Below are 70,215 nucleotides of genomic sequence, written 5' to 3'. Positions count from 1 at the left end.
GTGGGGCTCGAACTCACGTACCGTGAGCTCATGACCTGAGCCGAAGTTGGACGCTCAACGGACTGAGCCACCCAGGCGCCCCTGGCAGTCTGTGTTTTAACGAGTAGCCCAGTGATCCTGATGGTCACTGTAATTTGAGACCCGGTGCTCTAAATAACCACAGATGAAGCCATGAGGATCTCCAATTCCTCGTGCTTCTGTAATTTAAGTCTGACATTAAGCTTTAAAGATACCAGATTGCCTAGCTTTCACATGCTGGCTATTGCAAGTAAGTTACTTTTCCAGAGTCACAAAATACTACTGAAAGGGGAAATGAGCAGGGCACCTGGGTGGCACAGTCGGTTCGGCATCCGTCATCGGCTCAGGTCACGATCTCACGGCTTGTGGGTTCGAGCCCCCGCGCCGGGCTCTGTGCTGACGGCTCGGAGCCCGGAGCCTGCTTCGGATTCTGTGTCTCCCTCTCTCTCTCTCTGTCCCTCCCCTGCTTGTGTGCTCTCTCTCTCTCAAAAATAAATAAACATTAAAAAAAAAAAATTGCAAGGGGAAAATGGGACCAGTGAAGAAACGCATCTCCCCCGGTTTATTAACTGCAGAGACCCCAAAATGGTCCCACCACCAGCGACTCTGATGGGACTTTGTATTTCTTACTAATTCTAGTTCTTCAAGATCTGAAATCACTTCCACCGGGTTCCCGGAAACTTTTAAGCTTTGCCATGAGCGGGTTACTGCTCTGACAGTCTCTGAAGGCTTCCCGCGGGACAAATCTATGCCTTGAGAGTAGGGACTCCGTGTCTATTATGATGAGCCAGTGGAGTGAAATAGAACCCTTGTTCTCGAGGGCAGCAAACACTTCCAAGTCTGTGATGTCATTGTTTGCGCGTAACAACCTCTCACATCCGCCTCGCTCTGTGGTTTCCAAAGCTCTTTGACGTTCCGCCTTGTGCTCTGTCTTCGCAAAACCCCTCTCATAGACCCCCCGTACCTGCGATGACCTTTTTTGTGAGCCTGTTTCCTTCGCTGTGAAACGCAGGAAGTGGCTTGGCTGAGGTCACGTGACCCCGTGGGTGGCCGCCCCTCTCATTATCCTTCTTAAAATAAAAAGGGCCAGTGACCCTGGTTTCCCACTGAAGGTCGATGTTAATGTTTTTATAACATAGAAAAGCACACCGGGGCGCCTGGGTGGCTCTGTCGGTTAAGTGTCCGACTTCGGCTCAGGTCGTGAGCTCACGGTCCGTGGGTTCGAGCCCCACGTCGGGCTCTGGGCTGACAGCTCGGAGCCTGGGGCCTGCTTCCGATTCTGTGTCTCCCTCTCTCTCTTTCTGCCCCTCCCCTGCTCATGCTCTCTCTGTCTCTCCAAAATAAATAAACATTAAAAAAATTTTTTAAAGCAAAGCATACAAGTGCTGGCATGTAGTTAGTTAACACTGTGTGTCAGATGTCACTCACTTGTCATCGTTCAGTACAGGGAATCTCAAAGGGATTATTAAGTGGCTTGCTGGTGACATCCAGGCCATCACAGAGCTGGAACTCTAGAAGGACGGGGCTCCTTTGCCCCAAACTTCGTCCCCAGACCACAGCAGGAGCAGACAACATGCCCGACCTGACTTTGCTCCCTGCATCCTAGCCTTGGTCCTCCGCTCTCCCCTTCCTCTCCTCACTGCTTCCTCCCCTGGAATCCTGTTCTGGAACCTCCAACACGAAGCTGCTATTTCCCTGTCACCTACCGCCCCTGAACACCATCCAAGACACGGGGCGATGCAGATGCAAATTGGGCACCGCGTGTCGCTAATTCTAAGCAGCACCTGAAAGACAAGGTCAGCATCTCTGAAATCAGGGTAGCTGTACCGGCAGCTGCCCCAAGTCACCAAAGTGTATGCCCGGCATGGGGCTGCCCCTCCCCCCACCAGACGCCCAGCTATGAAAGGCTCAGCCGAACCGGAACCGGGAGTCCTTTCCTTTCGGATGGCTGGTTGGTGCCAGGCCCTCCCCCCTCGGTGAGCGGCTGCAAATACCACCCGGGGCCTCAAGGAGAACTGCTCTGAGGGCTGCGGAAATAGGAAAAGCCACCTGAGCCAGATCAGAGAATGATGTGGGACAGGAACTGTGGGCCAGGACGAGAGGTCCCCAAACCTTTGACATAGTGCACCTCCATGTCTGAGCATGTGCTCCCAAAGCTGTGCATTCATTTATAAATGTAAACCGTTATCGGGGCGCCTGGGTGGCTCAGTCTGTTGATTTCAGCTCAGGTCATGATCTCACGGTTGGTGAGTTTGAGCCCCGTATTGGGCTCCGCGCTGACAGTGTGGAGCCTACTTGGAATTCTCTCTCTCTCTCTCTCTCTCTCTCTCTCTCTCTCTCTGCCCCTCCCCACCCCCCTGTCTCAAAATAAAGAAATAAACTTAAAAAAAATAAATGTAAACAGTTATTACTGTACTCCTATGTAAAATCTTAAACAGTTGCAAAAATAGACGTTAAAACATAAGATAAAAACAGTTAGATGTCAAAGAGCATCTTTTTTTTCTTTTAAAGTTCATTTACTTATTTTGAGAGAGAGGGAAAGAGAGTATGAGCAGGGGAGGAGGAGAGAGAATCCCAAGCAGGCTCCACATTGAGCCTGACACAGGGCTCGATCTCACAAACCGGTGAGATCATGACCTGAGCAGAAGTCGAGAGTCGGGTGTCTAACCAACTGAGAGCCACCTGGATGCCCCAAAGTTAAGGCATCTTCTGACCACACCACAGAGACTTTTTTCGGAACCCCCCCCCGGGTGAGTGCACCCCACTTGCCAGGGCGCTGTCTAGACAGTGGGGAAACTGAGGCTGGACAGTGAATTCACCCTTTCATTATAAAGAGGCAGGAGGAACTCAAGGGAGGGAATGGCCATAAAACATGTGACCGAGAAGTAGGTCCAGAAACACTGAAAGTATTTTGAAATGTTACAACAAGGCCTGTCCCATATCCACTTGTAAGCTGTCATTGGGTCGTTTTCCTGGTTGGAATGTGGGTACTTGAGTGGAAAGTGGACCTTTGGGTGTGGTGAGGGGCAACAGGGAAGCCACAGGGAGGGAGCTGGGACTTGGGGGTCCCGGCGAAGAGCGGACGGAACGTGGGAGCCCAGTCTCCTAAGGAATGGGAGGGGACCTTGGCCAGAATCCCAAGCAGGCTCTACACCACCAGCACGGACCCTGACGTGGGGCTTGAACTCCTGGACCATGAGATCATGACCTGAGCCGAGATCAAGAGTTGGTCCCTTAACTGACTGTGCCACCCGGGCGCCCCTCATTTATTTATTTATTTATTATTTTTTTAATGTTTATTTTGGAGAGAGAGCCAGTGCAAGCGGGGGTGGGGTAGAGGGGGCGGGGTACAGAAGCTCTGATGCAGGCTCTGTGCTAACAGCAGAGAGTCCAATGCGAGGCTCGAACCCACAAACCACGAGGTCGTGACTCGAGCCAAAACCAAGAGGGGATGCTTAACCGATTGGGCCACCCAGGTGCCCCACTTACGATATGGTGGTCACTGTGCTAACAAGACATCTGTTCACTCCGTGAATCCTGACGCTGACTCGACTTTAAGGGAGTGTGTCTGCTTTTCCCCCCCACCTGACAGATAAACCAGTGGAGGCACAAAAGAGGAGATATGACTAGCTCGGGTCACACAGGGAAGAAGTGGCCGTGCTGGGATTTTTGGACCCAGGGAGGGTTGACGGAAAACCCAACTTAACCACTGCGCTCACTGCCCAAGATTGACGGGAGCATCGGCACACATCCCACAGCCTCCAACCCCGTTAGTAAACTCCACCCCCACCCAGAGCCTCATCAACGGCTCATGCGACTTGGACCAAAGGTCCCCAGGCATCTGGGGAAGAATTCACCATCTTGGAAAAGTCTCCTGCTGAGCTGGCCTTGAAAATCCTCACCATTGCTTTCCTCTAACCGTCGCGGGAGACCATTTATTTTCGGCTTGCTTCCTTGGCTTTTAAATCTCCCTCCTCCTCTACTTAGTAGATTTCACCAAGCCACAGGCTTACTAGGTAATTTGCATGGAGTCTCCTCTTGGCTTATTTTGTGTAACACAAGATGGAGTACAAAAGCCTCCACCCTTCAAAGGATTTGAGGTTAGAGGGAACCCAGCTGGGATCCAGACTGGAAAAGGAAAGGAAAGGAAAGGAAGAAGGAAAGGAAAAAGGAAAGGGAACAGGAAAAAAAAAAAAAAAAAAAAGGAAAAGAAAAGAAATAGAACCTAACAAAGTAGCAGAATGAAACAAAGAGGGCTGTCCAAAGGCTCCATAAATCTTTAGTTCCCTTCATTGTTTGTTCCTAAGGACAGGAGTGTTCCAATTTATGTAATCTTTTCCCTCAAGGACTTTTCTTTTTCCTTAAGAAAAAAAATTTTTTTTAAGGTTTATTTATTTCTGAGACAGAGACACAGCATGAGTGGGGGAGGGACAGAGAGAGAGGGAGACACAGAATCCGAAGCAGGCTCCGGGCTCTGAGCCATCAGCACAGAGCCTGAGGCAGGGCTCGAACTCACAGACTGCGTGAGATCATGACCCGAGCCGAAGTTCGTCGCTCAACCGACTGAGCCACCCGGGGCCCCTTCCCTCAAGGACTTTTCATCAGATGAAGGGAATTCTTCCTTCCACCCAAGACTTGTGAATTGCGCCGGTTACCGGAAACCTCCAGCCCCACCCGAAAATCCTCTTCCTCTTCCCCGAGCTTCAGGCTGCTGCCAGCAGGTGGCGCCAGCCTGCCTGTTTTCTCTCCGCGCCCTTTTGGGCGAGGGCGCGGGGTGGGGGTGGGGGGTGGGGAGAGGCCCAAGGGCAGAACTGCTGAGCCCGCGCCAAGATTTCTTCTGGCATCTGGAATGCATTAACAACAGCCCACAAATCTGAATCTCATCTCCTTGGAAGAGAGTGAAGGAGAGAGAGAGAGAGCGAGCCTGAAATACTAAGGAGGGGAAGAGGGCAGAGAAGATAGAGAAGATGCCCCCTGAGCCCCCGGGAGCGTCATTACTGGGAAGGGTGTGCCTCTGCCCCTGGCTCAGCCAGTGCGAGGGGCGCCCGGCATGCCCCGCTGTGGGTGGACAGGGCCCACGGCCTGGAGGAAGGAAGCGGTGAGCCAGAGGGTTCCAAACAAAGGATCACAAGACAGGATCCCCAGAACTCTTGTTTTACTGGCATCCCTGTCCCTCCTAGGCGGGGACAGAGAGGGAAGGGGTGGAGGCCTGCCCCTTCCTCCTCTGCATGCGATTTTGTCAATTTATAGAATGACATACCCGTTTGCTTCTGCGGGTGACTAATGGGTAAGGCCAAACGGGGCCGGTGCCAGAAAATATCAGTGCTTTATGATGACTCCCCTCGATTCCATCTATTTTTGTTCCTGGGCCTTCGTGATGACTGATTTGACTGCTTCACTGGCAGATGAGGTCTGACCCCTCTCCAGGTGGGGGTGGGGAAGGAGGTCGGAGGGAGATGGGGGTTGGGGACGGGCCAGCCGGGCACCCTCCCCCCGCTGTGCCTCGGTGGTGAGGGCTCTTGGGTTTGGGGAATGAGGTCTGGTTCTCCTTCCTCCACCTGTGGCCAGAGATGCCTCCATGGGTAAGGCGGAGAGGGGCCCGCCGGCCGGACAGGTACAGCCCTGCCCCGTGAGGGTTTACACCTGTTCTCGGGTGTTCTCTGATCATTTTACATGCCCGGCTGCCTCACTGCGGATGACATCATTTCTTTTACTGCTCCCGAGGCTGCTGCGTGTGGCGGGAGAAAGGCCGAGCCACCGGGCCAGGCTAAGCTCACTTTTTGTCAGGCCCTCTTTTCTGCCCTACGTTCCCCGGGGGACTCCCTGAGCAGGGGTTATTGGTAGCGGGTCATGAGGCTTCCAGCTGGAGGCTGCAGCCTTGCAACAGGCCTACGACCTTCCCGAACTCTCTCCACTGTGACACACTGGATGAAATAGAGACAATTGTCAGTAGGTCTCCAAGTCAGCTCAAGACTGGGGAAGTGGGCATTGTGGGTATAGCCTTAAATAATCTCCAAGTGGGGGGCTCCTGGGTGGCTCAGTCAGTTGAGCATCCAACGCGTGGTTTCGGCTCAGGTCATGATCTCACGGTTCGTGATCTCACGGTTCATGAGTTCGAGCCCCGTTATCAGGCTCTGGGCTGACAGTGCGGACGCTGCTTGGGATTCCCTCTCTCTCTCTCTCTCTCTCTCTCTCTCTCTCTGCCCACCCTCCCAAAATAAACAGATAAAGTTAAAAAAAATAAAATCTCCAAGTGGTCAGAATGAACTCCAAGAGGAACAGAGGACAGAAGAAAAGGATCCAGTGATCCAAGTGAATCCCAAGTTGAAATGGGTCAATGGGATGATGGGGCAGTGACGAGTAGGGACAGACGCCAGGAAAACACTGAGAGAAAGTCATTAGCTACAGCCCGCACCTTCCCACTGTCCTTAGAGGAAGCTTAAGCCTTAGTCTAGGATATTCAGAGGAAGTATGTATTTAAATTTTTTTTTTTTTAACGTTTATTTATTTTTGAGACAGAGAGAGACAGAGCATGAACGGGGGAGGGTCAGAGAGAGGGAGACACAGAATCCGAAACAGGCTCCAGGCTCTGAGCTGTCAGCACAGAGCCCGACGCCGGGCTCGAATTCACGGACCGTGAGATCATGACCTGAGCCGAAGTCGGCCGCTCAACCGACTGAGCCACCCAGGTGCCCCAGGAAGTACGTATTTTAGGCAAAACAGGTTATAAGCTCTAAAAGGGCAGAAATTGTGTCTTCTGCGTCGTTCCCATCTCCCACGAGCCTTAACAATGAATAATTGCACTTATCCTTAAGAGTTTACAAGATATTTTCAGGGGCGCCTGGGTGGCCCGGTCGGTGAAGCGTCTGACTCTTGATTTTGGCTCAGGTCATGATCTTATGGTTTGTGGGTTTGAGCCCTGCGTCGGGCTCCGTGCTGCTGTGGATCCTGCTTGAGATTCTTTCTGTCCCTCTCTTCGTCCCTCCCCTGCTTGTGCTCTCTCTCTCTCTCTCTCTCAAAATAAATAAATAAGCATTAAAAAATTTTTTAAAAAGAGTCTACAAGGTATTTCCACACATAGTAATTTTCCACAAATTCTCATTGACACGATGAATGAAATATAGAATGAAGAACAACTTTGCAAATTCAAAGAGGTCAAATAATTAAGAGTCTGCCGTGAGAACAGTCAGACATCATGGGGCCTGGACTGTCAGAACTTGAACGACCGTGTCGTGTCACATCCCCTCTTTCTTTTCTTTCCCCTCAGCGCACCTCTCCTTCGCTTGTGTAACCTTTCTTTCTACCCGGTGAGGCCGAGCGAGATGTAAGGAGCTGAAGGCTGGAGTCAGGCGATTCCAAGGTTCGAACCCCGGCTCAGCCAGATACTGGCTCTGTGATCTTGGCCAAGTCACTTAGTTCTTTGTGCTGTGGTTCTGTTATCCATGCAGTGGGGGTGGGGAGAGGGCTCCCTCCGGACGGCTAGAGGGTTAAAAGGGCTTCTGTGCGTGAGAGAGCCTTTCAAAGTGCCGTAGGGTGGGCCGATGGTTTTCCAATGTACTGTAGGACTTAACACTTTGGACCCATTCAGATCGTGCCCGATACCAATTGGCTAAAACGGATGGTAACCTGCTGGGTCGATACGTGGGACGATTACACAAAATCAAAACAGAGGCCCACACGTCTCCTTTCGTGAAGCTGGCGCCGTGGTCCAGGTTGGGGCCCGGAACAAGATGGCAGTGTCAACCAGCAGAGGTTTTCCTCAGGAGGAGAGTTAACGGCATGAGAGCAACGATCCTCTGTGACGTTCTCAGGCCCCGCGGCCATCGGTAGAGATCGGCCTCCCCTCTGTGGAGGCAGACCCTGGGCATGCCTGTCTCTCAGTGTACATTATGAGCCGACGTACCGTCCGCGGAACGTCCGTCTGTCTGTCCGCTTCGAAAGGACTCACCGGTCTTGAGGTGAAGATACCCACACAGAGCAACTCAGGAATCTTCTTGGGGGTTTGAAACAGCACGTTTCCCGGCTCATCTGACCACCGGGAAACGGAGGCACAGAGCCTCAAAGTGATTTGTCAGAAATCGGACAGCCAGTTATGGCCGAAGCGACGTTCAAAGGCTCCCTGGCTTGGACTCCCGAGCAAGGACGGCGGTGACAAGGCCCTGGGGCCACCAACCCAGGGCTTCCCTACCTGGGAAATGCAGGTCCCTTCAAGGCGGCAGCCAGGGCAGGGTGGACTCTTTAGAAGGCAGCTGAAGGGCCAGACCATTGGAGGAGCCGGAGGTCCCCTCCTGTTGGTTGAGCGTGAAGGATCCTACCCACACAGCAGGAACTACCACCCCACACCCCACACCCCGGGGGACAAGACAGGAAAGCCTGAGTTTGCCCTGGGGAGGCAGTGAGCGTGAACTCTGGGAGCAGCTGGGGTTTGGGCAGCCCATGACCCTCCCTGCGGGGCCATCTTCTTCCCAGTGGTCCTCCCAAGCTTCGTCAAGGAGAGGCGCCAGAATGAAAGGGGCTCTGCAGGTAATGGACAGTACCTGCCTGGGCGCTCTGAATCCTCGACTCAGTGCTTGCTTCCTCAGTGAGCCCCAACAGCCCGACTTTGCAGGCCTGCGCCCCCACGTTCTTCATTCTCTGTCCCCCTGGTGCCCACCCTCTGGCCGCGGTCCCGCCCCGGGCGGCCTCCTCTCACTGCACCGCCCGCCCCCTGCCAGCCCCAGCCTGCCCTCCCCTGCCCTCCCCTGCCCGCTCTTCACCTGCGGGGCTCGCAGAGAGCTGGGACTTAATCTCCCGTTCTCCCCCACCCCCGGCCGACGGCACGGGCTCTGGAGCCAGCGTCTGAGGTCAAGTCCCAGCCCTGCCGCTGCGTGATCTGGGGCAGGCTGCGGAACCTCTCTGAGCCGTGGTTTTCTCCTCGGAAAAAAACGGAGACAATCATAGCATCGAGCTCTCTGAGCTGTGGGTTGGATTCAATGAGCTAATACGTGCAGATTGCTCGGTGAGTGCTGGGCACAGGGTTCAGCCGTCAGTCATGTTAGCTATACCCCCATCTGGCTCTCCCCACAGGGTCCATCTTCACCTAGACCTCTAGACCAACGGCTTCCAAAGTGGGGAAGCATGGACCTCCCCCCCACCCCAGTCACTCCTTGGGGACAAGGAGGGAGTGGGGAGACTTGAGCTTCTGTTGTCAGACTTTGCTGTGTGTTCCCCCACCCCCACTGCCTCTTCCTCCCGGGCACGAGCTAGACTACATTTCCCACCTCCCCTTGCAGTTAGCGGGGACCACGTGACTGCTTCAGGAGCCCCGGAATCAGGACAGCCCTGCCGCCACGATGCTGCCCCTCCCTGGTTCTTACCCCCAGCCTCCACCCCCCTGTGCCATCTTCAAGGCTCCTCCCCTCTCCCCATCCGCTGGCGCTGGCGGAGTCAAGAGGACCCCAAGGCCCCCCGAGGAGGGGATGTCACAGCACTCCAGGCTCAACCTGCTTCAAGTTAACACATTCCTCGCTTGCTGACTTAAGGCCCTTGATCTGTAACAGGACTAATTTATTTTCCTCGAGTTTTGCAGACCACCGGCCTTGGGGAATAAAGGACCAGGACGTTCCCAGGCCTCAGAGGCCAGCAAATCTGTTTGAAGCCCCTCCCTTAGCTTTCGGATGAACCCCGCAATCTTCTAGCAAAATATTTTTTTCTTTTTTAAGGTCACACAAGGGACTACTGACGTCCCTTTGCGTATCTATAGACCTTGCCCTCCTTTGCAGAAAGAACAGGGTATTCTCGCACAACGCCTGGGTACCAAGGAACTAGAGACCTTCTTGCACAACCTACGGTCACCGTGTAGCTGGCATCATCGAGCCTGCACGTAATCAAGAAATGTCACGCTGCACCCCCTTAGCTGAATAAACCACTTAAAAAAAAAATCTCGGGTCCAGGCAGAAACCTCAGAGTCGGCCTTTGGACAAGGGTCCACCTTTTCCCCGGGCGGCCGGCCTCGTGAATAAAGCTCATACTGCTTTCCGGTCAGAACTCGGCTCTCGAGTATTGGCCCCTTGAACCACGGCAGCCGAACTTGGGTTTCGGTGACAGCAAGAGCCACGCGATGGAAGGATCCCGAATCCTCGAATGAATGCCAGGAGTAGAGCCCCCTTGACCAACCAACACTGGACTCTCTGACCTGAGCATGAGGTAGACTTACTGTGCCAACCCGGTGAAATTTGGGGGGATATTGGTCACACAGTTATACTAAGCCAACTTCTGTTAAAATTTATAGTTTAAAATGATCAACTTAAAAAAATCTCTTGGTAAAAAAATTTTTTTAATGTGCATTTATTTTTGAGAGAGAGAGAGATAGAGACAGAGTGTGAGCAGGAAAGGGGCAGAGAGAGAGAGAGAGAGAGAGAGAGAGAGAGGGAGACACAGAATCCGAAGCAGGCTCCAGGCTCCGAGCCGTCAGCACAGAGCCCGACGCGGGGCTCGAACCCATGAACCGCGAGATCATGACCTGAGCCGAAGTCAGACATGTAACCGACTGGAGCTACCCAGGCACCCAACTAAAAAAAATTAAAAAAAACTAAAAAAAAAAAAAAAAAAAAGCAACCAAACTCAACAATTGTTCTGTTTTTAAAAAGCGTCAGCCAAGAATGAAAACGGCCTGCGCTGGGAATGACAAGGGCAGTTTTATTCCCAGTATCATTCCCAGTACCTAACGTGGTAACAGAGATTAGGGCATGTCGTCTCTGGGTCTCTGAGCTCTTATTTGCAGAATGAGGTCGCCAGACTGGATAATTTTGGAAGCACTTCTCAGCTCTCAGATTCGATGAGCACTGTGGTCGGCTGTTGTCTGTGGGTGTGTGCTTAACTTTGGAGGAAGCTTTAGAGGATGGCTTTGCAAATACCACGATCGCGTCCTTTCGCCCCTTCCCCTCGCCAAGAGAGAAGGAATTATTTCGGTGGCGGCCAGTGGGGGCCCTGCGAACCGGCTGCTTCCTGGGGATTCGCATACGGACGCCGTTTCCAGGATCAGACTTTGCAACTTCTGGTTTTTCTACCTTGGAAAGACGGCTCTTTCCCAGTTCCCGGTTTCTGGAAAGGAAGTCCCAGCGTTTCTGAAGGCCCCGACGCCCCAAGAATTCGTTCCAAGAGAATGTTCCGAATTACAGATGTTTTTGCTCAGTGCTTTCCAGTCGTCTCTGGGGCCAGAGTTTCCCTAGCACAGGCGGGGAGCATGTGATTGTGGTCCTTAAGAGGAGAGCCAAGGCCAGAACAGCTGTCCCCAGGTTTCAGTTGTTAATGGTCCCGCATCAGTGCTTCAAGGGCAAGTATTCCCTCTCTTGAACCTTGCCTGCCCCCCTCCCCCCAGCTATAGGAGAGAAATCCACACCTTCCTTTAAGTCTCTACATTTCCACGGAGCTCGGGAGCGCAGGGCAACGGACATTTTCAATCTTTGCACTTGGCTTTGCAAGAAAAGGAGCTCTGTTTATCATAATCATTATATTAGTATTATTAGCGTCATTAGATTCTAGAATCCGAGGTTCAATTCCACCTGAGAGTAGAAAACACAACCTTGCTGACTCAGAGTATACTCAGTCCCATCAGTAATTTTCTGGTTGTTGGGTTTTTTATTTTCGTTTTTTATTTTCTTTGCTTAAATCCAAATCTAAGGTTTTCCCCCTTCCTTGGTCTTTCCAGAAGGGTATGTGAGTTCAGTCACCCAGTCTCTACCATGGGAAGGGGGGCGGCGGGGGGAGAGGCATCGGTCCTGGGGATGTCGCAATCTGCACCTGTACCCACTGATGTACTGTCTTTCCCCCATCTGGTTCCAAATCACACAGTCCCTTGACTTGTGCCCAGGTGTCCCGGCCCTGGGACCTCAGGTCTGCTGGTCCTCAGTCCCCTGCCTGTTCCTTTGGAGACAGGTGGCTGCTTGCCTGACCCCAGGGCGGGGGGTGGCGGGGGGGGGACGTGCAGGACTCAATGAGGAGCTCAGCTGCCACACCCCCCTCCCTCCCGTGCAGGAGTGACTGACTACTCTCTCCTGGTGGCCACCTCCCCGCCAGAATGGATACACTCTCACTGAAGGGGAGACTAGAAACTCTCTTTGGTACGAAGGAGAGAGATGAGGGAGAAGGGAAGGGTTAGGTTTCTTTAGAAGGCAGCTCTCTGCCCTCTTCCACAAGGTTGACAAAGCAGGTTGGGGGGGGGGTGGTGGTAAGAGAGCCCCAGAGGGGTTTGGAAATCCAGCAGGAGAGAGAATGCCCTGTGCTCGTCACCTGGGATCCTGGCAGGTAGCAGACCCCCTCTGAACCGTGTTCGCTCCGAGTGGGGATTTGCTTCCGCCTGGAAAATTCATTCTCAGCCAATCAGTGAGCTGACCACCCTCGTGAGCTCTTTGACATCCCGGCAATGGCCTTTCCCGACATGATTTTCATCAAGAAGACAGGTTTTGAGCTCAAGCACGCCTTTCAAAAACCTCAAGAGACAACTTGCCTCACGGAGTCCCTGCCACGTGCAGGGTGGCAAAGGAGAATCTCGACCTTGGGCTCATTGCGTCAGGAGACAGGCTTAAAAGATGAACTTTCAGGGACCACAAGTTGACCATATTCACGGTTTTCGTGATTTATTTCAACACTGAGTCACGCCGGGAGGAGATCTGTTGGCCAAGCCTGCGCTCATCAAGCAGGGTGTAGGAAGGACGGCTGCACAAATATCTGATTCTTCATCAGACGGGCGCCAAGGTGCTTTGTGAACACGATGAATCAGAAAATTATCGTTCGCAACAGATCTCCTTCCAAATCGCGCATTTTCAAGAGAAGACAGAGCAAAAAAGTCTTTAAGCTCTTTATTTTTCTCCTTTTCCTTCCCCTCCCGTCTCCATCCCTTCTCCCCACCCCTCCCCTCCCCTCCCTTCCCTTTCCCTCCTCTCCCTTCCCCTCCCTCCCCTCCCTTTCCTTCACCTCCCCTCCTCTCTCCTCGCCTCACCTCGCCTCTCCTTTCTCTCTTCCTACCCGTATAGCTCATTCATATTCTGCACCTTAGTGGTTCAGAGCAGAGCTTCTCAACTTCAGCCCTACTGACATTCGGGACCAGATAATTCTTTGCTGTGGGGGACAGTCTTTGCTCTGTAAGGTCCCAGCGGCATCCCTGCTATTCTACACACGGTTGCCAGTCACACTCCCGCTCCTGCTCCCTTTCCAGCTGTAACAACCAAAAATGCTCACAGGTATTCCCAAGTGTCCCCTTTCAGGGGGGAAGGGGGCTGGGGGAGGGAACAAAATTGACCTCAGTTGAGAACCACTTTAATAATTCCTCCTACGCATGGATATTATGGTGTCCATAATAATTAAAATAAAAGCACGCAATTTTATGCTAAGCCCAACGTTGGTCATTATCTATAAAGTGTTTTATTTTCTCTTTTCCCCCCAGGATCTTAGAAATAGTGTGAAATGTTTTTGCTGCTCAAATATCACTTAGAATGATGCCTGGATGTCCTGGCTTCTTCTTCACCTTTAGGGACAAAATCGTTTTTTTTTTTTTTTTTTTTTTTTTCTCGGAAAACACGATTCTACACTGGCCCTCCAAATTCAATTGATTTATCTGCGAGTGAGGTAATAGTTTCTTAACTGACAATCCACTAGAGACTGGGGTGGATCATTCATTGTTCCAGTGAAATTCAGTCTGAAGACACGAAGTGCCATAATTTCCGTTCATGCGTTTTCTTTTTTCTGGCATTGTGTAGAAGATTAGTGAGTTTGCAGATTTCCTAGTCACAGTGCTCGTAAATTCTCGGTCCGTATTCCCGCGGAGGCCATGCTTATGGGTAGTGATTATTATGTTATTCTACAAGGTGGTCTGTGTTTCTATCATGCTATACTAAGTATAGTCTATGTCACTGCTTCCATCACTACCTGTTTTTGAATGTTTTATTTATTTTTGAGAGAGAGAGAGAGACAGAGTGTGAATGGGGGAGGGGCAGAGAGAGAGGGAGACACAGAATCCGAAGCAGGCTCCAGGCTCCGAGCTGTGAGCACGGAGCCTGACGCGGGGCTCGAACTCACGAACCGCAATATCACGACCTGAGCCGAAGCCGGACGCTTAACCGACGGAGCCACCCAGGCGCCCCCAGGGGCTGGTCTTCTGATTCCTATGGATCTCTCCACTGCCCGCCCCCCCCCTCCCCCCCAGCACAGGGCTCTGGTCTGAGCCGCACAAAGCTCTCGGCATAAAAGGGTGAGGTTGCACCTTGCTGCTGCTTCCGCTCTGGACGCCCGTGTGACCGGAGAATCACTTTCAGCAGAGGGTGAAGCCCGGAGTCGAAATGCAGACAGACAGGTCCACAATGCCCAAGCCCGGTGGGGTCTGAGCTGCACAAATCCTTCTTTTGACAAAGGCTAGTGCTCTCGGGGACAGGACAGCTCAGCGGTGGAAGCTGGCCCCCAGCATTGTGTCTGGCAGCCACCCAGGGGCGGGCTCTGGGCCCCGTGTCCTGCTCTCCGGTGCCTGGGAGGACGCGGGCTGACCGTCCCAGTCAGCTGCTGTCTCTTTTCCAGCTGATTAACTTCTAAGCCAGGACCGGGCTTGGTTTGGGTGGCGGGCGGGGGGGTGGGAGGGGGGTGGTCTGCTCCCTTCTGGAAAGGTCTCCAAGAACATTTGTCTCCACTCCCCTCTGCTGTCTGAACACACTTCCATGCCCAATTCTCTTGGAGGGGGGATGGAATCTAGGGGTCCATTTGTGGGGCATTCCGACATTGCTGTTCCTTGGAATGACCCCCCATGGGTGCCGTGACCCCCACAGAGGGGGCAGGGTCGCGACTGATGGTTTTCTGTCTTTACCACAGGTGGGTCTGAGGAACGGGCCTGTGAAAAATCGAGGTTAGGTTCATTCAAGAATGATTTTATGGGGCGCCTGGATGGCTCGGTCGGTTAGGCGTCTGACCGGCTCAGGTCACGACCTCACGGTTTGTGGGTTCGAGCCCCGCATCGGGCTCCGTGCTGCCAGCTCAGAGCCTGGAGCCTGCTTCGGATTCTGTGTCTCCCCTCTCTCTCTGCCCCTCCCCTACTCATGCTCTGTCTCTCTCTGTCTCTCGGTAATAAATAAACGTAAATAAATAAATAAATTGCTTAAAAAAAAAAAAAAAAAGAATGATTTTACACTGGGGCGCCTGGGTGGCTCAGTCGGCTAATCATCTGACTTCGGCTCAGGTCACGATCTCATGGTTCTTGAGTTCAAGACCTGCGTCGGGCTCGCTGCAGGTCAGCGCAGAGCCCGCTTTGGATCCGCCGTTCCCCTCCCTCTGTCCCTCCCCCGCTGGTTCTCTCAAAAAAAAAAAAAAAAAAAAAAGATTTTATATTGCCTCCAGTTTTGAAACACCTCACAGAAGGGTATAGAGTGTCGTTAGGAGGATGGCTCAACTGTGGTTCTGGGAGAAGACGTCACTGGGACGTCTGGGTGGCCTTATTGTGACTATTGCTGTTTTGCATGCTTACGTGGCCAGGCGCTGTATATATAGTCTCCTTTATTCCTCATAGTCCTTTTCTCATTCCCATTTGACAGCCGAGGAGACCGAGACCCGAGGGGCTGAGTGGCTTGCCCATCAACGTGAGCTATCAGGTTAAGATACCAGGCACGACTCCTGGCTTTAGAAACTTCGGTTGAGACCCTGAAATCATGGTGTTGCACGGTCAAGGGTGGGAGATCAAGGGTGGGATTGGTTGACTTCCGATGACTGAGTTGCTCGAACACATATTCCTTTGTGCCACAACCTCTGCCATGGGGGCCACGTCCTAAGGAATGTGTGGAACGGAATCTTCTTCCCCGGGCTCACTCCGTCCCCCAGAAGGAACCAGCGGCTTTGTGTAATGAACTGTTGGGTGTGTTTCCCTCAGAAATCTGCTTGGATCCTTCACTTACACGAAGGAATACCTGACCGATAACAGCTTAAACTTCTTCCAGCTAATGATGGAATGGCAGAGATCAGCCAGAAATCCTTTGCAGGAAGCATGAAGGTCCTCACGTGATTCCAGTTCCAAAAAGCCTGCTTTCCCCCAGTCGTTCCGACGAAGTCCTCGCTTCCCATTAGGTATATGAGGACGCTGAGGTTTCGGGAGAGGCCTTGACCGTGACTGTTAGTAGCTTGTAGGCCCGGGCCAGAATTCAGGTCTCTGGATCCTCCGTTGGCAAATCACAGGGAGGAGTGAGTAACTTGAAGCCTCTCCCACCCTGGAATGTTCAGATTCCTGGCACAGGGCGATACTAGGGGCCTTGGAACATTCCAGAGGAAACAAACGCAAGATGAGCAGAGGGACAAAGACCCGTTAACGGTAGGCTCACAGTGCACGGGAGAGGGTGGCCGGAAAATTCCCAGGGGCGGTGGCCGCCCAGGTCAAAGGACGCCAACAGGAAATGCTGACTCCCAGGGCCCCCAGGCTGGGAGGAGGCCTTGGCCTTGTCTCCAGGCTGAGCTGCTGTGAGGTCTTCAAGCTTTGAGAGTCAGCCCAAGGTGACTCAGACTTCCTGAGAAGCCTCTTATCTCAGCCGGCACAGACCTCTGTGCCTTCCCTTGCTGGAGATGTCACCCATTCGGGGCCATTCCCTCCTCCAGCCAGATCAATGGCCCTTCACCACTCTAGGGAGGGTCCTGCGAATGGCGCCATGACAAACGCTCGGGGATTGTCTCTCTAGGATTTCTGTTTGTTTCCACTTCCCTGTCCTCCTCTCTCTGCTCAGAGGCTCCCGAAAGTCCCGGAGGAATTGACTCATTCTCCCCATGAACGTTTTGCCTGCAGGAGAAACACAGCCATCGTTCTGGTGACCATTTTTTCCAAACTAAATCAGGACAAGATGCCGGGATGGAGAGAGGGTCCTGGTGGGACGTGAGGGCCCCGTGTTTTAAGTTGGCCTTATGAACGGGTTCTCTGGGTAGGGTCTAATCACAGGGAGGCCATGTGGTGGTGGGGGGGGGGGGGGGCGTGTGCGTGAGGCACACTCAAGCTCTCTCCAACCTGATCGCCAATGTCCTGCCTAGCTAGATTATTGCACGTGTCCTCAAAGACCATCGAGGAAGGGCCATGGTCGAAAATCCTGTCTGCCTTTTCTTGTTGATGGCGGTGGAGGCCATGGGGCTTTACCACACGAGACACCGCTATATGGTCACTAGACTGTTTCAAAAGAAAGTTCTCGGGGCGCCTGGGTGGCTCCGTCGGTTAAGCGCCCGACCTCGGCTCAGGTCACGATCTCGCGGTTCATGAGTTCGAGCCCCGCGTCGGGCTCTGTGCTGACAACTCAGAGCCTGGAGCCTGTTTCGGATTCTGTGTCTCCTTCTCTCTCCGCCCCTCCCCCACTTGTGCTCTGTCTCTCTCTCTCTCTCTCTCTCTCAAAAATAAATAAATGTGAAAAAAAAAAAAGAAAGTTCTCAGCAAATTTATCCCCCGAGGGCTATTCCTTTTAAGTTGATCTTTAGTTTTAGAGCTGTTAAGGATCTCGAGACCTTTCCATTTTGGTGTTGAGGAGATAGAGTCTCAGAAGAGTTAAGTGATTGACCCAAACCCTTACAATATTAGAGACGTTCAGACACAAATGGAAGATTCCTGGCTCCCGGCCCAGCGTTCTCCCCGGCAGATCAATCCTCCCCCGGCCGAGCAGGTAGCGTTTAATGTTCTAAGCAGCTCCTTTGCTCGCTAATACTTTGGTAGAAGATGTCAAGGCTCAGTAGGACACCATTCTAGCCCGACCAGGTTGATTCCAGAACCCAGATCCTCCGACGGAAAAACAGCCCTTTTATTTATTATTATTTTTTAAACTTTTTAACGTTTATTCAATTTTGAGAAAGAGAGACAGAGCATGAGTAGCGGAGGGACAGAGAGAGAGGGAGACACAGAATCCAAAGCAGGCTGCAGGCTCTAAGCTATCAGCACAGAGCCCGATGTGGGGCTCGAACTCATGAACCGTGAGATCATGACCTGAGCTGAAGTCAGCCGCTTAACCAACTGAGCCACCCAGGTGCCCCCAAAACAGCCCTTTTAATATGAATGGACAAAAGGTACACGAAAAAGTGCATCACTTGTCCTCAGGGAGATGCGAATCAAAACCACAACGAGAGATCTCGCCTCCCACGGGTAAGAATGGCCAATATCAGGAAGAACAAAAGGCAAGTGTTGGCGAGGGTGTGGAGGAAGGGGAACCCTTGTGCACTATACGTGGAAATGTAAACTGGTGCAGCCACCACGGGAAAGAGTGTGGAGAGGGTCCTCAAAAAGTTAAAAATGGAACCCCCTGGGGGCACCTGGGTGGCTCAGTCGGTTAAGTGTCCGACTTTGGCTCAGGTCATGATCTTGTGGTTCATGAGTTCAAGCCCTGCGTCGGGCTCTGTGCTGATGTCTCAGAGCCTGGAGTCTGCTTCAGTTTCTGTGTCTCCCTCTCTCTCTGCCCCTCCTCCCCTCAAGTTTTGTCTCCTCCTCCTCCCTCTCTCTTTCCCTCCCTCCCTCCCTCCCCCCCACCCCTCAAAAATAAATAAACATTATGGGGCACTTGGGTGGCTCAGTCAGTTAAGCATCTGACTTCGGCTCAGATCATGATCTCCTGGTCCATGAGTTTGAGCCCTGTGTCGGGCTCTGTGCCAACAGCTCAGAGCCTGGATGGAGCCTGCTTCCGATTCTGTGTCTCCCTCTCTCTCTGCCCCTCCCCCACTCACTCTCTGTCTCTCCAAAAATGAATAAACGTTAAAAAACATGAATTCATAAATACAGAGAACAGATTGGCGGTTATCAGAGGTTGGGGGTGGAGATTGGGAGAAACGGATGAAGGGGATTAAGAAGTACAAAGTTCCAGTTATAAGATAATAAGTCCCGGGATGTCACCTACAGCATGGTGACCATAACGAACCATAGCGTCACGTACGTTTGCAAGTTGCTAAGAGAGTAGATCTTAAAAATTCTCAGCAGAAGAAAAAAAAAAACATTGTGACATTACCTGGGCTTATTGTGACCATTTCACAACATATGCAAATATCGAATCATTGTGTTTTACACCTGAAATGAACACAACATTATACGTCAATCATGTCTCGGTAAAACTGGGCTGACTCCCCTCCCCTGGCCTTTTTAAGCCATTCCAAAGACGAGGAAAGAGAGATGAGCTAAGAAAACCATTTCTGGGACACTCACCCCTGGGGTGCTGAAGGCACCCAGAAGGGAGGGTGGAAAAGATCGACATGGGGTGGTCCCCTCCAACCTGCTTCCCACTGATCCGCTCGCCATCTGGGAGGCCCAGCTGCCTCCAGAGACTCAGTTTCCGGAGCACAAACACTCCCAGAGCCTGGAGCTGTGCTGGGCCCTTGGAAAATCCAGGTGGGGGGCGGGGTGGGGGCGTGGGCATCGCCGGTGCTTTTCCAGGGGCTCACGGTCTGGTGCTGGAGACAGACGCTGAAACAGTTGCTTAGAGCTCAAGCGATGACTATAACACGAGTTTTCATCACATAAATAAAGGTCTGTAGAAACACAGGGGCGTGAGATGTTAATCCAGAGCAGGCGATGGGGGAAAACTTGATAGGTAGCTACGTTGTTGGACTGGGTTCTGAAGCAACAGTGGGGTCTCGGCAGCCAGGGAAGGGTTGAGGATTCTGTCAGCGTCATCTGGGGAGAGCATGAGATGCTTCTGGATCGCCACGAGTCCTGTTTGACTAGGGTGGTGCTCCTTAGACTGGTTCCAGGGAACTCTAATCCTTCCAGACGAGCCACCAGAAAAGGGCTCGTAGCTCATGTGCATCAGGGAGCGTTGCTGGCTCTATAGGCTTGTTAGATTTCCTCCAGGTCAGAAGGATATTGAAGGCTCTTAGCGAAACAAACAAGACACAACCTGTGTAACCATTTACCTCCCCCTCACCAAAAAAAACATCTACTTTCATCCCGGGGATCCAGAGCCACACAGGACTCATTCTGGCTCACAGGACACAAGGAAGGGTGGGGAGTTTGGCTTTTAGAAAAGCCAGGATCTGCTAAGGACTTGAGGATTTCATCCCCGGGCAGTGAGAGCAGTGGCAAGATTTTTTTTTTTTTTTTTCCTTATTAGCTTTCTTTTATTCCTTTGTAAGTAACGCTTATCCATCGTAGAAAGCTTGCAGGGGGGAAAACACCCAGGAAAGAAATCTGAAGGCACACATAAGGCGACACACAGAGACAATCATTTCTTGACTGCAGATAGATATATTTATTGACTACCTTCAGGAGGCCAAGCTGCGTGCTAAGTCCCGTGTGTTCAGCAGTAAAGAAAACCAACGCTAATCCACTTCCAGCTGGGACACAATGGGGTAAGGATGTAGCGGGCTAGGTGGTGAGAAGGAAAATGAGGAACAAGGAAGCAAGACCATCAGTAAAGGGAGTGGAGAGTCCTGCCACCATAGGCAGGTGCGGGGTCCAAAGAAAGCCTCGCTGGCAAGCTGACGAGGTGACGTCTGATGAGGACCTGCGTGGGGTGAGGGGGTGAAGGAATGACGGCTACGAAGAGCTGGGGTTACCTCTACGAGGAACAGCAAGACGGCTGGGGCCGGAGGGTCAGGGGAGGAGGGTAAGAGGTGAAGAGACCAGAAAGGAGATTGTGCAAGCTGGGATCGGGGACCTTGAACGACGTGGCATCTGTCTGTATGAGGCAGGGTTTGTAAATAGCCATGTGGAACTGTAATTGACATACCATACAATTCACTCACTTAAATGTTACCATTCGATGGTGTTCAACGTACTCAGGGTTATGGAACCATCGCCCCATGTGATTTCGGAACCCCCTTCTCTGCTGGCAGTCACCCCCCATTCCTCCCTCTCTCCCTCCCTCCAACCCCTCGCAGCCATCCGTCCACTTAGATTTGTCTGTCCCTATGGATTTGTCTGTCCTGGCCATGTTACATACATGCAACACATAACCTGGGATCTTTTCTCAAGGGCTTTCTTTGACTTAGCACAATGTTTTCAAGGTTCGATCCATGTTGTAAGACGTACCCCCGCTTCGGTCTTTTTTATTTCTGGGAAATATGCCGTCTTATGGGGATACACCGTATTTTGTTTACCCATTTGCCCATTGATGGTTATTTTGGTTGTTCTCCATGGCAGCGGTTTTGAGCGGAGGAGTGGCAGGACCTGGCTTTAACGGGACCCCCACCCTCGTGACTGTGTGGAGGGTCGGCGGAAGGTGGGCAAGCGCGGAGCCTGGGGGGCTGGTTGGGGGCTGTCGAGATGCAGATGATAATGGGTTTGGGCGCAGGGTGTAGCAGTGGAGGTATGAGGGGTAATGGTCGGAGGATCCCACGGCTGCATCTGGGTTCTCTTTTCCGTCTACACTCGCTTGGTGATCTCACTCATTGTCACAGCTTTGAGTATCTTCTATCTACTAAGACTCCCGACTGAATCTCCTGCCCAGACCCCTCCATTTGCCTACTTGACATCTCTATTCATTAGCTCCCTAGGGGCATCTCCAACGCGACACCTCCCACACCGAACTGTGGGCCCTCCCCACCCCCACCCCGGACCTTATCTCTTACTGTTTTCTCCCTCACTTTCTCTGCTCCAGCTGTCTGGTCTCTGGGCTGTTTTTTTTTTTTTTTTTTTTTTTTTTTTTTTTAATTTTTAAATATTTATTTTTTATTTTGGGGAAGGAGGGGCAGAGAGAGAGAGAGAGGGAGACACAGAATCCGAAGCAGGCTCCAGGCTCTGTGCTGACAGCGGGGCTTGAACCCACGAACCGTGAGATCATGACCTGAGCCGAAGTGGGGCGCTTAACCAACTAAGCCACCCAGGCGCCCCCTCCTGGCTGTTTTTTGAACTTTCCAAGAACTTCCCTACCTCAGGACCTTTGCACCGGCTGTCCTTTCTTCCTGGAATGCTCTTCCCCGATATCCACAAGGCTATTCCTTCCGGCCCTTCAATCTTTGTTTAAATGTCACTGACCAAAGCATGCCATGGCCTTCCATTTAACCATGAACTGGACACTTCACTCACCTTGCTTTACGCTTTCTTTTCTCCTAGGCCTTGAGAATCCTTTTAGCATCCAATATAATTTACATGTTATGTTTGTCTTTTATTCATTATTTCTTCCTCCTAAGATACAAGGTCCAGGAGGATCTTAGTCTGTTTTGTTCACAGCACCAAGAATAGTGCCTAACACATTACAGTCAATCATGAAATTCAAAATGTATTAAATTGTGTTGATTCAAAATGAATCAGTTAGTGACCTTATCATGTGGCTATTTACATAAATGCCACCACACAACACATTAGACATTTAATTCACTTACTCAACGAATCCTGATGAAACACATGCTTAACCCCAGGAAGTATGGGGATTAAACCCTGAGATGTGACTCGCTCCAGAGAATGGAATATTATTCAGCGATAAGAAGAAATGAGCTATCAAGCCACGAAAAGACACGGAGGAAACTTACATGCACATTACTAAGTGAAGGAAGCTGGTCAGAAAAGGCTACACGAAGTATGACTCCAACGATCTGATATTCTAGAAAAGACAACACTGGAGGCAACAAAGAGATCAGAGGTTGGCCCGAGTTTGAGGAACGAGAAGGAGGGTGAATAGTTGAAGCACAGGGTACCTTTAGGGCAGCAAAACTATTCTGCAGCACGGCAATGGTGGATACGTGACATTACACGTTTGTCAAAACCTCTCGAAATCGACAACCCAAAGAGTGAGCCGAATGGTCAACTATGGACCTTAGTTAATAATACTGTTCCCATATTGATTCATCAGTTGTAACAAATGTAGCACACTAGTGCCGACTGGGAGAAGGAATGTACTGGAGCTCATCATACTTTCTTCTCCGCTTTTCTGTAAAACTAACACCACTGTCAAAACAAATTAAATAAAGTCTAAGGGTTAAAACACCAGCACCAACGCTCACCAGCTAACTTCTCCCTAAAACCCAGGAATCCGGGAGTTGACTTGATCCCTTCCCACACTCAATTCTGCGTGTCATTCATCAGCAAGATGTGCGGCCTTGACCTCCTGAACGGTTCTGAATTCACTCTTTTCATGTCCACCACCCTTCCTGTTCGTCACCATCACATGGACCGCTACGGCAGCCTCCTCGCAGTCTACCTGCCTCTGTCTTGACGTTTCCATTCTCTTTTGCGTGGCGTCTACCGTGACTTCAAAACACAAACCTGTGGGGCGCCTGGGTGGCTCAGTCGGTTGAGCGTCCGACTTCGGCTCAGGTCACGATCTCGCGGTCCGTGAGTTCGAGCCCCGCGTCGGGCTCTGTGCCGACAGCTCAGAGCCCGGACCCTGCTTCCGATTCTGTGTCTCCCTCTCTCTCTGCCCCTCCCCCGCTCATGCTCTGTCTCTCTTCCTCTCTCAAAAATAAATAAACATTAAAAAAAACCTTCCACAAATCTGAGAGTATCAGTTCCTGCTTAAAACCTTATGCCTTCCTATTCTTTTTAGAATGAAGACAAACCTTTTTTTTTCTTTCCTTCCATATGGCTTCTCTTCAATATCTGTCCCTGCCAACTCTTCCGGGCCCATTTCCCGCTGCACCCCCTTGTGTATTTGAGGCATGTCCAGGGTCACTCTTTTTCACGACTCACCTTTGCACATTCTGTCCCTTCCCCTGGAATGATTCTTTCTCCGTTCTCCTCACTGGGTGGCTTCTCCTCAATCCCGTAACCTTCAGTTGACTTACTACGTCTTTAGAGAAGCCTTCTCTAACCCTGGATCACCTCTCCGCATTTATGCTTCAAGCACCTTGGACTTGGATGTTAATTTGTGATCGGGGCCAGTCTGCGGGCTGTACAAACCACACACCAGGAAGGGCCCCACGCTCCCGGAACGTAGAATGGAGCCCGCTTTTGCGGATTCTTGTTTCTCGTCCTTGACCACAGCGCTCAAAACAATATCTGTCGATGGGTGGACAAATCAGCAAATAAAGCGTCACTGATGATTTCGAGGTGGTGAATATCCACTCAAGCTCTCACGCGTGGCCATCACCTTTGCCTCTGGTTTAAAGCCAACAAAGAGACTGTGCCCTTTGTGTCTGCGTCCAGGCAGCAGACCTGTTCGAATGATTCAGAATTTCAGAGGGAGCTGCAGGTGTTGAATCTGTTATTGAAAACAATTTTTTAAGGTTTATTTATTTTTGAGAGAGAGAGAGAGAGAGAGAAATACAGAGCACAAGTCGGAGAGGGGCAGAGAGAGAGAGGGAGACCCCGAATCCAAAGCAGGTTCCGGGCTCCGAGCCATCAGCACAGAGCCCGACGCGGGGCTCGAACTCACGGACAGCGAGATCGTGACCTGAGCCGAAGTCGGACGCTCAACCGACTGAGCCACCCAGGCGCCCCTCGAATCTGTCATTTTAGAATGCTGCTTTTTCAGAAAGCTCACCGACTCAGCTGTAAGTATTCACTCCGTCCGTGATCTCATTCAGGGAGGGAGCCTTTTGGATTTAAACACATTTGGCTGTTGAAGAATCCTGATTTCAAAATAGGGTGACTTCATGCTCGTCATTACAGCCCCCTTTAGAAAAAGCACAGCTCTCTTTGCACTGGGCCAGCCTGGTGAGAAGTTCCCTGAAGGAACAGAAAAACAGCCTTTAAGAGACATCCAGTGCTAGCTTCATAAAAGGACCATTGTAGTGGGGTGTTTGTGTGTGTGTTTTTTTTTTTTTTTTTTTTACGTGTCCATTTGTAATGAAATTTCCATGTGTCTGTTACAGAATGTCACAGCATCAGGCATTAGGTTTTCCAGTTTGGATGAAATTTTTTATTACCCCCTTCCTGGGGTTCAGAGACCCACCCACCTCTGCAGATACCTTCCCATGCTTGGCATTTACTACCCATTTCTCCTTTTTTGTGGAGGGGGTGGGGAGCGGGGAGATTAGAACTCTGGTTTTCCCTGGGGGGAAAAAATCCTCATCCTACTTTCAGACCCTGGGGTAGTGGGTGGAGGCCAGCCCTACGCCCAAGATTTAAGTCATTGACACTGGCTTCTAGGTCTTTTGTTGGAATTCCTTAGAAAAGAAGCTCTCCTCCCAGAGGGCTTGACCCAGGAGAGTTGTAGGTCTGTCGTGTCTGAGAGTTACCATGTAGCGACAGCTTGCCTGGGAATGGAGCCCAGACTAAGGAGAGCCCAGCTTAGAGAAATCGAGAAAAATCGAGTTCTGATGACCCGGCGTTTTCTGCTTTAGCTGGTGTCTATCCGTGTTAGTTTCCCGGACCTGTTGCCACAAAGTATCGCAAACCGGGTGGCTTAAAAATCGGGTCATTTGGGATTCAGGCCCACCCCGATGACCTCATTTTAACTTGATTACCTCTGTAAAGACTCTGTTTGCAAACAAGGGTCACCCACGCAGGTGCTGGGGGTTAGGGCTTCCAACATTTTGTCTTTATTTGGGATGCAGTTCAGCCCAGAACACATGTCATGCGGTCTGAGATCTGTCCGTGCGTCATGTTTCAGTTCCGCGGAGCAAATCCTGTATTTTGCGGGCGGCCATCCAAATGAAGGACAAGGATTTCCATTTCTTTTCATACAAGTTTTCTATGTCACCGGGAGGAAGGAGGCCAGAAACAAAACAACAAGACAGCAAACTGGATTTGAGGGAGAGAAGGCAGCATTGTATGTATCTTTTTGTTTGTTTTAATTTTATGTTTATGTTTGAGAGAGGGAGTGACAGAGTGCCAGCAGGGGAGGGGCAGAGGGAGAGGGAGACACAGAGTCCGAAGCAGGTTCCAGGCTCCGAGCTGTCAGCACAGAGCCCGACAAGGGGCTCAAACTCACGAACTGTGAGATCAAGACCTGAGCCAAAGTCGGACGCTTAACTGACTGAGCCACCCAGGGGCCCCTGTATGTATCTTGATAAACATAAATATCCATATACACACATGTAAACACACATATATGTGTACTTATATGAATTCTATATAATTCTATCTTATCTATCTATCTATCATCGATCATCAATCAATCATCTGTCATCTCCATGCTTATGGTACAGAATGTCTCAGGGTGCAAATGCTTTCTTTCTCATGTGTTAATCCCAGGATAAAAACAACATCTAACCTGACTACTATTCGTCCCCTCAAAAAGGGGATTCTTCTTATTTCCCTGAATGCCTTTTGGGGGGACCAATAGCAGTCTCCCCCTGAGAAAGTCTCCCCTGAGGCCACAGGTCACCCCGCCCAGCAGCCGGAGGTCTGGCAGAAAGGCACAGAAGCTAGAGTTGGAGGCTACCCCAGCCCGGGGCGGCTGATGTCGCAGATCGGGTCTCCTCTGCGGCAGGTGCCCCAGGGGCTGAACCGACGCCCCATGTCGACATTTCTCTCTCAGGCTGGTTTCTTAGCAAGTCCACAACACCATCGCAAGAAGCTCTTTGGTGTCAGGCGCTCTTCTAGGTGCTGAGGACCCGGAAGTAAGCAAGAGAAACAGAGACTTGGATGTTACGGAGCTTACGTTCCGGTGGGGTTAGTGGAGTCTTTGTGTCATTCTAGGGAAGCGGGTCCAACACCATGAGCCCCCCGGCCCCGTCTTAGGGAGAATGCAACATAGAGAAAGGTCTTCCTTCCTTCCTTCTTTTCTCTTCTTTCTTTCTTTTTCTTTCTTTCTTTCTTTCTTTCTTTCTTTCCTTTCTTTCTTTCTTTCTTTCTTTCTTTCTTTTTCTTTCTTTCTCTTCCTTCCTTTCCCTTCCTTCCTCCTTCCTTCCTTCTTTTCTCTTTCTTTCTTTCTTCCTTCCTTCTTTCCTTTTCTCTTTCTTTCTTTCCTTTTCTTTCTTTCTCTTCCTTCCTTCCTTTCCTTTTCTTCTTTTCTTTCATTTTCTTTCTTTCTCTTCTTTCTTTCTTTCTTTTCCTTCCTTCCTTCCTTCCTTCCTTCCTTCCTTCCTTCCTTTTTTATTTCTTTCTCTTCCTTCCTTCTTTCTTTCTCTTCCTTCTTTCTTTCTTTCTTTCTTTCTTTCTTTCTTTCTTTCTTTTCCTTCCTTCCTTCCTTTTTTTCTTTCTTTCTCTTCCTTCCTTTCCTTTTCTTTCTTTCTTTCTTTCTTTCTTTCTTTCTTTCTTTCTTCCTCTTCCTTCCTTCCTTCCTTCCTTCCTTTCCTTTTCTTCTTTTCTTTCATTTTCTTTCTTTCTCTTCTTTCTTTCTTTTCCTTCCTTCCTTTTTTCTTTCTTCCTTCCTTCCTTTTTTTTCTTTCTTTCTTTCTCTTCTTTCTTTCTTTCTTTTCCTTCCTTCCTTTTTTTCTTCCTTTCTTTCTTTCTTTCTTTCTTTCTTTCTTTCTTTCTTTCTTTCTTTCTTTCTTTCTTTCTTTCTTTCTTTTCCTTCCTTCCTTTTTTCTTCCTTCCTGCCTTCCTTCCTTTTTTTCTTTCTTTCTCTTTCTTTCTTTCTTTCTTTCTTTCTTTCTTTCTTTCTTTCTTTCTTTCTTTCTTTCTCTTCTCTATGTTTACTTATTTTTGAGAGAGAGAGAGAGAGAGAGAGAGAGAGAGAGAGAGAGAACGAGCAGGGGAGGGGCAGAGAGAGAAGGAGACACAGAATCTAAAGCAGGCTCCAGGCTCTGAGCTGCCAGCACAGAGCCCAATACATGTCTTGAACCCACAAGCCATGAGATCATGACCTGAGCCGAAGTGGGATGCTTACCCAACTGAGCCACCCAGGCGCCCTGACAAAGGTCTTGTTTTCATGTTACCCGTGGGGACTGTGCCCATGTGCCTAGCATCTCTCACCAGGCTTCCTTGGGATATATGTCACCTAGACCCTCTTCCAAAGGGACACAAAATCCAGTAACGTGTCTGATTTTTAGTTGTCATTTTTGGCTGCTGCGGTTCCCCTACTGTCGATGGTTTAACCTATCTCCAGTCCTTTGGCACCTCGAACCAGCAAATACCATGAGAGTCTCTATCCTTTTATGTACAGTAGCTTTTAGCTACCACTGTGAAAAAAATTTTTTTACTCATTAGATGTACCACATCAGATGCATCAAACAGTGTGTTTTGAATTTTTTTTCTTTTTTGTTGAAAAGTCCTTCAAGCTTTCAGGAAAGTGGAAGTGATCTTTGCTCTGTCCCAGGAAATGAGAGTTTAGAGTGGCTTCTCACCGAGGGTTGAACAAATCTATGGACGGCCAGGGAAACTTGACCACTCTCTCTGGGATGGGGGAACCACGTAAGGCAGGGAAAGACTGTGGCCCCACGGGACACCTTGCTTTGAGTCTCAGTCTGACTGCTTCACAGCTGTGAACAATTTGGGGTCAGGTCCACTGGACTCAGCTTCCTCATCTAAGGACTTTGAAAAAAATATCCATTTCGTGGGCTTGTTTAGAAGTCACTCGGGAGGACTCTGGGGTCTTGAGTGGGTACCAGCGGGAGGCATCTGAGAACCATTGTCGGGCGAAAACCCAACTGAAATTGATTCACATGATCAGCGCTATGTTGGGGAGTTGGTTAAACCAATCAGAATTTAAGGGACTCAAAGTCTGGCTCTGCCCCTCTCCAGCTGTGTGTCTGAGCGAATTGCTCACCCTCTCTGTTGAGTTCGCGTCTGTAAAATGTTTAGATCGGGGCCTGGCGCATAATACACTTTCAGTACATGTTAGCTAGTATTATTATTATTTTTTAAGTTTTATTTTTATTTATTCTGAGAGAGAGATAGAGAGCCAGTGGGGGAGGGGCAGAGAGAGAGGGAGACAGAATCCCAAGCAGGCTCTACACTGACAGCGCAGAGCCCAATGCAGGGCTCGAACTCACGGACCGTGAGCTGAAATCGAGTCGGACGCTTAACCTGCTGAGCCACCCAGCCGCCCCCAATTTTAGCTATTATTATCAATCCCCCCCACTTGGAAGTAGCTGATAACCTCAAGAGTGGCTTTCAGCTGGGGAATCATACTGGAATCATGATATTTAATTTCTAGTATTTATTTATTTGAAACTTCAAATTGCATGAAGGATCTCCATTTTCATTTTCCAAAAGAAGTATGGGATTAAAAAAACGGTTGTCCTGCTACATAGTAAGATTGGGCTTGCCTAGTACTGTGCGCATTACTTAGCTCTTGCTTCGTATGGTGGTGAGTCTATTCTGTGTCAAATGTTTTATTTTGCACATAGATGGAACTATTCTCCGTGCCAAGCCTGGCTAATCCACTTATAAAGAAAAAGCTGATAGCAAAACTCATACATTGGCATGGTCCTTGGACAGTTTATGAACATTTCCAAATCTATTCTTTAATTTAATTCTCCAAGTATCCTTGCAAAGTGAAGAGAACACGTGCTATTATGGTCTCTGTTTTATTTTACTTTTTAATTTAACATTTATTCATTTTTGAAAGGCAGAGAGAGACAGGGCACGATGGGGGAGGGGCAGAGAGAGAGGGAGACACAGAATCCGAAGCAGGCTCCAGGCTCCGAGCTGTCGGCACAGAGCCCGACGCGGGGCTCGAACCCACGGACCGTGAGATCATGACCTGAGCCGAAGTGGGCAACTCCACCGACTGAGCCACCCAGGCGCCCCACGATCTCTGTTTTATCATGAAGAAATTGTGCCCTTTGAGAAGGAAAGGGTCTTTCCTAAGGCTCCTAGGTTAGCAAAAAAAGCAGAACGCAATCCCTTCCCCACTGCCCGGAACAGGAATACTTTCCGCCTGGGGTTTATAGGTGATCAGTGGCCACGAGAGCAATATGCTGGGAAGAGACCATGGCTATGTTGGGTCAGTAGGCAGAGACATGACTTATGGGATTATTATAGGCACACGGCATCCTGTCATCTAGGGCTGGAAAGGAAATGGAAATGGTATCACCTTTGTCTCATAGAAAAACCACCAACTCCTGGCACTGGTCCCTCTTAAAGGAATTTGGCAACAACGTAGCACGTTATCAGCGGTTATTTCCTGAATACTCTCTATGTGGGACTTGGATGTGCGCGCAGGGTCTGTTGTAGGTCAAGAGGGCCACAGGCCGCTTGAGGGTCCCTAGTTTTGTCAAACGCAGAAATGACAAGTTTCCAAACGTGCTGTGATATACACTCTTAGTATATGAACCGGCAATTCGTTCCTGGGTATTTATCCAAGTGAACGCGCGCCTCCGTCCGTACAAAAAGCTGCACACACGTGTTTATAGCGGCTTTATTTATAATCGCCAATACTTGGAAGCAGCCAGTGTTGTTCTTTAGTAGATGAAGAGTTGAAGAAACTGTGGTGCCTCCCGACAACGGAATGTTATTAGCATTCAACAGAAATGGTTGAACGTCCTGCCTGACTCTTGATTTTTGACTCAGGTCGTGATCCCAGGGTGGTGGGATTGAGCCCCCAGTCAGGCTCCACGCTGAGCGTGAAGCCTGCTTAAGACTCTCTCTTTCTCTCTCTCTCTCTCTCTCTCCCTCTGTCCCTCTCCCCTGCTCGTGCTCTCTCTTTCTAAAATAAAAATAAATAGGGGCGCCTGGGTGGCTCAGTTGGTTGGGCGTCTGACTTCGGCTCAGGGCACGATCTCGCGGTCCGTGAGTTCGAGCCCCGCGTCGGGCTCTGGGCTGACGGCTCAGAGCCTGGAGCCTGCTTCCGACTCTGTGTCTCCCTCTCTCTCTGCCCCTCCCCTGTTCATGCTCTGTCTCTCTCTGTCTCAAAAATAAATAAATGTTAAAAAATAAAATAAAAATAAATAAATTTAAAAAAAAAAAGAGAGAGAGAGAGAGATGAGCTATCAAGCCATGAAAAGCCATGGAGGGACCATAAATGCGTATCAGTTACGAGTGACAGCATCTGAAAATGCTGCCTACGCTGTGATTCCAACTATGTGATATGGAAAAAGCGAAACTATGGAGACAATTAAAAAAAAAATCCACGGTTGACAGGGGATGGGGAAGGCAGATAAAGCCGTGGAGCCCAGCGTGTTTTTAAGGCGGTGAAAATATTCTGTGTAATATCACGACGACGGACGTATGTCACGCATTTGTCCGAACCCAGAGAACACACACCACCAGGAGCGAACCCTAAGATAAGCTACGGGCTCCGGGTGATTCTGAGGTGCCCGTGTAGGTCCGCCAAGCGTTAACAGGTTGTACCAGCCTGCTGGGGGATGTTGATCACGGAGGAGGTGATGCATCTGTAGGGGCAGGCGGTACATGGGACATCTCGGGGCCACCCTCTCAACGTTTTTTTTTTTTTTTTTTTTTTTTTTGGGACAGAGAGAGACAGAGCATGAACGGGGGAGGGGCAGAGAGAGAGGGAGACACAGAATCGGAAACAGGCTCCAGGCTCCGAGCCATCAGCCCAGAGCCTGACGCGGGGCTCGAACTCACGGACCGCGAGATCGTGACCTGGCTGAAGTCGGACGCTCAACCGACTGCGCCACCCAGGCGCCCCGTCGGGGCCACCCTCTCAATTTTGCTTAGACTAGACATCACGGCAAGAAAAAGTCTTTGAAAACCAGTAATGCTTTACAGTATACTAAGAGGGCCGTGCAATATACTTGCGTTCTTTGCATTCGTTCTGGGATTTCTAAAAAGTAGTCATTCAATCGTGCACAGCGGGAGGTGTGGCCGGCCCTGTGCCAGCCCTTCCTGCCTTGGATACAGTGGTAACTAAAACACAGCCGCTGCCCTCTGGAAGCCGCTGACCCCCTGGAGTAAACAAATGAGAAGGGCCGCCAATATCCCAGTGGGGTAAGTATGAATCGCCTGCTAGGGGAGGTCCAAAAAGAGTGGGGAGCTTTGCCCGGGGGGATCAGAGGGAGCCTCCCAGAGGTGAAGCTGGCACTGAAGGATGGGTAGAGCTTTGCAAAGTAGAGGCGAGAACATTCCGGATGCGGGCAGCAGCGTGAATGTTCCTGATGTAGCCAAGAACGGTAAGCGTCCTGGACCGTCCCCCTGACACTCAGAGCGAAATCCTATGATATGTATCCATTTTAAATGGTTTTAGTTTCCGTGGGGCAAGATTTTGCCTACGTGCCTCCGACTCCTTACGAGACAGTTGAGTCCTTCCTTCCGCTCGGTTCTGGGGACTGATGAACAGTAGACGGCCCTAGTTGATGGGTCGGTGAGGGTCCCCAGCGGACGCCAGCTGGACACAGGGTCCCTTCCTCTCAGCGCTTCAGGGCTCTTGGTTCAGAGAATCTCTCTTTTCTCCTGTCTCGCTTCCTGTTCCCTCTGCTGGCACCCTGGGTGGCTCCGGGCTTTCTTCTGGGACCAAGAACTTGTGTGAAGAGTTGCCAGTGAAAAATGGAATTAGGCGAGCGGGTCTCTTGCAAAATAGATTACGTAAAGTGGCCCAAAGATAAAAGAAATTCCTATGGGTTGGCTATTCTGGATAACTGTATTACAACATTGCTTCTTCATTTCAAAGCTGAACGGTGGCCGGGTGAGATATGCCTTATGCTCCAGCTGGATGACGCGATTCAAAGGGGGGGAGTTTTGAGGTACATCTTAAGAGAAGTAACAGGCACCCCGAATGATTGGGGGCACCGGAACTGGTGAGAAAGTGCCAGGGGAACTGGCGGAGGAAGGACTGTGTCTAGATAACTTGGTGTTTATTACTACCGTCTTTGCTGTTTGACATTTTCTTATTTTATTTTATTTTATTTTATTTTATTTTATTTTATTTTATTTTTGAGAGAGAGAGAGAGAGAGAGAGAGAGAGAGATATGGCGCATGAGCGGGGGAGGGGCAGAGAGACAGGGAGACACAGAATCCGAAGCGGGCTCCGGGCTCCGAGCCGTCAGCACAGAGCCCGACGCGGGGCTCGAACCCACGAACCGTGAGATCATGACCTGAGCGGAAGTCGAACGCCCAAGCAACTGAGCCAACCAGGGGCCCCAGAAGAGCATGTGATTCTTGATCTTGGGGTCATGAGTTCAAGCCCCCCACGTGGTGTGTAGAGATGACTTAAAGAAAACGGTTTTATTGAGATATAACTCACATTCCGTATAAGTCACCAACTTAAATCGTACCATTCAGTGGTTTTTCATATATTAATAGAATTGTGAAAACGTCCCCACAGTCAACTTTTAGGGCGCTATCATCACCCCAGTGAGAAACCCCATAGCCTTTGGCTGCTCCTTTCCAGATTGTTCCATCCCTCACTCCCCACCCCCCCATCATCCTTGGAAACTACCACTCTACTTTCTGTCTCTGGGGATTTGCCTATTCTGACATTTCAGATAAATAGGATCGTACAATATGGTGTCTTTCATGAGTATTTCCGCTTAGCCTGATGTTTTCGAGGTTTAACCAGATAGTAAGTGTTGTCCTTTTAAAAATTTTTTTTAATGTTTATTTATTTATTTTTATTTATTTATTAAAAAAAAAATTTTTTTTAATGTTTGTTTTTGAGAGACAGAGAGAGACAGAGCATGAGCAGGGGAGGGGCGAGAGAGAGGGAGACACAGAATGTGAAGCAGGCTCCAGGGTCCGAGCTGTCAGCACAGAGCCCGATGTGGGGCTTGAACGCACAGACTGTGGGATCATGACCTGAGCCGAAGTCGACCCTTCACCGACGGAGCCACCCAGGCGCCCCCAAATTCAACACTTGCGAGCAGGCAGTCACCCTCCTTCATGAATTAGGCTCATTTGTTTGGGACATTTATGTTCCCAGCCTGCTCCTTGTGGCCCTTGAGTTCTGTGCCCCGCTGTGGAAGATGGCCTTTGACCTGGAGCTTGAAGTCTGGATCTGAATTAACCAGACAGGAGGCAAAAGGGGGCAGGATGAGGGGGTGAGGATTTCTTATTTACTTACTCCCAAGTAGACAGTCCCACAACATGGATTAGTGTCACATACTTCCTTTTAAGAGTTAGTTTTTTGGGGCGCCTGGGTGTCTCAGACGGTTAATCGTCCGACTTTGGCTCAGGTCATGATCTCACGGTCCGTGAGTTCGAGCCCCGCGTCGGGCTCTGTGCTGACAGCTCGGAGCCTGGAGCCCGCTTCCGATTCTGTGTCTCCCTCTCTCTCTGCCCCTCGCCCCCTCTCAAAAATAAATAAACATTAAAAAAATTTTTTTTTTCAATTAAAAAAAAAAAGAATTCGTTTTCCCACAACAAAGAAGTCATGCAGGCACGTGGTAAAGCAAAACTGCAGAACCCAAAGCAAGGCTCCCATCTTGGTCTGTGGTCTTCCTCTCTCTCCTTGGCTGCCGTCGGAATTTTGGAATTCCGCAGCCCTCCAGAAGCCGATCACCCGTGCGGATTCAAACATTTACACGCGCGTGGATCCCCTCTCCTCCTTTTGGCTTTTCTTTGAAAAGGGCCACGCTTTGAAAACACTTTTAAAATAAAAAGTGAGGGGCGCCTGGGTGGCTTGGTCGGTTAAGCGTCCGACTTCGGCTCAGGTCATGATCTCACGGTCCGTGAGTTCAAGCCCCGCGTCGGGCTCTGGGCTGATGGCTCAGAGCCTGGAGCCCATTTCAGTTTCTGTGTCTCCCTCTCTCTCTGCCCCTCCCCGTTCATGCTCTGTCTCTCTCTGTCTCAAAAATAAATAAACGTTAAAAAAAAAAAAATTAAAATTAAAATTAAAAGTGAGGGAAAACCCACAAAAAATGAAAACACAGCCCAGAACCCTGTGGTTTTGTTTTGGTTTTCACTTTTATTACAGAAGTTTTTGCAGAGTACAAACGAACAGAGACGCGAGCACAACGAACCCTCGCATACCTCCCATCTGTGCCTACAGTGAACTCCCTTTTGCCCATTGTTTTTTTCATTCATAACCTGTTTTCTTTGATTTTGCTCGTTTTCCCTTGGGGTTGGAGTATGTTAAAGACCTTGCCGTTTTTGCGTAAATATGTGTTGTGATCGTTGTGTAGAGAGATTTGCCTCGTTCGTGGAAACAGAGATGTAAAATGTCCATTACGTGGATATTCCATATATTAAAAAAAATCTTTTTTAGGTTATTTACTTATTTTGAGAGAGAGGGCGAATTTGAGCAGGGAGGGGTAGAGGGAGGGGGAGAGAGAGAATCCTAAGTAGGCTGCGCATTGTCAGCGTGGAGCCTGATGTGGGGCTCGAACTCACTAATCGCGAGGTCGTGACCTGAGCTGAAATCAAGCGTCTGACGCTTAACGGACTGAGCCACCCAGGCGCCCCTGCGTATCCCGTATTTTAATCCACCCCCCTTCCTCCTCTTATATCAGCATTGAGTTCGTTTCCAGACTCTTGACATTATAAACAATGTCACCAAATGCATTCAGTTTCAGGCCATGATGTCATCATTTGACCTTACCCATTCTCCTGCCTGGGAAGTAGCACTGAGTGGCAGAGTTAATATTCCCCACCACTAGCCGGAGGGTCCGTACATGGTTCAGTGGAGAAGACATTTGCGTTACATTTTGCCTCCCCACTCCCTGGGTAGTTTTATCAGTTAGGATTAGGTTCAACTGTGAGTGGCAGAAGATCGCAAGCAGTGGCTGAAGCCAGATAGAGGTTCATTATAGAAGTTCGTTTCTGTCTCACGTGAAAACCTTTACGTACTGGCTCCAGGGTGGGAGTGACCCTCCACGGTGTCAAGAACTCGAGCTCTTTTTACCTTGTTCTCCTGTGAGTGGTTTCCATTCCCAAAGTCATCGTATGGTACAAAGTGGCTGCCCTAGCTCCAGCTATCGTGCCTGTATTCCAGGCAGCGAGAAAGAGGAAAGAAAAGGAAAAAGCACACTTCTCCTTTAGGCGCCTTTCCTGAAAGTTGCACATATCACTTCCACTTACGTTTCATGGGCCAGAACTTAGTCGCCACGGCCATCTGGTTGCAAGGGTGGTGAGAAAGGCAATCTTTATTTGGGGTGAATGTGACCTCGGCTACAAATCAGATGTAGGCATTTCACTGCTAGTGTGTGAACAAGGTGTGGTGGGGGCTGCCAACGACGCCTGAAGGGAGATCAGGAAAGGCTTCCTAGAGGAGGTGATACAGGAATTTGCCTAAGACAGGCGAGGTTTGCTTTTTATGAGATGAAACAGAATAAGCTGGGCATTAACGGGAAATTCGATTTAAAAACTTGAAGTTGTTCCCAAACCTTTCTCATTTTCTAAGAAGTTCTGTATTGAGTCCATGGCAAGAGTTAACTACCCCAACTGAGGAATTATTTGTTGCGTGGATGAGTGAATGAGTGAGGAGAGAGGGTTGTGAATGACTCCCAGCGCTCTGACCCTGGGGGGATCCTGGGGCAGACCTTCTTTTCTGAAGGTAGCCACGATCATCCCTCTCGCCTCACGGGCCCTTCCGCAATTTGTCCTTGTCGCTCCTCCGGAAGGTGGGATCTATCGCACGACCCCTGGGAATCTGGGCAAACGCTGTGGCTCCTTTGGCCCACAGAGCCGGGCACACGTGATGCTGCGTTAATTCTAGAAGAAGCCCTTAACTGGCCTTGTGGTTTCCACCTCCTGCTTCTCGTGACGACCCGGCTGGTGAGGAGCCCGAGTCACATGGAGAGGCCTGGAGGAGGAGACCCCACGGAGAGAGAGACAGAGAGACAGAGAGAAAGAGAGAGAGGAAGGGAGAGACTAGGGCGGGTCAAGATGCCAGGCAAGTAATAAAGAAGTTAGTTTTCTTGGAAATGGACCTTCCAGTCCCGCTGCCCTGGCTGATGCCACGTGGGTTGGAGAACCGTCCCGCCGAGTCCTCCTTGGATTCCAGACCCACAAGTGCTCACGTGAAATAAATGTGGTTTGTAGCAGAGCAACGGATCTCTGGAAACCCGCCTTGAAAGGCTAGGCTATGGAGCATGCTGGGCTGTCCCTGGCAGAGCCCCATGACGGAGGGCCAGTGGAGGACATCTGGGGTGCGCTGACGGGGTGACCAAAGCCAGCCGTGGGCGTAAGTCTCGTGTGGCCTCCGTCAGCCACCAGCCATTCTGCACGGGGAGAGAGAGGGCTCCTTAGAGGCACTATTTCACGTTTTAGATGCGCCCAGAACTAGCCTGTCAGAAAAACAGCAAGGGAGCTCTCGGAACACATCTAGGCTCCTATCAAAAGGACTCAGGAACCCGCTCGAAAAGGTCCAGACTGGCCAGAGAAGAGACAATGTGAGCCTTCGTGAGGACAAGAGCCGGGATGGGCCTCGCCCCTCCCGGGAACTCCTCTCCCCGCCATGACACGAGCCTGCCTTGACTGCCCATGAGCCGGAGCCCCGCTCGGACCCTTCCTTTGTCTCTGTCGTTCTCCAAAAGGCTTGCTCTGTCTTCTCGATCCTCCCTTCTCTCCAGACGCCAGATCGGCACGTCTTTCCCACCCCGTGACTCCCACAGCGGTGGGGCCATGGCCCCAGCCTCTCCTCGGGCATCATGGAGGCCACTCCAAGCAAGGATGGAGTGCGTTGGGCCTGGCAGTTCGGAGGGGCTGTAGGGCATGCATGCGCAGGGAAGGAAACGAGGTCTAGGCCCGTTCCGTCCTGTCTCCTGGTGAGTCCGGGGAAGACGGCGGGCGTCTTTGTGTGCAAAGGCCAGGAGCAGGGATGGGTTTGGAGTGCGGGGGATGGCCGGTTGACCTACCCCACGGTCTGGCAAGAACCTCCAAAGGAGAAGCCTTTAAAGCTTTTGGCAGCTTGAAGGGGTTGAGTTGCTGGTAAGCCCAATGCCGCAGGTGACCTGGACTGGAGCCCGGATGGGAGCCAGATCTATTTTCCTCCCACAGGACCTGCCTGGCCTTTGTCGGCTGTAGGGAGGTGCATTTCCCCCTCCTCTGTGGGCAGCAAATTCCCCACGAGTCAGCAGGAAGTGCCTCTGGGCTCACCCACCGGCTTCTATTGGCTTGTGAGATGGACGAGCCAAGTGAGTGTGCAAGGCCTCTGTGCCTCCCTGGGGCCCACCAGCCCGGACACGCCCGCGGGTGTCCCTCAGTGTACCTCACCAGCCTGGTCACTGGCCCTCCTTGTCACCTCCCGACATCCAGGTGCTGAGCATGGGCTCCTTCCCTTCATTCAGTGGAGAATAAACTAAGGCACCTGGGGTCAAGGCTTAAGACTCTCGGTCCCCTGTGCACGTACCCCGTGCTGGGCACCGTCCTCAGGTTTTCACGCGCTAACCGGCCCAACGTCCGAACTCTGTTGCACGGACCCAACAGGTACGTTCTACTATTTTACTCCCCGCTTCACAAATGCAGAAACCGGGGCGCAGAGAAGTCAGGCGAGCGACCCAAGGACGCACGGTTCCTCGGTAAGATAGCCGAGTCCCGCCTGGCTCCCAGAAGCTGTCCCAGGTTGACACCTGCAATGACCGTGCCTTGTGTCCCAGCCGGCTCTGACTCTCCCCATCCTCTTGGGATCTTGGAGGATCTTTCAGATTTGGGGTCACGGGTGAGGCTAGAAGGTGCGTCCCCAGCCCGCTGCAAACGTGGTCGGGTCGCCGGAGTGGCGGAAGAGGGGCCGATTCCAAACAGCTGCTTGGTGACAACAGTTCTCTCCTCCTGTTCATCCGGAGAGCATTTCGTTTCACAAGAATGCTGTAAGGGGCTGGCCGGAGAGGGCTCCCCGCCCGCGTCAGGTACTGATCAGAAACTCCGGGCTGGGACCAATAACGTGCTGTGTCTTCATAAGCTCTAGATGATTGTTGGCCGTAAGGAAGCTGACCGTTGGTCTCATCCGTCCCTGCACCTGTCCAGGGGTGGCACAGAATAAGTGTGCGTTACAAAGAGTGAGATCAATAGCTCGTCTGCTGCTCTGCCATCCGAGACCTCAAATGAGACCGTGGACATAGAGTGCCTGATTGAAGGCTCAGCACACAGTAGGCCTTCACTAAGGGGGGGCAGGAAGGATTGTCCCGGCACCAAGGTTGGAGGGCTGCGCGCTGGGAGCCGGTGGGGCTCGCCGAGGAGGGAGAGAACCAGGACGGAAGATTCAAGGTTGGGGGGCATGACGACTGCTGATGTCACAATGCCCCCATTTGCCTGGATGTGTCGGGCTCCTGGACCCCCCGAGGGTGGCAGAGGGGATGGCCGGCAGCAGCGAGAAGATCACCGGGGAAGTGGAATCCAGGACCAGGGGGACATTTGCGGACCAGAAATAAGCACGGGGCAGAAGAAGCACCAAGATACTGGCAGAGGCATGGGGAATCACCGAGACCTGTCAGGTACTGGTCCGGGTGGACCGGCAGGTGTCCCTGATGGGGAGAGTCCAGGGTCCAAGTGAAAGTGCACACCCCCAGCTACCAGGAGGGCACGTCCTTCACAGGAGCCCCCCCCGTTTGTTTGCGGGTTCCCGGGGCATCAGGCGGTCGTTTCCTGGAGTGGCCTCAATTCTGGTCCCACGGCCTCCCGGGGACTCTGTCCAACGTACTGATGTCCCAGCCCCACCGCTCAGACCCTGATTCACTTTGCAGAGGGCTCGGGCACGGGTACATTTAAAAAAAATGGTCAGGTGATTCTACTGTGCTTTCAGGGCGACAATTCTACTTAAACAAGAAAACAAAACGCACACACACACACACCCCTACACGATCCAGCTATGTCTTCTAATGAGCAGCGGGGGTCGCGTGTCGTGTCCCCCCAGAGATGCTCAGACTCTGGACAGAGCTCAACACCAAGAGAATGTTAAGCTAGGACTGGTAAAGTCATGAAATTCACTATCAGGAATCTATAGGCACCGGGGCGCCTCCGGGGTGGCTCAGCCGGCTGAGCGTCCGACTTCGGCTCAGGTCACGATCGCGTGGTTCGTGAGTTTGTCCTGCGTCAGGCTCTGTGCTGACAGCTCAGAGCCTGGAGCCTGCTTCGGATTCTGTGTCTCCCTCGCTCTCTGCCCCTCCCCTGCTCACGCTCTGTCTCTCTGTCTCTCACAAATAACTAAGTGTTAAAAAAAAATTAAAAAAAAAATAAATAAAAGCAACACTCAATAAACCTTATGACCGGTGAAGGCAGCGCGGTGTAGACGGGGTAGTGAGGAGAAAAGGCACCTTCTGCTGGGCCCAGCACCCAGGCAACCACCCCATCGTGGTGTTGCTAGAGGCCACAGCCCCAGAGGCCCCTCCGTGCCGGCCTCTCTGGTTCTACGCTTGATCTGGCTACACTGCGTCCGTCTGAGAAAAGCCGAAAGGCAAGAATATGAGAAGCCAGAGTTCTTGGGTTCAAATTCAGACCCTGCCGCTTGTCTGGGGGAGAGCTGCTGACTGCGTTCAGACAGTTGGTCCCTGCATGCTTGGGACCCGGGGTCACAGCCTCCAGACCCCCTGGCGGGCACTTTTCTCCCTCCGTTTTAGCGGACGTTACTGCAGGGATGCCTCCCCCGTGCTTGACGCCTGGGCCTGTGCAGGGCACAACGGTGGCTTCCTCCCCAGCTGAGCAATGTTCAGGCCCCGCAAAGCCCGGGTCTGCTCTGGGTGTGACAATTGTAGAAGGCTTGCTTTGGTCCTCGGGCTGAGCAGTGGACGGCCCTGGGCTTCCCTCCTCGCTCCCTCTGGTCAAAGCGAGAGCCCCTTGGTGCCATATTGGAATCGGTCAGTGCGTGTCTGTGTCTCCATGTACGTGTGTCTGGGTGTCTGCGTGTCTGAATGTTTATGTGTGCACACGTGCCTGTCTCTGTGTGTACGGCCTGCCCACCCACGCCTCCCGGAGTCCCCAATCGCTGTGCCTTCTGCTTACGTGTCACCCCACGGGCTCCTTCCTGCCCAGAGGTGGTCATGGAGCTGTGAGGACAGACGCCAGGCTGCAGAAACTTGGGGGGGGGGGTGAGGAAGAGGGCAACAGTTAGTACAGGCCAGTCCCTGGGGAACTGTGGCCGAGAAAAGGAGCAAAACAGAAGTCAGGGAAGCTCGGGGTCAAGGGAAGAATTTGTTAGAGACGGGGAGATGCGGGTTGTTTGGACACAGAAGGGGAGGAGCAGAGGAGAGGGGCAGTCGGGAAATGCTGGCGGGGAGGCAGGCAGTGGGGCTGGATCGGAGAGGCTGAGGAGGGTGGGGCCGGTCCCAGGACTTGTTTCCCGGCCCCGAGGCCATGCGTACCCCCAGCGTCTAGTGCCGTCACCGCCCCCGGAATGAGCGCTCACCTGCAAAGGGGCGGACGGAGGCCAGCTTTGCCAAGGCAGCAAGCACTCAGTGGGGTGGCGGTAGTGCTCGCGACCTCCCGCGGGTCCATACCCTCAGTTCAGCCCGGCCAAGTCCAGCCAAGTTCACGCCTGGGCTGGGAGCCCGTCTCGGTCTTTGACGGGCTCGGGATCCTCGAGGACACAGATGTGTCAGGTCTCTCACACCTGAAGGCTTGCCTGGCTCCTGGGTCTGAACCTCTGCCTAGGCCCAGCCCCAGCTCCGTAGCCATCCAGTCTCCCTCTCTGTGCCCATCCCCCTCCTTCACCTGCCCCATGCTCGCCTCCGTGCTCATCCCCAGGCTCACCTCCATGGAAATCCCCATGCTCACCTCTGTGCTCATCTCCGTGCTTGTCCCCAGGCTCATCCCCAGGCTCGTCCCCAGGCTCATCCCCAGGCTCATCCCCAGGCTCATCTCCAGGCTCATCCCAGGCTCGTCCCCAGGCTCATCCCCAGGCTTGTCCCCATGCTCATCCCCAGGCTCATCCCCAGGCTCATCTCCAGGCTCATCCCCAGGCTCGTCCCCAGGCTCATCCCCAGGCTTGTCCCCAGGCTCGTCCCCAGGCTCATCCCCAGTCTCATCCCCATGCTCATCCCCAGGCTCATCCCCAGGCTCGTCCCCAGGCTCGTCCCCAGGCTCGTCCCCAGGCTCATCCCCAGGATCATCCCCATGCTTATCCCCAGGCTCATCCCCATGCTCATCCCCAGGCTCATCCCCAGGCTTGTCCCCATGCTCATCCCCAGCCTCATCCCCAGGCTCGTCCCCATGCTCACCTCCATGTTCATCCTCAGGCTCATCCGCAGGCTCATCTGCAGGCTCACCTCTGTGCTTATCTCCAGGCTTGTCCTCAATCTTGTCCCCAGGCTCATCCCCAAGCTCATCCCCAGGATCATCCCCAGGCTCGTCCCCAGACTCATCCCCAGGCTCATCCCCAGGCTCATCCCCAGGATTATCCCCAGGCTCATCCCCAGGCTCATCCTCAGGCTCATCCCCAGGCTCGTCCCCATGCTCGTCCCCATGCTCGTCCCCAGGCTCGTCCCCAGGCTCGTCCCCAGGCTCATCCCCAGGCTCATCCCCAGGATCATCCCCATGCTCATCCCCAGGCTCGTCCCCAGGCTCATCCCCAGGCTCATCCCCAGGCTCATCCCCAGGCTCATCCCCAGGCTCGTCCCCAGGCTCATCCCCAGGCTCATCCCCAGGCTCGTCCCCAGGCTCGTCCCCAGGCTCGTCCCCAGGCTCGTCCCCATGCTCGTCCCCAGGCTCGTCCCCAGGCTCGTCCCCAGGCTCGTCCCCAGGCTCATCCCCAGGATCATCCCCATGCTTATCCCCAGGCTCATCCCCATGCTCATCCCCAGGCTCATCCCCAGGCTCGTCCCCATGCTCATCCCCAGGCTCGTCCCCATGCTCACCTCCATGTTCATCCTCAGGCTCATCCGCAGGCTCATCTGCAGGCTCACCTCTGTGCTCATCCCCAGGCTTGTCCCCAGGCTAGTCCCCAATCTTGTCACCAGGCTCATCCCCAGGCTCATCTCCAGGCTCATCTCCAGGCTCATCTCCAGGCTCGTCCCCAGGCTCATCCCCAGTCTCATCCCCAGGCTCGTCCCCAGGCTCATCCCCATGCTCATCCCTATGCTCATCCCCAGGCTCATCTTCAGGCTCATCCCCAGGCTCATCCCCATGCTTATCCCCAGGCTCATCCCCATGCTCATCCCTATGCTCATCCCCAGGCTCATCCCCAGGCTCATCCCCAGGCTCATCCCCATGCTTATCCCCAGGCTCATCCCCATGCTCATCCCTATGCTCATCCCCAGGCTCATCCCCAGGCTCGTCCCCAGGCTCGTCCCCACCTCCGTCTCCAACTCTGTGCCCATCCGCATTCGTAACCCCAACCCCACGCTCATTCTCGACATCTTCCTGTCTATACAATTCCCACTTTGCCAGAGGACAAAAGAGGTCAGTAACAAGCCCAAAGTTGTACCGCTGGCTAGCCAGATCCAGCACTCGAACCTGACACCATTGGAAACCAATGGTCAGGCTCTGAACTCCCACGCCACACTCCGGCATGGCATCGGTCCCCGGGTCCCCGGCCTCTGGCCCTTGTATGACCTCTGACCGGATTGCCCGCTTGACCTCCTGACATCACTTTGCCGGCTCCTGACTTGGTCCCGATCGGTTCAAACTTCAGCCAGCCTGTGCGTCTCAGCTCAGTTGTACCAGCTACTGGCCCCTGGCCGGACCCTTAGCCCTGTTGCCACCCCAGGACCTCATGGGGCTTCCCCACTCCCAGGTTTCCCCAGGCCACCACAACTCTGACGACAGGACGGACAGGCAGGTCGGAAGACAGGCTCAGAGGAGGGTGTCACGGAGGAGGTATTTCGGGTTGGAACGGGTCCGTTCACGTCCACGGCCTCCAGTCAATGGCGTGGTGGGTTCTCCACTGCAGAGAGAGAAGATGGGGAGGAGAACCCACGGCTCCACAGAGGGTGGGGCTTGTGGAACGTGCCAGGGCATCAGCGAGGAAACAATGATTTTGTTCCGGTTTCAGATGCTTGCTTTTGGCCGGAGGGAGACAGGGGCCAATTGGCTAATTATAGCCTGAAAGTCACTGGCTGATGGCCAGATCTCTTTTGATAGGTGCGGGCCACCGGCACTCTGTTCTTCTGCTAATTTCGCTGCTATTTCACTCACCTTCCCAAAGACCCAACCCTCCCCCACCCATGGCCGCTGGTTTTTCCAATACACTCGATCGTCTGTATCTTCTTCTGCCTCACCCCTGGGTCTGAGTCTCCTCACCGAGGCTAAAGAGAATCTTTCACACAGGCGCACCCCCCCCCCCCACGTCCACCCCACCCCTCCTTTTGGCAGCTTTTATTCCATTTCTGCCCGCCCCACCCCCACTCCCTTCCCCCGCCATCCTGAGATCTTAATTTTATTTCCTTATCCTTTATTATTATTATTTTTGAGAGACAGAAAGTGCAAGTCGGGGAAGGGCAGGGAGAATGTCAAGCAGGCTCCACACTGTCAGTGCGAGTCTGACGCGGGGCTCGAACCCACAAACCGTGAGATCATGACCCGAGTCAAAGTCAGACGCTTAACCGACTGAGCCACCCAGGTGCCCCTGATATTGTCTTTTGTGACGAGCCTCTTCAAGTCTGTATTAATTTTCTATTTTTGAAAAGATTTTATTATTATTTTTTTAATGTTTATTTTTGAGGGAGAGAGAAAGCGAGAGAGAGAGAGCATGAGTGGAGGAGAAGCAGAGAGAGAGGGGGGAACACAGAATCCGAACCAGGCACCAGGCTCTGAGCTGTCAGCACAGAGCCTGACTTGGGGCTCAAACCCACAAACCGTGAGATCATGACCAGACCCAAAGTCGGACGCTTAGCCAACTGAGTCATCCAGGCACCCCAGTTTTCTTTCTTTCTTTCTTTCTTTCTTTCTTTCTTTCTTTCTTTCTTTCTTTCTTTCTTTCTTTCTCCTTCCTTCCTTCATTTCTTCTTTCTTTCTTTCTCCTTCCTTCCTTCCTTCATTTTTCTTTCTTTCTTTCTTTCTTTCTCCTTCCTTCCTTCATTTCTTCTTCTTTCTTTCTTTCTCCTTCCTTCCTTCCTTCCTTCATCTTTCTTTCTTTCTTTCTTTCTCCTTCCTTCCTTCTTCTTTCTTTCTTTCTTCTTTCTTTCTTTCTTTCTTTCTTTCTTTCTTTCTTTCTCCTTCCTTCTTCTTCTTCTTCTTCTTCTTCTTCTTCTTTCTTTCTTTCATTTCTTTCTTTCTCTCTTTCTCTCTTTCTTTCTTTCTTTCTTTCATCTTTTTCTTATTGATTGTAGGGTTTAAAATTTTTTTAAAATACATTCTGGGGCACCTGGGTGCCTCAGTCGGTTCAGTGTCTGAGTCTCTTCTGAACTCAGGTCTTCATCTCAGGGTCATGAGTTCAAGCCCCACATTGGGCTCTGTGCTGAGCATGGAGACTACTTAAATTTTTTTAAAAAAACTTTTTAAATGCATTCTGTATACACACTCTTTTTGATTATATGGAGTACCACAGTCCATTTGGACGGACGCTTGTCTTTTCATGCTCTCAGTGGTATCTTCCAGTGAACAGAAATTTAACTTGAGGGGCGCTTGGGTGGCTCAGTCGGTTAAGCGGCCGACTTTGGCTCAGGTCATGATCTCACGGTCCGTGAGTTCGAGCCCCGCGTTGGGCTCTGGGCTGACGGCTCAGAGCCTGGAGCCTGCTTCGGATTCTGTGTCTCCCTCTCTCTGACCCTCCCCCGTTCATGCTCTGTCTCTCTCTGTCTTAAAAATAAATAAACGTTAAAAAAAAAAATTAAAAAAAAAAAAAGAAAAAAGAAATTTGACTTGAGGGGCGCCTGGATGGTTTAGTCAGTTAAGCATCTGACTCTCGATCTCTGCTTCGGTTGTGATCTCACTGTTTGTGAGATCGAGCCTGGCATTGGGCTCTGTGCTGACAGAGGGGAGTCTGCTTAAGAATCTCTCTCTTCCTCTCTGCCCCTCCCCTGCGTGCTCTCTCTCTCTCTCTCAAAATAAATAAACATTTAAAAAAAATGTTTAACAGTAGAAATCTTTTTCTACTCTGAGGGCATGGAGATATTTTTCTCTGTTATCTTCTAGAAGCTTTATTGTTTTACTTGCAACATTTAGAGGTATGACTCATCTGGACTTGATATTTTGGGTATTATGAGAAGGCAATTATTTTTCCATGTGGATCAAGTGATCTAGCTCCATTTAATGAAAATACCGTCCTTCACCCACTGCTCTGTGGAGCCATAAAGTGGATCTTTTCTGAGCTTTCTATTTTTTTTTTAATGTTTATTTCTGAGAGAGAGAGAGAGAGAGAGAGAGAGAGAGCATGAGTGGGGGAGGGGCAGAGAGAGGGAGACACAGAATCCGAAGCAGGTTCCAGGCTCCGAGCCGTCAGCACAGAGCCCGACGCGGGGCTCGAACTCACGGACCACAAGATCATGACCTGAGCCCAAGTCGGACGCCCAACCGACTGAGCCAACCAGGCGTAACCCGCCCCCCCCAACTTTGATATCTTTGAAACAATTGTACAAAGTATCTTTTTAGACATTTTATGCTTATGGCTGATGTTTAGAAATGCGAATGATTTTGATATGCTGTGTTTACATCAACCTTCTAGGTTTCTTTGGGTTTCTACCTATGTAATCAGGTATGCTAGTTGAAAACTCTGGTTTTAGAATCTGATTTTGTTTTGACTTTTTTTTTTTTTAACTAATCAATTTACGTAAAGTAGGCTCCATGCTCAATGTGGGACTTGAACTCACGACCCTGAGATCAAGAGTCCCTCGCTCTACCGACTGAGCCAGCCAGGCACCCCCTTGGTTTTCAATTCTAACCTCATCATTTACTAAACGTAGGACTTTGAGAACATTGCTTCATTTTTCTGAGTCTTGTTTCTTTTTCTACAGAGTGGTGATATTCTCTCATAGGCTTATAGTGAGGAATAACGAAACAAAGCACGCATCGTCTTGAGCCAGTGCTCACACACACTGGCACAATCCATTTGTGGTTTGTTAATACATTCCTCGCCCTTGATTTCCCCTTTCCCGTTTAACTCCATAGCTCTCCAAATTCTGGCTTTTACCCTGTCGTTTGACAGAATTGCCCTCAAAGGTGTGTTCCTAGTGTCTACTTTCGTGGACTGCCCTGTTTCAAATGCTGGTTTCAAGTCCCATCTGTTCCCCTGGCTGACTATTAATTCGGGATTTCCCACAACCCCTTCATCCGGTTCGACGCTTTCCCGGAAGGACTCCTAGAACTCAGGAGAATGCTTTACTAGGTTTACCAGTTTATTATAAAGGATACAAGTCAGGAACCGCCGCGTGAAAGAGATGGGGGTGGTTTCCGTGTCTTTTCCGGGCATGTCACCTTTCCAGTATGTTGATGTTTTCACAAACCTGGAAGTTGCCTGAACCCCATCACTTAGGAATTTTTATAGAGATTTCGTTAGGTAGCCATGATCGATTAGATCATTGGCCATTGGTGATTGAACTCAATTGCCAGCCCCTCTCCCTTTCACGGAGGTTGGGGGTGGGGCTGAAAGTTCGAACCCTCTACTTACCTGGTTGGTTCTTCTGGCCACCAAGCCGCCATCTTGAAGCTATCTAGGCTCCCCTACGTGTCATCTCATGAGTATACAAGAGGCAAATTCCAAAGGCTTCAGGAGCTTTGTGCCAGGCACAAGGGACAAAGATCATTTTTTAAAAAAAATTATACTACAGTCTTCTCGGCAGATACCTTCCCTTGGCTTCTTGAGACTACTCCCCCACTTTTCCTTCCTCTTGTCTGGGATCTCTGCCCAGTCTCCAAGTGGGCTTTTCTTTCCTCCTGTGCCTTAAGTCCTGATTTCTTTCCATGGTTCAGTTCTCATCCCTTTTCTCAACTTAACTTTTGACCTCATCTTTTATCAAATTTGTCTATCTGTAACCATGGCCGTTTTTCTTGGATACCAGGTTCATATGGACAGTGGTTCACCGGGCATGACCACCTGGCTTTTCTATAATGCCCCGAATGACACGAAGCAGGTTTCCCCAAGCCTGCTCTCCCTCTCTATTAATTCCATCCATCCCCTAACTCAGGGACCTGAGCATCACCTAGACCCATCTCACTCCTTCATCCCTACTGTTAGCTGTGGCCATGTTCTTTCCCTCATGTTTGTTTTCATTGCCATTGACTTGGTTCACTTTCCCACAACTTTTCCCCCCAGTTGGCAACACCAGCTTCACCTGGAACTTATTAGATTTGCACATTCTCGGGCTCCAGCCAAGATCTATTGAGCCAGAGACTCTGGTGCTGGTACCTGACAGTCTGTGTCTTACTGGGCTTTCTAGGTGATTCTGGTACCAGGGAAGTAGACTACTGGTCTTGCCCAACTCTACGTGGCAGGTCTGGCCCCAGAATGACGACTCACTGAAATGAAGTCAGTGCTGCCCCTGGATGTTATCCTGACCTTCCCAGGCTGGGTGAGACATCACTCCCGTCTCATGACACCTTGTGTCTCCTTTGGTTGTGACCCACCTCGTCCTGTAGTGGAACTGCAAATGGTGGCCCCGGAAAGGTAGGGATTCAGCCATATTCACCGTTCTCAGTAAGCGTTCATACAGTTTTGGGTCCTGAGATATATGTGGAAAAAGATAGACAAGTGCCTTTGTCCCATGGAACCGAAATTCTGAGAGGGCAGGCAGAAAAGAAATAGTAAACAAATTTAAGATAATTTCAGATGGTGGTAAGTGCTGTAATGAAAATGAAACAAGATAATGTGATGGAAGGGGGCTGAGGGCTAGTGTAGATAGAAAGCTAAGGAACGCCTTTCTTGGAAGGCGCCATTGAGTTAAGATCTAAATGATCAGAAGCCAGCTATGGGAAAATGTGTAGGGAAAACCATCGTAGGTGAAGGGATAGCTGGAATTTGGTGAGTTTGAGGGCAGAGAGAAGAGCGATGTGATTGGAGGGGGAGAGAGGGAGAGAGAGAGAGAGAGAGAGGCGGAGGCAAACTCCTAACTCCATGGTCAGAGTTTGTTGGGATTTCACTCCAAGGGCTGTGTGGAAACCCTCGGGGAGGGATGTGAGTACTGGTGTGTTTTGGGAAGACCACTCGGGCTGCTGTGTGTATAATATAAATCCTATGGAGACAGGAGTAGAAGCAGGGAGGCCAGTTTGGAGGCCACGTGAGTATTCCTAGTGGATACAGAAGCAACCCTGGGAACGTGTGTTTAATCACGTGGATCCTGGTGCCCACCTCCAAATCCTGGGCCCTCCACAAAAGGGGTGGCTTTGGGCAAGTGACTGAACCTCTCTGTGTCTCAATTTTACCCTCTGGAAGAGGGGATAAAGGACAGCACTTAACTCATAGGTTTGTGGGGAAGGCTCAATGAGTTAATATAGAAAAGCATGGGCAGAGCTCTATGAGTTATTATCATTATTACTGGTGGTTGTTCTCCTTGTAGCATGGAGGGAAAACAACGGGTTCAGGGTATTTCTACTGGCCGAGTTGACATGACTTGAGGATGAACTGGATCTTAAGGATGAAGGGGAGAAACGACTCCCTGGGTTTTGGCAAAAGGTTTAACACAATGGGGAGGGGCAGGTCTTGTGTGTGTGTGTGTGTGTGTGCGTGTGTGTGTGTGTTGAACAGGGTTCTGAGGCACCCCTAAAACATCCAAGAATAGATGCTTGGCAGGAGATTGGATGCATGAGTCTGGAGTCTAGGGGAGAGCTCAGGGAAGCCTGGAGACACACGTGTACGAGTCGTGGCGGAGTGATGGTGTCCCCACGGGAGAGCATGCAGACGGGGAAGAGAAGGACACCCATTAGGACAGAGCGCTGGGCTCTCAATCCTCTCCTGGACGGCCAACAAGGATTCGCTGAACCCCAAAGACAGCGGACCGAACAGCTGCCACGGAAAAGATCCCACCTGCTTCATGGCTCCTGAGCAGAGAAACGGCCCTTGCCTCTTCTTCACCATAAGGTTTTAGGACCCACCAGTGAAAGGGGACCAAGCTGAGGTGGAAAAAGCGTTTCCGAAGCTGGACTCAAACATTTCCAATGGCACCACGGTGGGGCACCGCTGTTTTTAATCCAGGAGCATGTTAACGCACCATTTCTAAGACTTTCCCGCGTCAGACCCGTAACCTTTGACACGAGTCTTTTCCCCGTTATCCATGGAGGTGCGGACGGATCAGATCAGTGGTTCTCCAACTTTCTCGCCCATCGGTGTTGGCTGCGGGCTGGCTAGAGGGCAGGTGGCCGAGTCCCGCCCCACAGTTTCTGATGCGGTTGGCCAGGGTGGGACCGGAGAAATTGCTGACAGGCCCCCACGCGATGCCATCACCGCTGGGGGCGCCGAGGTCCCTGGACCACCCTTGATAACCTCTGGTCCAGATTCCGTGCTCCCTGAAAGCAGCGATGGCATCCGTCTTGTTCACCTGGTTCGGTAGGAGGCACTCAATCCGTGTTAAGTGAGGGAATTAAATGCCCCTTCTGTGGATCCCTCCGGGCTTAGGAATGGGGCGGTCAGGGTCAAAGACAGGCTGTCCCCTGATTTGCTGTTGCCCCTAAGCTCCCCAGCAGCCCCACCATCCTCATGGAAGCCTCAGAGTTTTGGGTGGCCAAGAGCCATCAAGAACTCTCTGCGTTGTTCCCCCTCGAACCATTCCCGGCCCGTAGGTCTCATCCCACACATTGATTGTCGGAAAACTTTTAACAACTTGGTTCGTGCCCTCGTCTCCGTGGGTGGAGTTTAGGCAGAATTTGAGGCGGAGGGACACCGTGACACAAGTGATTTAATGTGTAACGTCTTTCTTGGATCCATTTAGGCGGCCCCTGGGTGAAGCCAGTCCTCCCTCTCCGCTCTCCAGGGCCAGGGGAGATGGGGTGGGGACCTGGCACAGGGCTTTGGAGGGATGGAATTAGTTAAGTCTCAGTCCAGGCGGGATGAACGCTGGTGGCCACATCCCACGGAGCTCACACGTCTTCTAGTTCGAGGCCCAGCACCCAGGCCGCGCACACAGAGCCTTCTTTCTTCGTCGAGGAAGAGTGCCCCTTTCACAGCCTGCCACAGGCAAGGGAAATGGAAAATCCCGGAGCATCCCGAGCCCCTCTCAATTTCCAAGGGCACTTCGCCTCTCCCAAGTTCAGGGACAGGACAGGGCGTTTGCATGTGGGCTGGGTCCTGTGGCGAAGCAGCAAGTTCTGTAGCTGGAGGGCTGCGGGCAGCACCGGCCGTGTCTGCCCGGGAGGGGAGAGGTCCCCGCCTGCCGACCGCCCAGCCTTGACCGTGTCGTAGTCAGAAAACAGCTCCGGAGCCCCTCCTGGCCCTCCTGGGCCACAGCCCCGAGCAGAGTAGCAGAAGCGATGGCTTTTCTGAGAAGCTGCTGATCTCAACCCTGCTGGCTGTACATTCCTGGATGATGAGGGAGGGATTCCAGTGTTTACTTTGAACAATGTTTTCCTGTGTCTGAACCGACTGGGTGTTAAATTCTTCCAGATTTCTGGCTCCGTGTTGCAAGTCCAACGGGACAGAAACAGGTTTACGGCAGTTGGCAGGGCAGCAGAAGCGGGGTCGGTCTGGGCACCTTCTGCGTCTAGAATTTCCACTCGGTGGATGGAAAAACCGTCAGTGCCAGCTCTGTGGGCTCGGCGCCTGGGAGGGGGGTTTGCTGTGGTCCCAGCTCGGAGCCTTGCACATTTCCCACCCGAGAGGGCAAAATTAGCTTGTCTTTTTTTTTTTTTTTTTTTTTTTTTTTTTTTTTTTGAAACACAGCAAGGAGTAAGAACAAGCTGAGTTTTGAAGGTCAGGCCTTGCAGTGTTTTCTCCGTTAGTATAAACCCAGAAGTTGTGCTCATAAGGAATTCATTTGGTGGGATATTGGGAAACCGGAGTGAATTCCGGTTCCTGGGGCCTGCGGTGTGAGGAGGTTTCAGGGACACGCAGGAGCTCAGGGCTGGACGGTGGACGGGAGACCCGAATCCTTACTTTTACACAGGGGAAACGGAGGCACGGAGAGCCCCCCCCCTCCCCTCAGTGACATGAGGGTTAGGATGTTGAGTTGGAAGGAACTGTCCCCGACGGAGCTGGATGGATCTCTGCAGGGGTTGGGGGACTGTGGCAACTTGGAGCTATTGCTAATCCTTTTTGCCCAGGAGGATGACCATATAACCACGTGGGGCCACGGGAGGAGGCATTCTTCATTACGTGTTCATACATCAATGGCTTTAACGATAGAGAACTTCAGGAAACCAAGTTCAAAGATAAGGGCGCTCTTGACTTGCACCGTGCACACGAGCGGTGTCTCCATTCTCACGTTCTCAGATGTGCGCGATGCAGGGGGTGTCTCCCACGGGACCCCCCCCCCCCCCCAAGGACTTGCTCTCTGGAGAGTTCTCGGGGAAGCTCCAGCCTCTGGGCTGGTGCCTGTCAGCCTATTTGATTGGAGCAGCCCAAGTCCCAGGAGGGCATGGGGCGGAGGGTGGCCTGGACACTCACATCATTTAAAAAAAAAATTGTTTTTTAATGTTTATTTTTGAGACAAGAGGGAGACAGAGCATGAGCAGGGGAGGGGCAGAGAGAGAGAGAGAGAGACTTCTGCTGTAGCAAAATGGCCTCCTCAAAATTGGCTTTTAGAGGATGGCCTTAATTCTGTGGTGTTTTGTAGCCATAAATTCTTTACCGTACGCGCTCCCTTCTTCTAGCAGAAATTGCTTCTAGTAGAGATGGGAGTGGGATTGAGGCGGCGAAACCACTCCCACTGCTGGAAGGATAGGACGTTGTCTCCCATCTCCATCTCTGGGGTTTCCTTAACATGACTGGGAAGGACCCTGTATCAGTTATCTCTTGCTGCGTAACAAAGTACCCCAAGACTCAGTGGCTTAAAACAAACATCTGTTATCTCGCAGATTCCGTGGGTCAAGAATCCGAGTGTGGCACGGCCGTGTGCCTCCGTGTCAAGGTCTCTTCATGAGGGGGCAGTCGTGGCTGAGGCTGGGGCTGTGGTCCCTTCTGGAGGCTTAACTAGGGGGCGGGGGAGGATCCACTTCCAAGCTCACCCACGTGGCCGTTGGCAAAATTAAGTTTCTCACAGGCTGTTGAACTAGGGGCCTCGCTTCCTTGTTTGTTGCTGACCACAAGTCTTCTCCAGAGAGCGGCTCACGACATGGCGGCCGGCTTCCCTCGGAACGAATGCCTGGGAGAACAAGAGGGAGAGGGAGCATGCTCAAGATGGAAGGCACAGTTTTTGGTAAACTAGTCTCACAAGCGACGTCACACCATTTTACCGCGTTGGGAGGGAGTCGCGTTGGTGGCTTATACTCAAAGTGAGGATGTGAATACCAGGAGGTGGGATCATTGGGGGCCATCTTGGAGGCTGCCTACCGCAGGCCTTTGGGCCGGGCTGCTTTTGAGTCTGTTCAACCTGTGGGCCGTGACACCTCAGCAGTTCTGATACGCCAATGGCTGTGAGGGGCAGAGGGAAAGGAACTCTGTGGTCTCCCCTACTTCTCCTCGGGGGTGGGTCCCTTCACTGGCATAGCCTTCGGAAGACCTCTCAGGGGCAAATGATTCTAAATTTCTAAACTAGGTACACTTACCCTCCACTCTCCCATCCCGTCCCACCTTCCTTCTAAGGGAAGAGCCCAAGGCAGCCCTCTCTCTGAGGTCTTTGTCACTTCTGAGTAAAGCTCCACGACAGGGCGGCTTTCCCCAGATTTCACCTGGTGCTCACCTTGGGCGCCAATGTTAGTCCGTATTCTTGTCACCGAAATGAGCCCTGGTCACAAACCAGAGAGTGAAAGCTCTGCCATTCGTTCAGGAGTTCATGGTCTTCAACACAAAAGCAGAATGTTATAAATATCTTCATGGGTCACAGAATACTCGCGTCTCAGGTAATCGGATCGTCCTCGCGTCCTCACATGAGGCAGGATGTTTCTCCTCCTGGATATGAGGAAACTGAGGTTCAGATAGATTAAGTAACTTGCTCGAGATTGGACAGAAAGAAATGAAGCTGGGGTTTCGAACCCGTTCTCCTGACTCCAGTTCTGTGCTCTGCCCCGCGTCCCTTTTAAAGTTGTTTGGAGCCCCGAGTCCCCAGATTCTTCCCAGTAGGAATCTGGCGAGACTTCTTGGCCCTGGTTTGCTCCTTAAGTCATTCTAGATCAGGGCTGCAGTGACCTGAGAAGAGAAATAGAAGCTGGGCTGTTGGGGCCTGGAAAGTGGGGTAAGGTGGGTGAGACATGGGCTCGGCAGTAGGGCAGCAGTTGTGTTGGGGGCGAGGGGGTCCCCTGAGCCCAACCTCTGCCCTCTCACTGCGCCAATCTCTTCCCCGATCTTCAAGTTATTGTCCCATTTTTGATGAGACACATTTGGCCCGTGTCTCCAGCCGGAAAGCCGGACCACCTTGTTTTGGCATTTGTGAGAGCTGTCACAGTCCTGCATTCGTGATGATGATAACGATCTGCCCCCCCTCCCCCCGCCACCAGCGGGTTCTTACCACGTGCCTGGGAAGCATCTTCCTATGATGCTTCGTGGGAATTATCGCATGACCAGCATCCTCGGGGCCATCCAAGGATAAGTTCTTGCTATTGCCTCAATTTTATAGATGGGCGCACAGGGATCAGGAAGTGAACCTGTCTTATTTCTGGTCACACAACCAAGGAGCAGCCGGCCTGTCCTGAGCTCGTGTTCGTCGTTCCACGCCGTGCTCTGCTGCAAACAATTGTCCGACACGCAGCCTCGCCTTTTTTGAGAGCTTTGGCCGATTCTCTCATCAGCTGCCCTCTTGAGATGTTGAAACACACAATGAGATCACAGGAACACAGCAAGAACAGCCAGGAGAGAGTTGGTTTTCCTGCAGGGATTGCACGAGGGTGCCTCTCGAAGGCCAGGCCTTCGCTGGGCAGAGGACGTCCACGCAATGCCCTCCACGAGGGCCTTGTTCCCGGAGTTTCAAAGCATTCGATGCCGCCCTCCCGCGTGCCAAGGCCTCGTTGTTTCATTGGGCCTCTGACTCCACAAAAACTCCCTTTGTCAGAACTTCAAAATTTCCTGGCATGTTCCCCACACATATTTTCGATGTGGATGGCTGTGATGTTTCACTATGCATTTACTTGTGTCTATTTGTGCCTAGAAAGATTCGTTTGAAGCTAGCAGCTAAATATTTCTCCCCGATTTCTTTTTTCTTTAGGTTTATTTATTTTTGAGAGAGAGAGAGAGAGAGCGAGCGTGCTCACGCACAAGTGGGGGAAAGGCAGAGAGGGCGGGGTCCCGAAGCAGGCTCCAGGCTCTGTGCTGCGATGTGGGGCTCGAACCCCACATCTAGGCCCCGTACCTTGAAAGTTTAGAGCACTTGTCATTGATCTCATTGCTCTCTCCTTGCTAGCATACGTAGTCTTTTTTAATTTAAAAAAATGTTTATTTATTTTGAGAGAGGGAGAGAGCGAAAACACATGCCTGTGAGTGGGGGAGGAGCAGGGAGAGAAGGAGAGGGAGAATCCCCAGCCGGTTCCTTGCTGTCAGTGCAGAGCCCAATGCGGGGCTTGACCCCTCTAATTGTGAGATCACGACCTGAGCCTAAATCAAGAACTGGGCCCTCAACCGACTGAGCCACCCAGGCACCCCTAGTTCTCCGCTTTAAAGGACAGTGTCATCACTTATAGTGGCTAAAATTGGAAACATCTTAAAATCCCCAAATGCAGGCATGATTTTTTAAATGTTTATTTATTTTTGAGGGAGAGTGAGTATGAGAGAGGGGGCGGGGCAGAGAGAGAGGGGGACGCGGACTCTGAAGCTGGCTCCAGGCTCTGAGCGGTCAGCGCAGGGCCCGATGTGGGTCTCGAACCCACAAGCCATGAGAGACCACAAACCTGGGCTGAAGCTGGGTGCTCAACCGACTGAGCCACCCAGGCGCCCCAGATTCTGATGGGTTGTTAGGCGGCCTCTAACATAACTATGAGGAATCTCTAAGAACATGAGAAAATACAATCGGATGTTTGGGCAAAAATGATGGGTTCAGAAGGATACGGACATTTTGCGGCCACAATCACATAAGCCAGGAAGGAGAGCACGAAGATAAATGTTGTGTGATGGTGATGGGATTATGAGGTTCAAAAAAGAACCCTTTCCAAACTTTCTATAATGCGGATACGCAATTTCTGTTACGAGACCACATGGGAATAAATACAGCAAAATGCCACCGGCCGTCATCGACATGACTCATGCCTAGAATTGCTTTTCTAGGAAGGCTGATGATTTTTGTTCTGGTTCCTCCCCACAATCTGCTAGCGCAGGAGGGGGCTGGCCACGGTGCGGGAAGGAATTTGGGACTCTGCTAATCGGATAGAGCTGTCTTGGCCCGGCGGTGGAATTAACCTCCTTCACCCCACCGGCCACAGCTCCCCCCAGACGTTTGAGAGCTTTGCTTTCATCGTGGTCGGGAGTTCTCTGTGACCCAAGAGTTGGGTGCGGGTTGGATGGATTTGTTTACCTTCTGGTGGGAACGGGGATAACTGTGTCCTCCTGAGGACACGCGGGCGATAGGCTGGCGGAACAACTGAATCCCACGGAAGGCAGCTACCTTCGTGCTTTGCTTTGAGGCCACGCCTCAAATACAAGTCCCCTTCTTCAAGACAAACGCCGGCCTGGATTCCTAGTGCGTTGAGCATTTTAAAAGGGGGTGGCCTGGCCCATTGATTGAGGCCAGTCCTGGGAAATCCCTGCCTGTTTCCACTATGAGTTCACTGGGTTCACAATGACCCCATTGTTCCGGGGAAGCGGGACTTCCTTCTTCTGATTGATTGAACATTGTGGGGCCACACATTGTCATAGCCCCGCTGCTCGCGAGCCGGCGGTCTGGCAGAGAGAGGGTCTCCGAGCACAAAATGCTGAGAGCCTTCCTTATCTGGTTTCCTGAATGTGAAGTTATAAGACTGTTTCTCGCTGCCTGTTTTTCCACATCTCTCCCACCTGTCTAGCCTATCCATTTACAAGTGTCCCCCAAACGTCCACGGAAGGGAAAGGTTGAAAAGCTCTCTCCTCTGATGTTGCCTGTTTGGTTTGTTCTGGAAGTTTCGTTTTGAAATTTGGAACTTGATCTCCAGACAATAGGATCCCACGTGCTTTGTGCCTAATGGGTCTTCATGTGACATCATCTTAAAAGGGAATTTTAATATTTATGGTTGGCTATTCCTTGGGTAAATATGAAATTCAAATCCGTAGTTCTACCGGAACGACGTCACAACGCCCAACGCCCAACGCTTCTTCCAGTAGTGAATTTGTAAAGCGGTCGTTTAGCCAGCTCAACACTGTAGTTCGTATGCAGAAGACGTACCGTTTGGAAACAGGCTTTAAGATTTGCATACTGGGGCGCCTGGGTGGCTCAGTCGGTTAAGCGCCCGACTCCGGCTGAGGACGTGATCTCACGGTTCGTGGGTTCGAGCCCCGCGTCGGGCTCTGTGCTGATGGCTCAGAGCCCGGAGCCTACTTCTCATTCTGTGTCTCCCTCTCTATCGGCCCCTTCCCGGCTCAAGCTGTCTCTCAAAAACAAATAAATGTAAAAAAAAAAAAAAAAGATTTGACCACTGGAAGAAGAATGTGGGCCCTGATCACATCAATCAACATTTGAAAACACCGGAGGCTGGCATTTGAACCATGCCCATGATTTCCCTTGTCTTTCAAGACTCACCATAAACCTCTTCTCTTCTTGAATCTTGTTCCTTGAACTCCCTCCCCACCCGGCTGAGTTAGGAAGCTTGTGCTCTGTCTACTTCAAGGGGCCATGAGTTCCTTGAACCAAGGCTGTGCCTCGTTCTGTTTTGTGTCTCCAGTACCCAGCACAATACTCGGTACACGGAGCTGCTCAGTAATCATCTGCAGAGCGGCTGCTGTGCCTTGAGTTGGCCTGTGTACAGGGAACTTCTCTGCTTTATTTTTCTTGACATAAAGACAACGTGGATTATTCTTGTTTGATTCGTTATTGGCCTTGGCAGAAAACAAATCTGCCTTGCGAGCCTTTGACATTGAGAAGGGTGGATCCCAAAGCAAGAGGTGAATGTGGAGAATCGGCCAGATGTTTGGGGTAAGCACAGAACTAACTCACAGGCATTACAAGTCTCGTGTTTGGAACTCAATGTTGAAGGCATGTGTGAGTGAATGAATGGATAGTCTATGGCCGTAGGTACTTGAACTTTGTTGCCACTCTGCGTCTCTCAAGGCACACACGTGACTATAGGTAGCGTACAGAAGCGTTTTCGAGAAGCAGTGTACCCCCTCCCACCCACCATAAACGATGAATCAGGAATGCCAGGTCTGTGTTAGAAGATGGGCATTTCTTTTCTTTTCTTTTCTTTTCTTTTCTTTTCTTTTCTTTTCTTTTCTTCTTTTTTTTAATTTTTAAAAAATGTTTATTTATTTTTGAAGGAGAGAGAGAGAGAGAGAGTGTGATCAGGGGAGGGGCAGAGAAAGAGAGGGAGAGAGAGAATCCGAAGCAGGCGCCAGGCTCGGGGCCGTCGGCACAGAGCCCAACACGGGGCTCGAACTCACGGACCGCGAGATCACGACCTGAGCCGAAGTCGGACATAGCTAACAACTATGCCATCCACTGTGTGCAACTTAATAGGGTATAGTAATAGGCTCACTTCCCCTCTCTTTAGAGCGGAGTGTGTGTGTTTGGGGAGGGGCAGGGATGGGGGGGGAAGGCGGCCAGCATATCGTTGCATAAGGAGATGGGGAGACCAGCTTGCTTCTCCCCACCCTCGCTCTCCTCTGGCTTAACGGTTCTGGGATTCCCCACACTCCCGGCCTCAGTGTTTCTAAAGACACATCAAACCCGTATGTTGTAGGTGCCCCCCTGGAGCCCATCAGGGAGAGGTGAGGCTATGGCAAGAGTTCCCGTAGCGTCCACAGGGAGGCAGGGTAGAGAGGTGGAGAGAGTCATGAGGAGGCAGGGCTCCTGGGAAGCTCGTTGGGTGTGCACCGTATTTCCCTGGAACACAGGGGGTCAGAGCATGCACTTGGCCTATAAGGTGGGGGGGGTGGTGTTCTATGTGTCTCCCGGGAGGGCCACTTGGGACGGACATCAGTGCGTCAGCCACGCACTGCACCGGGAACATTTCTGCTGATCTTAGAGGTAAACCTTCCAAGATGCTAACAGCCTAAGTGGCAGCTTCCTCTTCAGCCAAAAGAAATGAAGAGTAGCCAGAAGGCAGAAAAGGAAACAGAGGGCAGGGGTGGATAGGCAAGGTCGAGGGGGATAACGCGCAGAGGTGAAACAAAACTCTGCATCCGCTTCCCGTTTGGGAAATTGTTCTCCTTCTGGGGCCAGACCAGACTCTGGGGTGTGGGAAGACAAGACGCCTGCAGACTGGAGCAGGGGAGAGAGGAAAGGGGCTGAACAAAGGAAAATAGGGCTAGTTCCCAACGGAGCGCAAGGCTCTCCCGTTGGCCTGTTCCTCTCCGTATGGACGCTTTTGGGGGACCAAGCCTCTGAGGCCGATTTCAGAGGAAGTGAGTCATTGAAGACCCGGCTGTCCCTTGAGCAAGTTCACCCTTCCATTCTCTTATGTTATCACCGTCTATGGTGCTCCGGGTTCCAAAAGAAGGCTGGGGAAGGACGTTGCTTTGGAATCCACACCCATGTTCTCCTGGTAACTAGTTCCAGGACATGCTCTACCCAATGGATGGATGGATCCTTCCCTGGTCAGATGAGGTTAGGGGGTACTGCCTAACAATTCCCCCTTTTGGAGGGTGACAGAGCGAGGCAACATATTGAGAGGCTCTGAGAAGTGCTGTACTAAAGGCATTTGTTTAACAGCTCATTTTCCAAACTTCCCTGGCCGAGGGCAGGCTTGCTGTATTTATATTGCATAACAACATAGACCATGTGAATGGTGTCCCCTGGATTAAATAATCTATGTGGGTTTACAGGGTGACCCTTGGCATGGACCTCCCCTGTCCCCTTTTTAAAAGAAAAAAAAAATTTTAATGTTTATTTCTGAGAAAGAGAAAGACAGAGCGAGAGCAGGGGAGGGGCAGAGAGAGAGGGAGACACAGAATCCGAAGCAGGCTCCAGGCTCCGAGCTGTCAGCACAGAGCCTGACGCGGGGCTTGAACTCATGGACCGTGAGATCAGGACTGGAGCTGAGGTCGGACGCTCAACCGACTGAGCCACCCAGGAGCCCCGTTTCCCCCCTCTTTTAAGTAAGTAACATCAGTTAACATCTTGAGAGATTCTTGCTTTCTGTGGGACACGGTTTAGGAAACACTGGGTTACGATAATGTTTTGATCATCGGGAGTGTGCGAATGGCTTCGCCTCCACAGCATTAGCGGGCTAGAAAGTCTGAGCGGAGTTGACTGGTATCAATGCGCGTATCTCTCAGTCCTGCCTGGAATCCACAAAATCCCTTTGGAAGATGGTTTCCTGAGATAAGGATGCGGCTTGTGGCCGCAGACAGAGGGTGAGATTAGCTTTGCGTGAGATTACCACCCGCAGCCACGGTTTTCTTAGCTCAGTACTTTAAGGCTCTGGCTGTCCTTTGATCGAAGTAAATTCTCGTATTGGCAGGTGGTAATGGAAATGTACTAGGGTCCTTTTAAATGTTTAAAGGCCACTGACATTCGGGACTATATATATATGGATCCATATCTATTCATGAATGCATCAATGAAAATATGTCTTAAAACAACGAAAGGGCTGAATGATGCCCCTGATCTGTTTCCTAATAAGGCTAAGTTTCCTAAGTGGCTAATACCCTCTAAATCTTCAGTATTTTTTTTGACTTGGTCTCTAAAAATGGTGGTTCCCAAACTTTGCAGTACATTAGAACCAAGCTTTCGAATTCTGATGGTTGTATTGCATCTCATTCTGACTAAATCACAATGCTGCCAGGCATAGGACTTTTTTTTTTTTTAATGTTTATTTCTCTTTGAGAGAGAAAGACAGAGCCTGAGTGGGGAAGGGGCAGAGAGAGAGAGAGAGAGGGAGGCACAGAATCTGAAACCGCCTCCAGGCTCTGAGCTGTCAGCAGAGAGAGCCTGACGCGGGGCTCGAACTCGGAAACGGCGAGATCGTGACCTGAGCTGAAGTCGGTCGCCCAACCGACTGAGCCACCCAGGTGCCTCCTGGCATATGAATTTGTAAAAGATCCCCGGTAATTCCGATGGGCAGCAAAGGTGGAGGACTGATGACTTGGAAACCCTTTAAGCTGCAGACAGCTTATTATAACATCCATACCTCCGTAAGAGAAATAGGACAGGAATTCACATTCATCTCCTAAGTTGAGATAATGGAGGTCCTAAGACCATGTCAAGGAACGTGACCAAGGTCACAGATTTGTGTCTGATTCCAGGCAAGTGTCTGGAGGCCCTTCAGGCAAGGCTGGCCGAGGCCAGCATATCAGGCAAGATTCTGGAAATGGTAGGACAAGAGATTGGGTTCGGGTGGGAGGAGATGGGCTTGGAAACCCAGTGGACTGAACACAGGCCTTTGTGCCTAGAGGAGAAACAAGAAAAGCACTTCAATGTTATGCCTCCTGCCCCTCCCATCAATGCTGTTTCTGTCTGTAGCCTGCTGGTTTGCATTTCGTTTATAGGGAGACAAAATGGAACCTTTGTGCCGGAGTCGAAGGAGATTGTAAAAGCCCACAGCTTGTCTTCAGACTTAATGTCAACTATGTGTGTCTTTTATTTTCAGACAAACAAGTCCTCACCATGAGTTCTGAGGCCGTCTCAAACACTCCCTGCCTTGGGCTTGTAGCGTCCTGGTTCTTGCATCAACAAGTATGACAAAAACCCACCATTCTGGAGAACCTGTGTGTCAGCCACGGTGGGCTGCCCTTGGGGTCCGGTGACATAGGGCGGGAGGCCTTGAGCAAGGTGTTGGGGGAAACGAATGCACGCTGGTGTCGACACGAGCGATTCCCTGGGAACCGAGCTTCTTTGAGGCCTCGGGGGTTTCTTCACTAGAAACACAGAACCGAGGATGGAAGGCATTCTCCGCAAGTCCCCGGATATCGCGAACTCACGACATCTCCCTAATGTTTCCCAAACGTGTCCCATTTCTCAAAACATTTCAATCTGGCACGATTGATTAACCCTAGCGTGCGTATGGGGCGGGGTACAAACACATTTCTAACAGTTCTGTAGACAAGGGGATAAGTCAAAAAATCTCTTTCCTTGGAGGGGAACAGGCATGGGCCGGGTGATCGCTGGGGCGACACCCTCTACATTACTGGGGACTTGGGATGGGTGACCCACAGTTCTGAGATCCATGGTGGGTCTCAGAAGGACAGATGAGTTGCTCCAACTCTCTTGTTTTTTGTCATTTATTATTACACAAAGCCTTAGGTTAGAGGTCTATGTGAACGAGTTGTTTCTTCTGTGACGTCAGAAAAACGATACTGTGACTTCTCCTAACAATGTGTCGTCATGGGGATGCCTGGGTGGCTCAGTCGTTTGAGTCCGACTCTTGATTTCGGCTCAGGTCATGATCTCATGGTTGTGAGATCGAGCGCTGTGTCAGGCTCTGCACGGACAGCATGGACCCTGCTTGGGATTCTCTGTCTCTCTCTCTCTCTTCCCCTCCCCCCACCCCCTCAATAAATAAATAAATAAATGTGTACAGATGCATATACGATTAAATGTCACTTATTCTTAGGTAGTTTTCACTTTTCTTGTTGCTATGGGGAATATAGTTTCATATTTTGAGCTTTGTATATGAAGGGAAGCGATTTTTTAATTTCTGTAATAAAAAATACTTTATTCTCTTGGTTTTTAAAAAGTTGTATCATCTACAAACGATGGTAACTGTCTTTTCTCACAGGTAGGCATGCTTCTAATTTCTTTTTCAGGCTTTAGGCTAACAGCTACCACTTTTATTTATTTATTTATTTATTACATTTTTTAAAATTTATTTTTGAGAGACAGAACACAAGTCGGGGAGAGGCAGAGAGAGAGAGGGAGACGCAAAATCCGAAGCAGGCTCCAGGCTGTCCTCACAGAGCCCGATGCGGGGCTCGAACTCCCGAACCGCGAGATCAGGACCTGAGCCAAAGTCGGACGCTTCACCGACTGAGCCACTCGGGCACCCCAACAGCTACGACTTCTAGAACAATGTTAAACAAAAGCGACACATGGGACAACACAAGAATGCCCTGTACTGTGAAATGTGGTATTGGCTATTGGGCAGATTTTTAACAATCGTATCGAGAAAACATTGCTCTTGTAGTAAGAGTATTTTTAAACATCAGTAGTGGCTATTGAAAGGACGTGGCTTTTAAAACACATTAATGGGGGCACCTGGGTGGCTCAGTGGGTTGAGCATCCGACTCTTGATTTTGGTCATGATCTCAGTTTGTGAGACTGAGCCCTGAGTCGAACTCTGCACTGACCGCAGGGCACCTGCTTGGGATTCTCTCCCTCCCTCTCTCTCTCTGCCCCTCCTCTGCCCTCTCCCTCTCTCTCAAAATAAGTAAGACAAACTTAAAGAATGTGTTGTCATGAAAGATCGCCACTAAGACAGAACAGTGGGGCCTCTGTAAAGCCTGGATCTGAGCCGATTTGACAGAAAGTAGCTTTTTTTTTTTTTTTTTTTTTTTTTAGAGTATGAATAAATGTCTAGAATGCGATCCTTTGTTAGGTGTGTAATAATAAAATGCTGACATTGGGAATAACTTACTTTAGAACTATAGTGGGATTTAAGGTTGCCCCCATCAATAACGCATTTACTTGCATACCACAATGGTTCCTTGGCTAGGAGAATAAAGGGGGCGGAAAACCTGGAGATTTGCTTCTCTCGGGGGAGCGTTTCACACACAGCAGGGCAGCCCCTACAGATGTCGCAGCTGAAAGAAAGATATAGAACCATTAGTCCGTCTAAAGCAGCTCTACTCAGTGTGTGGTCCTCAGACCAGCACTGTCCCCTGGGATCTTCTTGCAAATGCAAATTCTCGGGTCCCCAAAGCAGACCTACTGAACCAGAGTCATAGGGTGCCCCCCCCCCGCCCCACCGACGCTGTGTTTTAACAAGCTCTCCCGGCAGTGTTAGCCTTCACTGAAGTTTGAGAAGCCCTGCTCTAGGCTGATGGTTCCCATAGTGTGGTCGCCTGACCGCTGGCACGAGCATCACCCGAAAGCTTGTTCAAAAGCCTCTGAGACTTTTCCCACAGCAGAAATGCTCCATGACGTTCCAGACGTTCAAGTTCAGATGTTCAAGGACCCCAGAGATGCACAGCCCTGAGTGTACCAAATAACGAATTCTTGGATAAAAATTCTCCGATGCGCGTGTTTCCAGTCTTAGCACTAACTAGAAGGGAACTACCAAGCTCTCCCGGACCTGTTTCCTGTCACTAGGTGGTTAACGATAAAACCTTACAAACCGTCCGCATCTCCCGCCCTGCCTCTGGTTTAGGACGCTGGTTGTCGAATCTGGAGCTCCGGTGGGGAGTGCTCAACACTGCGTTCTTTTCTTTTCTTTTTTAAAAAAATGTTAACGTTTACTTTGGAGAGAGCGACAGAGTGTGAGCGGAGGAGGGGCAGAGGGAGGGGGAGACACGGAATCCGAAGCAGGCTCCGGGCTCCGAGCTGTCAGCACAGAGCCCGACGCGGGGCTCGAACTCACGAATCGTGAGATCGTGGCCTGAGCCGAAGTCGGACGCTCCACCGACTGAGCCACCCAGGTGCCCCTCAACACTTGTGTCCCAACCAGCCCTTCATACAGAGGCAGCCGTCCTCCAGTTCGAGAACCACTAGACCACAGGTCCCATCAAACTGCCCACACGCGTGGCCTCATAGAGCATTGAGACTTCTCTATTTCAGCCTGTACTTGGGGCACCTGCGTCTTGACTCTGGGCTGTAGCCCGTGTCTGCCCCTCCCTCTCCTCGGTGCTGGCTGAGAAGCGTAGCCAGGAGGTGGAAATTCGGCCCAGTAACAGCACAATGGGACTCTGGTAGCAAAGATGATGTCTACTGGGACTTCCCGAGCTGAGCTCCCCTGCCCTCTCCCCCGCTCCACGGGAGACCTGTCCTCTTCTTGAAGATCGCCCTGTGGTAACCCTGGCTAACAAGTGTGTTTTCCCGAAGGTATCTGGGCCTTGAATGTGAAGAAGAACTCTTTAATGATGGAGATGATTGAAGCAAGAAAGGCGAAGAGACACAAAGGTAGGGCTTGGGGCTTAGCAACGGGAGCTCCTGCTGCAGGGCTGGTCGAAGCTTCCAGACCTGGGGAGGGAAGGCAAAGGGGTGGGGCTCCGGGTGGCGGCTCCTGTTATACTCGTAGAAGAGTATAGCCGAGGAGGACTGTGGTTCATCATGACCTTCGCCTCTGCCAGAGACAAGCAAACGCCTCGGCCCGCAAGCTCGTTGCATTCTTTAATAAAAATATTTTATTTTGAAGCAATCTCCGTACCCCCACACGGAGTGCAAACTCATGACCTCGAGCCCAAGGGTAGCCTGCTCTACTGACTGAGCCAGCCAGGTGGCCCGAGACCTTTGCATTTTGCGTTTGCTTTGAGGGCACAGAAATGAGCCGTCGAGTCTATATTTGGAAGCTTGGGTGTGCGTGTTTTGTTTTGTTTTGTTTTGTTTTGTTTTGTTTTGTTTTGTTTTTGGCGAAAGGTGATGTTGCATATCTTGCCTTCCTTGGGCCGAATAATACACAGTTCTTGCAGGGGAATGAAACCTTCCACAATCCGTTCTTTATTGACAGAGCTGCTCCTAAACGAGCTCCAGCTCAGGAAACGTCTGCCAGGCAGCCTGGGAATAACTGTCGAATCTGCATTTTCTCTGGTTATCCCCACGGCTAGTGTTTGATTTTTGTTTTTTTGTTTTTTTTTTCACTGAATTTAGGTTGGACACGGCGAGACCAACCTTTTAACTTCCTTGCCTTCCCCAACCCCCAAAGGAACGGGCTGTTTGGTACACTAATGAACAGACTTTCTAGTAAAGCCTCCCTAACCCCAAATGCTCAGAACCTCTGGCCAGCGCTATAGTGAAAAGCTTGAGGATTTTTGATCCCCTTAGATTTGAATTCAACGCCCCCCATTTGCCAGTTGGGCAAGCTAATCCGCTTCAGTAAAAGCTTTACATAACCTATTTCTTGTAACCTGCAAGAAGGCTCTATGAGATCAAATCTTGCTCTGCCCACGATTTGACCCAGGAGGCAGCTACGGTCTAGAAGGGCTACCGGGCTTGCTCGAGGTTCGCGGTGATCTCGCAGGTAGAGAAGGAGTTTGGACTCAACCGGTCTAATTGCAGAGCCCATGTGTCTCAGGGCTGAACTATCGCGTGAACCTGTTCCAAGCCCTTCAAACGTATCGTTAGCTAATCCTTACAATTGCCTTCCGGTAACCAATTTTATCGGTGAAAAAAACATTAGACGGTCAGAGCGCGCACAATTTGACGTTCTGCGAAGGTCTGAGGCTGAGCCTGCCAGCCTCCCAAGGTCCCCGCCTTTTACCACCACGCTGTTCTTCAGCTGGTAGACACTCTGGAATGTCACTCTGTCTCCCATCTTTGGATTCGCTCTTATCCCCGCTGAATACAAGGGGTGTAAGGGCCGTTAGGCATGATGGGGGAAACGTTCAAAACGTGGTTCCAAGACCCTCCGATTCGTTGAAGAACTGGTCTGTGGTACCCGAGTGCCTCTAAATCACCCGTGTTTCTCTTTGCTGGTAGAACTCACAGAGAACATCGGGCTTCCCCTGAGTCTGCTTGAAAAGCACAGCCCGTGGCCAGCCTATGTCACCTACACGTCCCCGATGGTGGAAAAACTCATTGAGAAGAGCAAAGCCAGGGACCTGGGTTCTATGCAAGCACTTGAAGAAAGCCAGCGGGCCTCAAGGCAGAGCCAACCTTCCGGCATCGCGCAGCTGAAAAGGAGAAAGTCATCTAAGTCCTCCGGAGACACGCTGTCCAAGGACAGGAGGTCAGAGACCATGTTATCGGTATGGAGCACGTGTTCGGTGACGAGCCTGGGGCCCGCCGTCATGCCCGAACCGATACGCTTTCATACGGAGTCCAGAGAAAACCCCACTGCAAACTATAACAAGATCACCTTCTGTCGAAAACCTATGATGAGGATCTTTCCATACAGCTCACTTCTAGCCAACAAGGAGACACATTCGAATATTTAGCAGGGAATCCCTGCAACCACCCACCCCCCCTCCCTTCCCAAGACGGTGCAGCAACGAAACTCCATTTGTCACCAGTTTTGCTACGTCCTCTGAATGTGAACTTGCCCCTGCTTGTGCAGAGGTTGGCCGGAGACAAACCAGATCAGAATGTGGGCCGTGGGTGGGGGGTGGGGGGTGGGGGAACCCTCTCCAGCGTCACCATCTGGTAGGGATGGGAAGTGCCATGTTCTAGTTCCTGCCGTAGATGCTCAGAACCTAACTGAGGGTGAATCAGTCCTGGTCTAGGCAGGAGACCAAAATCACCCCGGTTGTGATGCCAGCGATAATGTAATGTAGAGAATTACTAACCAGGTGGCTGGAAAAGGCAGGGGGGAGGCCACACAGGTATTAGGGGCGGTAGCACCTGTAGGAAGCAGTTTTCACAAGGCTGCACGAGGGAAGATATCGGACTTGTTAAAGTTAGGCACTTGGGGAAGGGGTGTGCGTGCTGGATCTCAGATTTCTGAGATGCGGGGGACAGGGGTGCTCCTCAGCAGGTTCTCGGGGTCTCTGAGCTTGGAGAAAAGTTCCTGCGGGGCCGGTACCTCTGAATCTGACGAGGAGAAGGTCTCTGGCTGAGGCGGGCTCCGTGGTTGCTGAGAAAACCAAAACGCCGGAGTCCAACGCTTCTGGAAGGGATTGACCCTGCCTGAGTGAACAACAAGCACTGCGAGTGGAAACAGGGACAGGAAGCCAATAGAGGTAAACGGGAAGAAGACCTGGAGAGAGCTTCTCCCTCCTTTTCCAGCTTCGTGCCCCCTCTCCCCAGTCCCCCCGATGGGCAGAGCCTATCAGAGAAGAGAGCAGGCGTGCGGTCTGCAGAATCCCAACCCCAGCCTCTCCCAGCAAAGTATAAAAGGACAGACTTGAGGCCAAGAGAATGTTAGCTTTAAAACTAACATGGCGGGGTTCTGAGTGATTCCACCTTGCTGCACCTGGCCCCCGAACTTGGCATTGGGATTGTTTTCCTCGGAGGGTTTACAAAGTGGCCGTGGGGACGTGAGTGTCCCCTGTTGAACCATGGAAGAGTTTTCTCTCCCGTATTTCTCCAAGGCTTGCCTTGTGGAGCCGAGCTGGCAGGGGAGAAATTCCTGGCCGGACCTTCAGCTGTCATTTGTCAGGCCACACTTAAAATTGGTCCCCCCCCCCACCCCCCCCGTGCTTTGAGCAGTTCCCAAGAGGCCCCAGGGCAACTGATGTTAAACTGAGTCTCGAAGCAGTCAGGCCTTGTCTTTAGATTCAAGGGGGATCTTGTCAAGAGAGGGAGACCTAGCTGATCTTAACCTTTGGGGTTTGTCTGTTGAGCATGGCTCCACTGATCGCTCGTCTCTTCTTTGACCTCTATAGTCACATCTGTGAAGCAATGAACACCCACCTCGCTTCCCTCAGCAGAGGCGTAGAGGATGTGATGTGCAAGTCGCTATGAGGGCCATTCGAAGAAGTTGGATTTGCCATCCACGTGGCCACTCTCTGCATACAACGAATCGTGCAGAAACGTCGGCACTCACCTCTGGCTGCTGTGAGTGGTGTTGGGAAAGCTGCACAAATGAGGAGCTCCGGACCGATTCCTGGGGTATCCGACCTTGGCCAGAACCAACTCTTGTTGCACAAATACAGGTGGTTTCCAGCTGAGTGACTGCATTTTGTATCCACGGGTCATTTATAGACGTGGAGGCAGGTGATACATTTCTCCAACGAGACTTACTATTTCTTCTATCCTTTGACGGGAATTTATAGCCAGAACATATCTGGAGTGTCTTTGGGAGCGTATTTACCCGTCCTGGGAGCACCAGGCATGTCTCTCGGGTTCTCGTGGGCGAAGCTAGCCCCACCAAATGTCTAACATGGAGCGTGAGGGTTGATGGAGATTTGGGATTATTTCTTCCAATCCCTTTGAGGGCCGAGCGGTTACGGTTTGAGACAAGGCTTTCTAGGTCTTTAATACTTTTTACAAACGTGTCTGTATGCTCTCTAAATTAAAATGGTTGTCTTTCTTTTTTAGGCAGATAACATCGTTTAGATTAAGGTAATTCTCAGCCCGTTGTAACAACACAAACACGAGCGGAAGGACATTGACGCCTTAGGTCGTCACGAAAATTGCTTGTGTCTGTGACTACAGCCCAGACACGCTGCCCCAACCCCCCAGCCCGAGGCAATTGTAAGAAAGAACAGGTCTAATTCTTTTTTGAAGCGGGCGGTCTGTGTTCGGGCCCGAGCCGGGGTTCACGGGCCCAGCCACCGTGGGGGTTTGACCGGCTAGGACCACGTTTGGGACCGAGGAGGCTTCGGGGAAGAAGCCGTGTTCGGACGAGACCAGCTGGACCCAGCAGTGAAGCCTTGGTCACTGGGGGAGGGGGGAGGGGGGAGGGGATCCTGAATGATCTGTGGAGTCTGTTGTTTAGATTTGCAATTTGGTCCAGACCTCCCTGCGCGCAATGGAGGTGGAGGCCCATGAGTCGCACCGTTAAAAGGCTCTTTTGCTAAAACCCGAGAAAGCCCCAGAATATGCACGAAAAGGGGGAGGAGAGCTTCTGGATTTCACAGCACACCAGCACGCAGGGTCCTGGGTCTGGCCGGGGTCGGCGGATTGCTTGGTGGGAAAGCTTTGTGCGTAAAAACTTAGAGACAGAGCAGGCGTGAAGCCCTTCTGGTGTTGGGGGCGGGGGGCATGGAAAGAAATGGGGATTCTTCCTAGTGTAACCTCATCAGCCTGTTCAAGCTGGAGGGGTCTGGGCCATCTCCAGTTCCTCCAAGCGTGTTGAACTTCCGTCGCCCGGAGGGAACTAGCTCTCTCTGACGTTTCCCAGACGACAGCCTCTTCCAGTTTATCTCCTCAGCATCTGGAATGTTCCGTCTGGCAGGGGAGCGGCTTCTCTCGGTCTCCCTGCTGTAGTAGGTTTAGGAAACACCCGACTGTGTATTTTGTTGGCCCTTCCGGGTTGCTCTGTCACCAAGGCCTCGTTCTGACACGTACCGGGGAGCTGTTTTTGAACAAAAATCTTGGGCTCCTGCACACGGCGATGGTATGTATCCATTCGCAAGTTCTAACGTTGCTGTTTCAACGGTTTAACCTGGGCTGCTGGTCGTTTTCACTCTGGTGGGTCCGTACGGGCCTCAAAAGGTCCCACGTTCTGCAGTGTCTCAGCCGGGGCCCCAGAGCACGTCTTGAAGATCAGGCTACTTGCCAGATGAGATGCCCTGAAGGAGGTGACTGCGGAAACCCGCTATGCAGGTACATGCAAGCCAGATGTTTGGGGGTAGTTTGGGAGCTGTCTGCCTGGGATAGGAGGCCTGGAATTATGGATCTCAAGAATTAGGGACCTTAGTAACAGTGCATGGGACTAACACAGCACGAACCGTTTTCTTTTCTCGACCCGAGGTCCTTATGCGGGAGACAACGACTTTCACGGTGGTCCCCTTGGCCATTCTGCTAGGACAGGGAGAACAAAACGGGTACCCTGAGGTAGGGCTTTTGACCCCTGGGCTTTGCTAAGGGTCCTCGGAGGAAGCCGACAAGTTCCCCGGAGCAGGGAATCCGGCACAGGAATCCCCATCAGGGACTGAAGGTGCGAGA

General features: G+C 51.3%; 1 protein-coding gene and 1 long non-coding RNA gene across 3 annotated transcripts; one reads left to right on the top strand and one right to left on the bottom strand.

Moving 5' to 3' along the window:
• Positions 1-35,700: 35,700 nt before the first annotated feature.
• Positions 35,701-38,686, bottom strand: LOC122233648. Its single transcript, XR_006211298.1, has 2 exons — positions 37,926-38,686; positions 35,701-36,795 (listed from the first exon to the last, which is right to left on the bottom strand). It is a non-coding gene; the product is annotated as an uncharacterized LOC122233648 (long non-coding RNA).
• An 88-nt stretch (positions 38,687-38,774) lies between these two features.
• Positions 38,775-68,273, top strand: CDRT4 (CMT1A duplicated region transcript 4). Of its 2 annotated transcripts, XM_042966992.1 has the most exons (5): positions 38,919-39,006; positions 47,818-48,044; positions 64,552-64,629; positions 66,145-67,343; positions 67,989-68,273. In XM_042966992.1, exons 3-4 carry the CDS (start codon positions 64,587-64,589, stop codon positions 66,600-66,602), a joined length of 501 nt encoding a protein of 166 aa, XP_042822926.1. In that variant the 5' UTR covers positions 38,919-39,006; positions 47,818-48,044; positions 64,552-64,586; the 3' UTR covers positions 66,603-67,343; positions 67,989-68,273. The 2 variants fall into 2 exon arrangements, with proteins under 2 accessions (XP_015392439.2, XP_042822926.1); XM_015536953.2 differs by lacking the exon at positions 47,818-48,044 and having other exon boundaries at positions 38,775-39,006.
• Positions 68,274-70,215: the final 1,942 nt, after the last annotated feature.

Source organism: Panthera tigris, chromosome E1 (genome assembly GCF_018350195.1).
Source record: "Panthera tigris isolate Pti1 chromosome E1, P.tigris_Pti1_mat1.1, whole genome shotgun sequence".
NCBI classification, from domain to species: Eukaryota; Metazoa; Chordata; class Mammalia; order Carnivora; family Felidae; genus Panthera; species Panthera tigris.
The sequence above is the reverse complement of the archived record's forward strand: the minus strand, read 5'-3'. Positions and strand labels throughout refer to the sequence as shown.

Coding starts and splice junctions, on each gene's coding strand:
- CDRT4 (XM_015536953.2), top strand. CDS start 38,790: ATGACGACTGCTGATGTCACAATGCCCCCATTTGCCTGGATGTGTCGG. Junction 39,007..64,551: donor GAATCACCGAGACCTGTCAG/GTACTGGTCCGG, acceptor GTTTTCCCGAAG/GTATCTGGGCCTTGAATGTG. Junction 64,630..66,144: donor AAAGGCGAAGAGACACAAAG/GTAGGGCTTGGG, acceptor CTTTGCTGGTAG/AACTCACAGAGAACATCGGG.